We start from the raw sequence: 72089 nt of genomic DNA, 5'->3' as shown, positions 1-72089 counted from the left end.
AAAAGCTCACTTTGGTGGTAGATGATGGCAGGTTGATTGGACAGAGACTGGGGCAAAAGATGGGTGGTGAGGGCTGATGAGACGAGAGCAGGGAGGCCCTGCTTGCTTGTCACGTTGTCTCTGAGTGAGCAGCAGCTTGTCTTTCAGGTATCATTCTCATTACCTGTCCCTGGAGGAAGATAAACCTAGCAATGTTTGTCTTTCACCAGGATGCCATGTGGAGAACAGGGATGGAGCCAAGAACACACGGACCTAGCGGAGTGTTTGATTCCTGGCTTTGGTACCGCACTTGCTTCTTTGTCTTCTGGGCAAGTCAGCAAAGGGCTAGAGCAAGTATCCCCTTTTTGCCTCTGACAGTGAGCAAGCTTCAGTGTCAAGGAAGAAACCTGCTTTGCTTCTCCAGTTAAAATCCTCCAGTGTCCTCTTCCTCCCAGGAAAATCTGAAAGGGAATTTCTGGGTGGCTATGCTTACAACAGGGATGTTTAAAATATATCCTGACTTATAGCAAGTCTCTTTGAGGGGACTTTCCACTCCCTTGAAAGTGCCTCCTCCGTGCTGGTTTTTTTGAGGGACCAAATGTAAAAATTCCTGGGCACAATAAAAGGAATTGCCTCTAAACCAACACGGCTTCCACTCCCTGCACCTCCCTCATGAATGTAAATGTGGGCAATACCAGGAAATGAGCCGGGCACAATATTTGCCCTTGGTCTTCCTATCTGCACTGGCTCTGTTTAGAGTCTTGGGTAAACATGCCCCCAGCACAGGCTGTGTGAGCCCAGCAGCCTGTGCAATAAGCACCTCCTTGCTAGGTACTGATTAGCATCTCTCAAATCCGGGGCAATCTTGCCATCAGAAAACAAGACACTATTCTGGAATTGAAAACAATAAGTAGGTTACACAGGAACAGCCTTTATTACTCAGATATAATTCTTTATCAAACATCAGGAGAGAACTTGAGCCTCTGGTTCATGGGCAATTTCATACCCAAATTTCCAGTCTACAAGTGCTGCTGTGTGATACTGTATGCAGGCGAGGGGTTCCATAGCCAAGTGTCGTAGTGAGTCGTTCTGTCATGGTATGAAGTGACATAAGTATTACATGTAAACACATGCTTCACCATTTGTACCATTCCTAACTCTAGACAACCCAAAATGCTCATTGTCATTGATTTCACAGTCTAAGCATTTGTTTTGTAAGAACAAGGCCAAAGCATTGTTCTGACCATGGGGCCAGCTGCTGCCTTCACCACAAAGAACCACATTGTTGGGTAAATGGAACCTCTCAGGTGAATGTAATTATGCAAATCCTTCCCTAACTACCAGCAGTGCCAGACCCTCACCGCTCAGCCCTGGGCACACTGTCACATTGCATTACTGGAGGCCTCACTTCTTCCTCTGACTTGACACTCCCAGGCTGGGCCTCCTAAGAGAACCTGCTGCTGGCCTTGCCCCTTACGTCCTTCTGGGCCCACTGAAGACCCCAACTGAAGACCAGATCTTGTTTAGCAGCTGACACAAGTCTTCTCTCAGTACTGGAAAATGTTGTCTTTGATTTCCTAAGGAATTATCTATTCCTTTTTCAAGACAAGTTTGCTGATAGGTCATTGTCATACCACATGTAGGAGAGGTAAGATGAGGCTCCTTCTTGGGAGATCCTAGAAGTTATATAGACACATGGTCAGGGTTAGGCATGTGTGTTAGACACACACACACACACCACTGCACTTTCTAGTTCCCTCCAGAACAATTCTATGTGGTTAGGTAATTATTCAGCTATTGGACATTAGTGTCTTCCACCCACACAGAGATGAGAGCTCTGAGTAATGGTGCCTATTTATTGACACAACTGAAGACTTACTTAGAAATAGGGAACTTGACAGCAAGCTCTCTTGAAAGTCCCCGCCCCCTTTGATTGATGTGAGTTACTCAGTGCGCATGGGGTCATTTTTTCCACATTTTTGGTGATTTCCCATGTCACCAAAATAGAGCTCTGCCCAAAAGAGGCCCTGCCTACATGTGGAAGGAACACGACATAAGTCAACTTTTGTTTACTTTCTGGATCATGCCCAACAATATAGGAGTGTTACTTATCACCTGCGCTTTACATGAATAATACTTTGCTTCTTGGCATTCTATCAATCATCTTCTTACACAGGTTAATACCTATTAACAGGAGGCTCAGAATGGAAAGTAAAACATAATGACTGTGAATCAAGTAATACTTTTTCTGCAGAAAATGAAAGTTCCAAAGGAAGTCAAAACACAGAACCACCACTTAGAATCTTCATTTACTTTTCATCCCTCTTACCTGCTGACATCAAGAGGATCCTTAAAGAAGGAGCTGTTTGATTTCATGGAGGATTTGTGTAAGTTGTCAATAGACACCTGATATTATGCCTATCAGGACAGGGGAGAAAAAGGGATCAAACGTGTTGGATAGAACATTCACATTGGAGGGACAGGATGGTGGTTCTAAGCCAGGATTTGCTTATTTCTTTATTTGCAGAAAAGCTGCCTGGGTATGGAGGTGTGGGGACAGAGGAAATGGGAAGGTGTGTGGGAGTGGGCGACTTGGGTTGTGTGTATTTCAGCTTTTTCTGGGGCCTATGGTTCTGCCTCTAAAAGAGAAAAGGGGATCTGGGCTTTTTTTGGTAATAGAATATAGTTTTGCATAATCTTCCATACTAATGCAATGCATTCCATTCAGGTGGACAAAAATAAGAAGTAATGTATATATAGACTTGTCCATGACATGCATAGAATTTAAAAGAGATTTTCTGGCTAAACTGTTTAACCACACCTAGGTTGTGATATTTAAATTTTTTTTACTGTAGTCATATGCCACATAACATCATACGATTCAACAGTACAGTGATTATACCAGGCAGTAAGCACCCCCATTTACTATTGTGGAGCTCAGCGATGTCACAGCCACCCTGATAGCATAGGGCAAATATCATTTTCCACTAGATTGTGGTGATGTTGGTATAAACACACCTATTGCTGCTGCCAGTCATGTAAAAACACAGCACACACAGTTATGGATAATATATAACACCTGACCATGATGACAAATGATGGTGCTACCACTTTCTGTATTTACCATGGCACACATTTTATCATCATCATTATTTTAGAGTGTCCTTCTTCTAGCTATAAAACAAAGTTTACTATCTAACAGTGTGTTCTGCAGTAAGCCAGCAACAATTTCACCCTTCTCATTGCTAACTGCAGATCTTGAATGCATCAAGGGACCATGATGAGTGAGGGGCCCACACCAATTAGCATATGTGTGTGTGTGTGGACACACACATGTACACTGTGATGTTCTCACAACTACAGAACACCTAAGGACACAGAAAGTATCCCTTGGTTGTGTCATTTGTTAAGTCCTTTCTTTGGCACCAAACAGTGCAAGGTCCATGGCTCATTGAAACATCTTTCCTCCTGAAAGTGTTCCTACAATGTGAACACCATCTCCATTCTATGGAATAGAAGGCTGGTGCTCATCCACATCAAAGGAGAAACATGAGAAAGAACAGTTATGGACCTTAGCCTGGTGCTACGGCTCAGTGGCTAAAGTCCTCACTTTGCATATGCTGGGATCCCCAATGCGTGCCAGTTCATGTCTCGGCTGTTCCATTTTCCATCCAGCTTCTTGATTGTAGCCTGGGAAAGCAGTAGAGGATGGCTCAAACTCTTGGAACCCTGCACCTACATGGGAGACCTGAAGCCAAGAGTCAGGTGCTTTTTGTGTTTCTTCCAAGTAAGTGCAGTGTCCCAAGCACTTGGGCCATTGTCTGCTGCTTTTCCAGGTACATTAACAGGGAGCCGGATTGGAAGTGGGGCAGCTGAGAATTGAACCAGCACCCTTCTTGCATGCTGGTACTTCAGGCAGTGGCTTTACCCTCTCTGGTAGAAGGCATAACCCCCATCTTTTACTTCTATCCCGTGCACATTCACAGGAAACTGGACCAGAATAGCCAAGACTCAAATATGTGCTGACTTGGATGCCAATATCACAGGTAATAGCTTAACTCACTGTGTTATGATGCCAGCCTGATAGGAACTCCTCTTAAAATCTTTTTAGTGTCATTATTTCATTTAGAAATTCTCTCACATCTTGAAAGGCCTAGGTGAGGAATAACTTCTTGTCTTCTTAATAACCAAGGTGTCATATTTGGGTAACATGTCCTGAACTGCATCATTGTGGATGGATTTTGAATGACCCATGGCTTCAACATGGAATTCTTGTCCTGTTGCAGTTTATTGTTGAGGTCAGTTTTTATAAGGGAACTATAGTCATGTTAGCTAAATAATAACAGTAAGGCTTTTCAAGGCCCCGTGATAGTTGCTTGTATTGGTTGACATGTACTGCACTGACATTTTTTCTCACTAACAACCACAATGTGCTCCCGTGCCCCTGTGCAGAATCTCCGCAGGAAGCCCTGTGGCATTGCGGGAGAGCAGGGTTGCAGACATGCAACTGGATGTTGTCCTCAGAAAACTAAACTGTACCTCATCTTGTGAGATGGTCTGAGACCACCCATGTGAACACTTGAGAAATAAACAAATAAACAAACAAGAAAAAGAAAGCCCACACCTCAACTTCAAAAGCTTATAGTGATTATATGCAGTTGCCATAGTGTTAGTAGGCTGAGCCTCTACCTGCAGCGCCAGCATCCTCAATGGAGGCTGTTCCACTTCCCTTCCAGCTTCCTGCTTTTCACCTGGCAAAGCAGGAGTGGGTGGCCCAACTGCTTGGGCCCCTTGTACCCGCGAGGGAGATCCAGAAGAAGCTTCTGGCTAGCAACTTTTGCTCAGTTCAGCTTACGCTGTTGAGGCTACTTGGAGAATGAACCAGTGAACAGAAGCTCTCTCTCTCTGTCTCTCCCCTCTATGTTGCTCTTTCAAACAAAAATAAAATAGGTCTTAAAAAATTTAATGATCTGTTGAAAGGACAATTTTGGAATGGCAGAAGTGGGAGAAAGGAAATAGGAATCTATCATTACGTTGTAATCTTGGGCTTAGGGATTGGAAGAGAACGAACACTTCACAGCTGTGCCGGCAAGTTGGAATGGCTGGAGCTCTGATGTCTCTCACCCAACGCAGTCAGCACGGAGACGCTGTGGCCCATTGATCCCAAGCCAGTACAGTGGTTTCTGAAGTTTCTCAAGGGGCTTGTTTGGCTTCCAGTTTGACAGCAATGCAAAGCTTAGAAATGACAACTAACAATAGGAAAACTCCGCCATGTTGTTGCAAAAGGGAAGCCTACTTCCGACATCAGTAGCAGGAACCTATGGGGAATCAGTCCCCATGCCGGCCCACTTTGGACCAAACCCAGCACCGAAGCCTTCAGATAAGTGGAACGAGGATGGGAGAAGGGGCAGATAGTTCATCCAGGGACCAAGTTCTCCTATTGTCTTAGAAAAACTCTCTTCTTCACTAGGGCAGACCATGCTGTTATCAGATGAAGGCTGATGTGGCAGTATGTATAACTGACTAAGAATCTATTATTTGATGTGATGATTAACACAACAAAGTGCCAATGGATGACTCAATGGCCAATCCCCTTTCAAAAGATTTTTATCACGTGCTTTTTCATAATTCTTGCAAGGAAATGTGAGCAGCATTTACCTAAATAATCTTCTTCCTGTGTGTAGAAAGTACATGATCTTTGGCATGTCCTATGATATGTGGTATGTAGATAGGTAGATAGATAGATAGATAAAGTCATTTGTTTTTATTTTGTTCCTATTTTTTTCTTTGCCACTCCCAGTACAGCAACATCCAGGGTCAATTAAAAGCTGCTCAGAAGAGTGACAATTAACCTCACAATTATGATACTGGTTAAGGGGTGAGTGTTGTGGCAGACGAGGTTAGATTTCCATTTGCAATACCCACAGTCTGTATCAAGTGTGAGTTTGAGTCCCATTTACTCTGCTTGGGATCCAAATTCTTGCTGATATATCTGGGAAGCAGCCAGTGATGGTCAAACTAATTGGGTACCTGTCGCACAAATGGTAAACTTAGACTGGATTCCTGGGTAGTGGCTTTAACGTGGCCCAGTGCCAATTGCTACAAGTATTTGAGGATCTTTCCAACCTCTTTCTCTGTGTGTCACTCTGCTTTTTAAATAAATAATGCAAACTTAGCCAGATGATGTTGCGGAAGATGTCCATGTCCCAGCTCAGACCAACTCCTGATTCCAGCTGCCTGCCAACAGAGCTGGGGGTGCAATGCTGACAGCTCCAGCCCTTGCCTCCTGCTGCCCATCTGGGAGACTTGGAAAGGTTCTGCTTCCTGGTCCTATCCCTGGCCTGACCCAGCAGTCTCAGGTATCGTGGGCCTTTGTGGAGTGCATGAGAGCTGGTGCTCATGTTGTCTCTTTCCCTCTGTCTCTTTGCCTTTCAAATAAATAACTTTTTTAAAAGCTTCTCAACTCTATGAACAATGAGAAATTGAACCACCTGCCACCTGGGTAGTGTGCACTGGCTCTTTTCTCCGTACGACCCAGGCTTTACGACTGTTCCTGAGAATATAAAGTGACAGCATAGGAAACATGGGAGATGCACTGAGCAAATCCATACCCTTCCCTTTTGTAAATTTCCTGCTAATGTTATTTCATCTATATACTCATTTTTTTTTTGCATGGAAGCCCATTTGATATATGTACAATGACATATCATATTTCTTTTATTGGACATTCCAAAATAAGCATTTTGCTTGCTTTCCATAGGCTATGTAGCATTTCAAGTGGCTGTCTTGAGCCATCACTTCACTCATAATATACGTAATGTTGAATATGGGAGGAGAGTTTATTTTCTTCAATACTTTCTTTCCTTATTACTAGCTTCCAGCCCTGCTTTCCTCTTTCCTTTATTCCTTTTGTTGGCTTTCCATTAGTAAATTTTCAGAAATGAGATTACCGTGTTGAAATACAAGAGCTTTATATTATTCTTTGTACATATTGCTAAATTGTTTTTTTTTAAGATTTATTTTTATTATTTTGTTTATTGAAAAGGCGGATATACAGAGAGGAGAGACAGAGAGGAAGATCTTCCGTCTGATGATTCACTCCCCAAGTGAGTGCAACGGCCAGTACTATGCCGATCCGAAGCCAGGAGTCTCTTGCGGGTCTCCCACGCGGGTGCAGGGTCCCAAAGCTTTGGGCCGTTCTCGACTGCCTTCCCGGGCCACAGGCAGGGAGCTGGAAGGGAAGCGGGGCTGCCGGGCTAGAACTGGCGCCCATATGGGATCCTGGGCGTGCAAGGCGAGGACCTTAACCACTGCGCCACCGCGCCGGGCCTGCTAAATTGTTTTTAAAGATTTATTTTTTATTATTTTTATATTGGAAAGGCGGATATACAGAGAGGAGAGACAGAGAGGAAGATCTTCCATCCGATGATTCACTCCCCAAGTGAGCGCAACGGGCCGATACTATGCCGATCCGAAGCCAGGAGCCTCTTCCGGGTCTCCCACGTGGGTGCAGGTTCCCAAAGCTTTTGGGCCGTCCTCGACTGCTTTCCCAGGCCACAGGCAGGGAGCTGGAAGGGAAGCGGGGCTGCCGGGATTAGAACCGGCGGCCATATGGGATCCCGGGCGTGCTAGGCGAGGACCTTTAACCACTTGCGCCACCGCGCCGGGCCCCTAAATTGTTTTTAAAGATAGATATTTTTAGTGATTTACATTGCTTGAACTAGTAGGCAAATCCCTCAAATTTTCCCAAGAATCTTCTCACAGTATGAATTGCTGAAAGATTCTATTGCAAATTTTATGTCTATTTTTGTTGTTATTTTTAGTAAACTTTAATACTTTAAGTCCATTTCTTTAGTAAGTATACTTCTTCTTGTTCAAACAACTCATTTGCCTACTTGGACTTTTATGTATTTGTTACCAATTTGTATGAATTCCTCAAGTATTAAAAAAATGGCTCTATTTTTTATATGTGCTGTGTACAATTTTTCAGTCTTTTCTTTTTCTTGGTTTTCAAAATCTCTAGTTAAACTTACCGATTTTTACTTTTCTGACTCAATCTTTGAAAGTTTAGAAAGTAGTTCATTGTTCAAATGCAATGTTGAACTCTTTCTATAAAGTGATAGTTAGGCTTTTCTTACTGTGTTATAGAAAGGATGATATAAGTAGAAATTAATTTTCTGCTCCAATTACTCCCCATTAAACACTGTTTCTTTCCCTCCTGGACATGTTATGAAGCCTCCCTGGTGGTAGATTATGCTCTTACAACTGTGAAAAGATCCCAACTCAGGCTATATCTATGTTCATGGTTGCTGTGAAATACACTGTAATATTCATCTTGGGCAATTCTGACTCTCATTTGTAGTACTTTCTTTTCTAGAATATTCTTGACATTATCCCCTACCCCAGTCTTCCTCACAAATCAAATCTGAAATCATGCCAAGCTCCTGGTTCCTTCTCCTGGGCTCCCCATGCCTCCCTGGGTTGGGCTAGGCATTTCTGAAATAAGCTTTTACAATCCTGTGTGAACTGTGTGCACTTAGAAAAGCCCAGCAGCTCTCAGCTTTCCCAGCTCTGATGTGTTCTGTGAGGACCTTATGCAAATTGGCATGGAGTCTCATTGCACTTGTCTCATTACATATTTTTGTATACACAGAAGAAACATTCACTTTGTGCTGTTTTGCAATTCTTTGTTTTGAAATGTGCACTCTTTGGGAATCAAGTGTAAGTCATAATATTTGCCTGGAACTATTTTCTAACTCAAACAAACAACAACAACAAAAAAGTCAATAAGATGCTCTTTTTAACTGTAAACATTGTTTTCTAAGGATAAAAGAATTTCTTGATATATTTTATGGCCTGAAATCTAGATCAAGATAACAGAGGAACGTACACCAGATGAGTGGTCTGCAAGTGTATCTTTTCTCAGATATTGCTGTGAGTTCAAATGCCTTTTTATTTAGAAATGTTTTTCTAAAATTCCACAATGCTTTTTTTATTTCCACTGAAAACTCTATGAAACTCTTTTCCTAAACTCTCTTAACAAAACACCACGAGTAAATATTATTGTATTTATTTGAAAGGCAGAGTTACAGAGAGAGGGACATAGAGAGAGATCTTCTGTTCACTGATTGACTTCCCCAAATGGTTGACATGGCTGGAACCGGGCCAGTCTGAAGCCAGGAACTTCTAGGTCTCTCACATGAGTGCAGAAGCCCAAGGGCTTGGGTCATCCTCTGTCGCTTTCCTAGGGACATTGGTAGGGTGCTGAATTGGAAGTAGAACAGTTGGGACTTACATCTGCATGGGGCCAACATCCATATAGGATGCCAGGGCCACAGGCAGGCAGTGGCTTTAAATGCTATGCCATAGCACAGGCCCCAAGTAGATATTAAAACAAACAAGCATTGTTGCACCTTCTGTATTAGTGTGCTTCAGTGTTGGATCTCAACATTGAAAACATGATTAAAAAGTGCTTCACTGTTCTTAATCTTCTGGGACTAGCTAAGGTAGACAGGTGTATTTTATCTTTCATACTCTTTAAGAGGAAGTTTTCCTTTCCATAGCTCTTGCCCTGAAATCCAAAGTCTAGCAGCCATTATTTGTGTAGCCCCATGTCCTTGGCCAAAAAGACTATTCTAGAGGAGATGCCCTGAGTCCAGGAAGACAGACATTCCCTAGGAGCTGCCCACAGTGCTCCATCTTGAGCATGCCACAGGTGCATGGTTCTTGGCACTGCCCCCTGGGTGCCCACAGTGCTCTATGCTGGACACGCCACAGGTATGCTCCATTCTTGGCACTGCTCCTTGGGTGCCCACTTCTACATGGCTGTGCTCTGAAGTCTTTTGAATCCATATCCTCATATCCGCAGCTCTTCTTGACGTTGGGCTACCTGGAGAAGCTTTGCTTTCAAACATAACTTGGACACTGGTGCAAACAGACAGAATCCCCTGGAAACCATACTTCTTTTAGGGGGCTTTAGCCAAGGGTAAATGGATGCTGCATATGGACACTCTCTGAGCATCATTTCTAACCCAAAGCTCCCTGCAGGATTAGGCTGGGGCTGGAAGTTGATCTGAAAGGTATAATCTTGCTGGCCTTCTTCCTCCTTCCCTGGACTCCTCACTGCATGCCACAGGGAGGCTCCCACAGCCCCCATTTCCTTCCTCCTGAAAGCACCGTCACCATCAATCACACAGCACACAGCACACAGCACACACAGCCCAGGTCTGGGGCTGTTTTCAGCAAGGCTGACCGAAGCTGGCATTGACTCGAGCTGCATCCAACATCTTTCTTGGAAATGCTCATAACTGGTTCACCTGCAGGGTAGGAAAGCTGTGCAGCTGCTGGTGGTTTGAGAGAATGTAGTTGCTTCACAGAGAGAAGCATATGCAAGGTATTGCCAGGCTCTCTCCTCTCCTACCTCAGGCAGATAGAGTTGCATGAATTTCAGCTAGCATCCAGGCAATTGCATCCAAGAACTTCCTAACTATTCAGAGTCAAGGCTGAAGAGCCTCAAAAGCAAGGACAGAAGATTGCATTGCAGCCCAGCAGGGTAATCTAGCATCAGCATCCTGTATCAGAGAAATCAGTGCTGGTTAGAGTCCTGGCTAGCCCACTTACAATCCGCTTCCCTGATAAGGCACCTGTAAAGGCAGCAGGTGGGCCCAAGTTTTTGAGTCTCTGCTATGCTACCCTTGTGGGAGACCAAGATGAAAGATGGACTTACTAGCTCCTGGCTTTGATCTGGCCCAGCCCCAGTGGCTGGAAGCTATCACTCTCCCTCCCCTTCTCTTATCCTCTTTCTCATCTGCTCCCTCATTCTCTCCCTTTCCTTTTCCCTCTCCATCTTTCCCCTTTTTGGTCATTGTCTTCTTCTTCTTTTTTTTTTTTTAAGATTTATTTATTTATTGGAAAGTCAGATATACAGAGAGGAGAGACAGAGAGGAAGATCTTCTGTCCGATGAGTCACTACCCAAGTGAGTGCAACGGCCGATGCTATGCCGATCCAGAGCCAGGATCCAGGAAGTTCTTCTGGGTATCCCACACGGGTGCAGGGTCCCAAGGCTTTGGGCCGTCCTTGACTGCTTTCCCAGGCTACAAGCAGCGAGCCGGGTGGGAAGTGGAGCTGCCGGGATTAGAATCAGTGCCCATATGGGATCCCGGCACATTCAAGGCAAGGACTTTAGTCACTAGGCCACGTCGCCGGGCCCTGGTCATTGTCTTCTAAATAAATAAATAAATAAATAAATAAATAAATAAATAAATAAATAAATCTTTTCTTAAAATGCTAAAGGCCCAGCTCGGTAACCTGGTGGCTAAATCCTTGCCTTGTATGCACCAGGATCCCATATGTGTGCTGATTCATATCCTGGCTGCTCCACTTTCCTTCCAGCTCCCTGCTTGTGAACTGCGAAAGCAGTCAAGAATGGCCCAAAGCCTTGGGACCCTGTACCTGCGTAGGAGACCTGAAAGAAACTCCTGGCTCCTAACTTAGAATTGACTCAGCCCTGGCCATTGTAGCCACTTCTCTCTGCAAATCTGACTTTCCAATAAAAATAAATAATAAATCTTGTAGAAAATGCTCAAGATCCTCTCCATGAGAAAATCACAGGTGTGCATAATCCTCTGGTTTCAGGGTTCGCAGTCCTGTTCCTGGGTTCCTCCCGGTGCAGCCCCACTATGTTAGTGCAGTAAGCAAACTGATGATTCTATGAGGATTAAGCACGAGTTGTCTGTGCCCAGCCAATATCTGGTCTGGCTGTGTCACCTCTTAAAAACTTTTGGAAAAAAATCCCATTAAGAAACATTTCCAATAAGGAAATCACAGCTGATCAAGTCAACAAGTAAGGAAGTCATATTGAAAAAAAAAAAGCATGTATCAAGCCCAGTATATGTACAACACTGTGCAGAAGTCCATGAGAATAGACAGTCCACAAGAGCAGGTGCACAGAACCAGGAAAGATGCTATCTCTGAATTGCTGTCTTGCAGTGAGCAACAGCAAAGTGACTGTGGCATGTCTTTGGTTACGAAAAAAAAAAGTGTTAACATCATTGCAAGATCAGTAGAACTGTGATGTAGCTTCTAAATGAAGTTTCTAAACCTGCCTGATTATGCAGCTTGTCATTTGTTTCATGCTTCCAAAAGACAAACATACCTCTTTGTTCTGATCATGCTTGTGTGTGTGTGTGTTTTGTGCATGTATATGAATTTGTGCACATATGGAGGTGTACAATATGGCTACCAAGCAATCAGAACTGATACCAAGTCCATTTGGCCACATGGCTAAAAAGCAACCTTGCCACTGTCCTTCCTACAGGAAGCATGATGTCAAATGCCTCCAAAGAGGCAGAGATGAATCCAGCAAGCTGTGGTAGAGAAGTCTTGCAAGGAAGATGAGACCATGTGAAGGGCAAGAGGAGATGAGAGTAAACTGCTTTGTGAGAGCAGAGGGAAGAAGGATGCTTCTAAGGAAGAAATTCAGAAGATTCTGTGAGTCTACAGCTCATGAGGTGAGGCCTCCACAGTTCCTGTGGGAGAAAAGCCACTGGTCCAGATCCAGGCCGTGGTCCTCTCTGTCCTAGGCACATCCCTGTGCTGGCCAAGCAGAACAGGTGTCTTCATGTCAGGCCTGAGTGGACTCTGGTCTCTGAGTTCATCTATCTTTGCTTATGTAGTTCCAGCACATCATGAAACTCAGAGATAAGCTCATGGATTACTGTATCGTTTATTCCTTATGAAATGCCTTTGTTCTCTACTCACAGGACTCTCAATGCTCAGCCATCACCATATCTGTGGTCCATGCGCCCACGGATACTTGCTGTTGCTGCTCCAGATCTTGTCCCTTTGGCAGACATCCCTGAAACACAGGCTTCCGTCTCAGTAACTTTAAAGGGGAAGATGTGTCCAGCCTTTTGTGGCCTCCTTCAGAATAAACGCAGTTGCTGTGGAGATTGTTTTCCATCAGGTGTTTGCCAAAACAGCTAGAACAGCTTGCAGCCTCACTTTCTAGCTCTTGCCATCCTGGGGAGGTGGGGGGGTTCTCCGTTTCCCCTCTCCTAAATCTCCGAGTGCCCATGACTTTGTTGTGGCCAACAGAAGGCAAAAGCGGTGCAGCTGTCCTGTGCTGCTGTCCCAGAGTGGGCCTGCTTCTGCTACTGCCGGGAATTCTGCTCAAGTGGTGTGCTTGTGAACAGACTGGCACCCCAGTCAGCCCCCAAATCCAGGAGCAAAGCTGCTTGGCAGCTGTTTGGGAGAACCCAGCGGAAGTCCTCAGCCCTGGAGGTCCACAGGGAGGACTTGTGGCTGATATCATAAGATACTACATTTTGAGTTGCTTTCTCTTGTTATCCACATTTCATTTCTCTGCTGAAGTAGCTATAAAAGTAAATTATCTTTACAAGCATTAACTGGAGACCAAGATGTCTTGGAATATCACAAGCATGACACATTCCATTTGCTTCCATGATGTGCACCTTATCTTTCTGCGGCAGGTACACACAGATTTTTGTATAATTTACTTAAGAACTATAGTTAAAAGCCACAATACTTTATTTTCTTTCTTTTTTTTTTCTGAGAATGATTGTTTACAAAAGCACCTTAAATGTCTGATGAGTTTCTGGAGGACTCAGACCCCCCAAAAAGCAGAATTTAATTGAGAATCTCAAGGACCTCAAAGCTTTCCAAATGTTTTAGAGGTGCCGTTCACATTGCATTATCCAAGTTCAGCCAGCTCACATGAAATATATGCATAACAAGTCTTTTTTTTTCTTCTTAATCCTTATACCCATTTCTTTTTGTAACTCAGGTTGATAAGCAACTTTTCCACTTAGATCATTTAAGCCTTGTAACTTTGAGGTGCAGGTGTTATTCCTTCCCTACCCATCAGTCCATTTACATTTGAGAGACTCAGGGTTGCCATGCCTTCTCTAGGTGATCCATTCTACAGGCCATAGAAGGCCTCCAAAATCACTTGGTCTGGTCTTACCAAAGAGACTACAGGCAGGACTAGAAGGTCAATGAATCCATGGTAGGTTGACTTTTTTTTTTTTAAAGATTTATTTTTATTATTTTTTCATTGGAAAGGCAGATATAAAGAGAGGAGAGACAGAGAGGAAGATCTTCCGTCCAATGATTCACTCCCCAAGTGAGCGCAACGGGCCGATACTATGCCGATCCGAAGCCAGGAGCCTCTTCCAGGTCTCCCACGCGGATGCAGGTTCCCAAAGCCTTGGGCCGTCCTCGACTGATTTCCCAGGCCACAGGCAGGGAGCTGGAAGGGAAGCGGGGCTGCCGGGATTAGAACCAGTGCCCATATGGGATCCCGGGCGTTGAAGGCAAGGACCTTAACCACTTGCGCCACCGCGCCGGCCCGGTAGGTTGACTTTTAAGCTGTATGGCCTGTGAATGATGTTATAAATATTCAAAAATAGTCCATGGCAGGAAAATCTTCCCCATCTCTTATGACCAGTAGCTCAGAATTTGAGAAGATGTTTTGTGTAAGACCTTCATAATATTAGTTGCTTCTTTTCTTATTCAACACCCATGTTTAGTTTGAAAAATAACGAGTAGAAGCTTCATTAATTTGTAATATGAAACTATTTAGTAAGAATAAAAACCTATGTGGCCTCATGCAAGTTCAACTCTCAAGTGTGCAATCACCACTGCCACTGCCTTCACCTTTCCCCCCAGCATTTTATTGAGGATTTTAACCATCCAAAGAAGTTAAAAGAATTTGAAGCAAACACCCATGAACTCACTGCCCAGATTCTGCAATGAACATTTTTACAACATCTGTGCTCTCTTCAACCATCTACCCATCTATCTGCACTCACCTGCAATCTGACCCATCAGTAGCCCAGCACAAAAGTCTGTTAAGAATATTGCTTTGTGAGCAAAGGTTTGTCACTTCACTTGGCACTGGAGTCTGCAGACAAAACCACTGGTGATCTGAAACTCAACTTCAAAGGAAGGACTCCAATAAAAGCGCCAACTGCAATCAGTTTCAGAATGACTTATGTAGTCTGAATGGAGGCATTGCCAGCCTGCTTATAGGAAGTGTTGGCAAGAATGCAACCCCTGCTTGGTGGCCCAGAGAATGTTTCTGTATTGAAGCTCTAATTCTGAGTCACATTTTGTACCCCTCCCCCTGCTGTAGCTCCTGGGACTGCTCTCTCAATGCTGATACAAACAAAGATAAGATGCAAGAAGGGGGAAATCATGTGTTCACAAGAAGGACAAGGACAAAAGCCCACCTTGTCACTCTGCTAGAGGGGTCAAGAGTGGGTAATAAAGGGTGAAGTTCACTGGGTATGGCAAACTGAAAAGCACACAGAGTCGCAGAGAGAAGTGGCAGCACCTGCAGAGGAACGTCCCAGCCTAGTGCTGGGAGGGAGGGCAGTGACCATAGGCCGTAGATGTCTGTAAGAGGAAGGGGTCCTGGAAATACTCTGCTACTGTCCTGAAGCTCACATGGCCTAGGAATTATGTTATGTTCCAAGCACTTGCTACTTCTTGCCTTCTTCTACCCACTTAAAGTAAGAATTGGACCAAAAGGAACCAATAGCTAGCATTTATAAACAGATTTGAGGCTTGTGGCTTCAAGAGCCCCACCAACTCCACTGGCTAGTGGAATGTGTGCTGTCACAGTCAGGATGGAGGGATTTCTCTGGTTTTTTGATCATGACTACTGGGTGCTTCAGCAGTGAGTGGAGTCCAACACTCCATACTACCTAGCAGCTAGAATAGAATCATGGGGTAGGTGTGCGATGCAGGGCTGAAGTCGCTGCTTGGCTCATCTGCATTCACTATCAGAAGGCCTGTTTCAAGTCCTGGGTGTTCTGCTTTGGTGCAGCTTCCTGCTAAGGTGCATCCTGGAAGACAGAGAATAATAGCTCAGGTTCTCCACAGAGGAGATCTGCATGCTGTGTCTGGCCTAATCGGGGCTGCTAAGAACATCTAGGGAGTGAGCCAGTGGATGAAAAATTCCTGTTTCTCTCTCCCTCCCTTTCATATATATTTTTTTCAGAGATGAGAATAGAATCACCACCCAATTTAGCTTCTGCTACACATCTCCCGTTACTTGCCAAACCTACATTTACAAAGGGTTTTCATCGGCACTAAACTCTGTGCCCATGGAACTAGTAATAATACGATGGTTCCACAGTGTTAACTCTAGATCAGTGCATCAGTATTGCCTGGGAAATTGACAGGGATTCACAAGCTCCGCAAGGTGCTTTGAGACATGCAAAGCTAGAGATACGCCACAGTAGAGATCAGCCCACCTGTTGGTTATCATTATCCACATTCTGGGCCTTGCGCCGTGGCCTAGTGGCTAAAGTCCTCACCTTGCACACACTGGGATCCTGTATGGGCACCGGTTTCTGTCCCGACAGCCCTGTTTCCCATCCAGCTCCCTGCCTGTGGCCTGGGAAAGCAATCAAGGATGGCCCAAAGCCTTGGGACCCTGCACCTGCATAGGAGACCTAGCAGGAGGTTCCTGGCTCCTGGCTTCAGATTAGCTCAGCTCTGGCCATTGTGGCCACTTAGGGAGTGAATCATAGGATGGAAGATCTTCCTCTTCTTCTCTGTCTCTCCTCTTCTCTGTATTTCTGACTGTCCAATAAATACAAATAAATCTTTAAAAACGACAGCAAGCACAGAGCCCAGTGCAGTGGCCTAGTGGCTAAAGTCCTCACTTTGAACATGCCAGGACCCAGATGGGCACCGGTTCTAATCCCAGCAGCCCTGTTTCCCATCCAGCTCTCTGCTTGTGGCCTAGGAAAGCAGTTGAGGACGGCCCAAAGCCTTGAGACTCTGCACCCGCATGGGAGACCTGGAGGAAGTTCCTGGCTTCTGCTTTGGATTAGCGCAACATTGGTCATTGTGGCCACTTGGGGAGTGAATAATCGGACAGAAGACCTTCCTCTCTGTCTCTCCTCCTCTCTGTATATCTGACTTTCCCATAAAAATAAACAAATCTTAAAAAAAAAAGATCATCCACATTGTTTTATAGCTGTAATCTCCATCACTGGGGGTGTACTTCTCAAGCATCACTGTCCTCTAGACTCACTCGGGGTGCTTTGCGAAAATGCCCAGTCTCAGGTTCCACTCCAGGCATTCTTTTCCTTTGGTACTAAGTAAGGTCTGGGCATTAAATTTTTAGTTCTTTAGGCAGTTCTCAGAAATAGTCAGAACTTGTTGCCACTGAATTCTTGGACATCTACAAGGGGAATGGCAAATTGAAGCAGAGCACACTGAAGAAAGTCTGTGATTTAGGCTGAGTCATATGAAGTTGCCATGTTTTCACGCAAGTCCATCAAATATTCAGTTTCATATGGCTTCTCTACTAGATGTTCTCAACTCCAAAACTGAGATAGTCATGCTGTGAAGCCAAAAGAAGAATCCTGAAGATGAAAAGGTCATAAACCCAATCTATTTACTTAAACAGACTCGCCATGGATATTACTATTGTGATTTTGAGTACTTTTCTTCTGGAACTGGAGCCATAAACTTCCTTTGCAGAGGGCCAAATAGCAAGTGTTTTAGGATTTGTAGGCAACAATTCAACTGTGCCATTGTGGCAGAGAACCTATCTTGGATAGCATGGCTATGAAAGGGCTTAGCCATATTCCAATACAACCATCACTGCTAAAAGTGGTCTAGATTTGGTTATAATTTGTCCTTCTCTTATTCTAAAATACTGGACTTTTCCATAAAAGTATTAGTAGATGTAAACCATCTTCAATGTTTACATAATGAAAACAGATGATGAGTTGATTTATGATACAAAGCAGCCGGAATACACTCAGCTTCCCATTGTTGAGTGCCTTTTAAATGACATAGCAAACACTGAAGGATCCTTGTACTTAGCAGCAACCATAAGACTTGGGGGTAGAGATGGGAGGAGTCCCGAAGTGTGGATACTTCCTTTCGGTCCTTCTACTTGATATTCAGCAACTGTTATTAATTGTGTTACCTTCGTGAGCAAAACACACTTCAAACAAATCCTCAAAGCCCACTGCAGTTTCCCATTTCTCAGTGACTCTACTTATTCAGAGATGGTTAGAGGGAGTCTGTGGCCTGGTTGCTGCACAACTGAGCAAGTACACACCCAGAGAGAAGAAGTGGTTGACCACAGCCCTGCAGGTAGGGGGGAGGTGAGACCGTGCAGGAATGCTAACTCATTCATTCATGGGTTTTCAAGGTGTCTTCTGTGAGTGTACTGCAGGTTGGGCATCAGTATAGACACTAGAGATAGAAAGGGTATTCAGATGGGGAAAGTTACGACACACACCAAACTAGGAACACTGAGATGCTGTGTGGCTCAGATGTGCCTGGAGGAAAAAAAGGGACAAATTTTCTTGGGGTGGAAAACTGATTAGTCCTTTTGGAAATCTCTGCTACTGAATTCTAAGCCCTTCCTTTGTTTTATACCATCAGCAGTGATAAGATTGAATTTAACAAGAGTTTTCAAAGAAAGCGCAACCACATTGTGTTTTAAGACATAGCTCAACAGTGGGAATGTTAGAGCATGAAAAGGACTTTAAAAACAAAGATTTGTTGATTTGTTACAGAGTCAGAGTTACGGAGAAAGGGGCAAGACAGACTGGCAGAGAGACATAGAAAGATCTTCCATCTGCTGACTCAATAGCCACATGATCAGGGCTGGGCCAGATGGAAGCCAGCAACTAAGAGTTAGAGGAGTTTTACCCAGGTCTACAAAGTGGGTGGCGGGGGCCCAACAGAGGCATCCTCTGCTGTTTCCCAGGTCATCGGCAGAGAGCTGAGTCAGAAGTGGAGCAGCTAACTCCAATAAGCACCCATATGGGACGCTGGCTCCACAGGCAGTGGCTTTACCTGTCACACCACAACACCAGGTCCTCCCTCCCCACAGAAAGGACATTTTGAAGAAATACAGTTTTTAAAAAAATAAACATGAAATAAGCTTCTTTCTTGGTTACTTCTAAGGTATCCCAGAAAATGCTGCTATGCTCCCAATGTTACATATTTATAAGGTTTACAGTTCATATAGGCTGTACAGTATGTGTGTGTATGTATATATATATGTGTGTACATATAATATGTATACATATATATATATATACCCCATTTATAAAACATATACTCACATATTGTTTTCCAATTTGGTCATGCACAGGCCAAAGTAGTACTCAATAAATATTTGTTAAATAAATTAATGGGTTATATTCTAACTTGAGTTAGAATATAACATCTTTCATTTGATCTTTGGGACTACTAAAGCATAGGTGGCTGGATTTGCAGTCTTGAAAAAAATCATTGAATGAAAAGCAAATTGTAACCTTGTTTAGCATTTATCCATAAACAACACATACTAAGGGTCATTTGTTAATTTACAAGTTTATTTCCGAGGATACTTTTCACAGGAAAATCTCCCAGTTCTATCCTAAGTGTTCCAATGTCTTTAAACCATAAAGACTGTCTTTGAATTTTGTTGGTCTTTGATCTGTGGCCTTCTGTGTGCTTTGTAACTATATACAGGATTAAATACTTCCTCCATTTAATTGGAAACCCCAAAGCACAGAGGTATAAGGTGACCTGAAGAGAGGTCTCAGCACGTTGATTAGAGGCTGGGTTAGAACCAAGGGCTTTTGAATGAAAGTGGTGTGTTTTGTTTTGTTTCTGTGCTAAATGAAGACAAAGACTCCCTTTTGATACTATATGGACACTAGATCCATATTACCAAAGATTCAGATAGACTGCAAGTAAAATTATGTTTCCAGACATATCATAAAGTCAAAGAAAGATCAATCTCAAGACCAGTGTTACCCATAATTAGCAACATCTGTAATATAACAATCCTCTAGTCTTAAGAAGGTTCTCTTATCATAAGTTAGGGTCTTATCCATTTTCTGCTGTTCAATAGGCCAATGGACATTTTAATTGAAAATGAGCTCCATAAGAACTGAAGGCTATTGGGGAATATTCAGTCAGAAAATGCAGAGTGGGTGGGAATAAAGATTCTTTTCCAAGACAGGATTTGTAGTATGGTCCCCTCAGACCTCTTGTGCTAGAATCACCTGGAAGCTTCTTAAACATTCCTAGGTCAACACTTGACTAATGAATCAGAATATGTGACAGTGAAGTCAAGAATTTCCATTTTTAAGAAGTTCCCCAATGTGTTCCTCATGCCCCCAAAAGCCTGAGAATCACTAACTCTAAAAATATATTTTAAGAGTGGGTATTATGGCACAACTGGTTAAACTACCACTCGGGGCAGGTGCAAACCTCTATTGGAGCATGGTTTGGAAATCCTGGCTCCTCCACTTCCCACTAATGTGCTTGGGAAAAAGAGCAGATGATGGCCCAAGTACTCAGGCTCCTGCCACCCATTTGGGAGATCCAGATGGAGTTCTTGGCTCCTGGCTTCAGCCAAGTACAGACTATCTTCTTATTGTTATCTGGGAAATGAACCAAAATGATAAGGCTCCCTTTCTCTGTTGCTCTACATTTCAAATAAACAAATATTTTAAAAAATATATAAAATTAAGCTGAAAATACCTCCAGGAGCCAGTGTCAGAATTCCTTAATAGGAAATATATCAAAATCCATCAAAATATAGTCAAGGATCACACTATACAAGGAAGGTCAATGGAAGATTTGGTGTTTTGAAATGGCAAGGGGGTGGCACTAAGGCTTTGTAGGTTAAGCCTCCTTCTGCTTCCCCAGGCTATCTGTAGGAAACTGGATTGGAAGTGGAGAAGTAGGGACTCCAATCGTGCCCCTATGGGATGCTGATGCTGCAGGCAGTGGCTTGGTAGCAGCCTTACCACTACACCACAGTGACAGTCCCACAAGGAAGAGTCGAGATAAATTATTGCTTGAAAATATAAGGACTCTTCCTAAAGTTCATGGGAAATGCATATTATGAGAAAACCATGCATGGATTTCAAAATTTTTCTCCACCAAAATAAACATTTCTTTTACTTCCATTTTCTCTGAACTTTTGAAGAACCTTTTATATTCTGCTCTTAAAAGGACCAATTATGGGTTTGGCGCTGTAATACAGTAGGACGATCCTACACCTGTGGATCCAGCCTCCCATTATGGATATCAGTTGTGTCCTGGCTGCTCCACTTCTCATCCAGCTCCCTTTTTATGGCCTGAGAAAGCAGAGGAAGATGGCTCAAGTCTTTGGGCCTCTATAACCACATGGCAGAACTAGAGGAATTTCCTGGTTCCTGACTTTGGGTCAGCTCAGTTCCAGTTGTTTGCAGCCATTTGAGGAGTGAATCAGTGGATGAAAGATCTCTTTCTCTCCTCTCCGTGTAACCCTATCTTTTGAATAAAAATGAAATAAACTTTTTTTAAAACAAAAATGACAAGTGTTATGTAGTTGATTCTTCCTGAACAAATGACTTTATAGACCATATGAACTATAAAATGAAAATACCTTGCACAAACTTCTGATTAAAAGATTTTTTAATAAGATTTTCTGGGGCTAAAATTGAGGTTTTTTTTTTTTTAATTAAGGTGCAATAGAAATTACACCCTGCAAGACCCAGTTGCCTGGGTATAAAATGCAGGTATAAAATGCAAACTTTTGAGTGAGTACTTGGCACAGCAATTAAGATGCTACTTGGAACATCTGCATCTCCTAGCAGAGTCTGGCTGAGTTACCGTTGCTCTGCTTCCCACTCAGCTTCCTGCCAAAGAGCATTCATGGAGGTGGTAGATGATGGCTCAAGCGCTTGGATCCTTGTCACCATTGTGGGGTCCTGGGTTGAATTTCAGGCTATTGGCTATTATAGACATTTGGAAAGTGAACCAATAGATTGGAGAGTTCTCTGGAAGTGTCTATTTCTCTTGCCTTTCAAAAATAAGAGATGTGGTCAGAATCTACAAATCAGACACATATGGTTTTATTTCCTTGCCCCAAGTCATTCAGCAACCCTCTATCTCTCACTCTGACAAAGTTCAAGTTCTGTTTAGATGGCCTGTCCACCTCAGATCTTTCCCTTTTTCTATATTTCCCCTTGGTTTAATCTATACTTTGATCTCTCAATGCCATCCTACACCCAGGCATCTGGGGATTCTTGGTTTTATGAGTATCCAGTACAGCATGTTTTGGGGAATCCAGCCTGAGAGGTAACAGGATTTACAGGAAATTAAAAAGAATTTGTGGTAGAGATGTTATAGCAAAGTGAATAGAACAAATCTGAGAGATGGAGGTAATGAAAGTGTGGCTGTAAAACATGGAGGGACACTGACCAGGTGCCTCTGAGATGCCCTGGCAACTGACTGAAGGGATTCCCAACTGGGTCTCCCTAGCCCTCTGCCTTCGGCTTGGGTTCTGCCTGAGCAGAGGTGGGAGAAACAGGGAAATCGAAGCCAAGGATAATCCTTCGTTTTTGGAGAGGTCTCCCTGAACAGAAGTGCACCTGCTAAAAGTAACTGTTCCTTTCAAGGGCTCCTGATTTCTACAATTGCCCCCTGTAGCAGGCAGTGTTCTCCAGGCTTGCATTCCTGTGCATGTGTCCTTTCTAGTGGCCTTCCACGGCCTGCCTGCATCTGGATATCAGGACCTTTCTTGTGAGATAAAAACTCCTCCCATTAAGCTCAATTCAAATGCTGTTGGAACCTTGATGGATGCCTTCTGGAAAATTCCTTCCATTTGCCTTAATGAATACTTTGTAACCTTGATTTGATGCTTCTTTCTCCGTAACTTCATGTGAAGTTCAGATGGTGTGCAAATGATGAAGAAAGGGAAGGGTTTTGAGTCTGCCCCATTTTCTTAAAAGTCCAACCATCATACAAAATAACAAGAGAACTCCAAGGTAAGTAAAATAAGGGCACAGCTTTATTTCGCTACCAGGCAGTAATTACACTGTCATACCAGAAGTTCAGTGCCAGCCATCTTGCACCAGATGTTCTTAAAAGCAGCACTGGCTGTTGACCCCCATCTCTGTTTCCCAGCTGCAAACACAGGATCCGTGCGGCAGTTCTGAGACTCTACACTTAGCAACCATGGGGGATACTGATCCAACTCAGAACCCTGGGATTAAAGAACAGCCAGGCTGAACTAAAACAAAACAAAAAAAAATTAAAAAAAAAAAAAAAACCACATAGGACATGAACAACATAGATCTCCCAAAAAAGAAGTGCAATGCATGCTTTTATAAACCAACCATCACGAAAAAAAAAAAAGACATACATACTCACATACACACATACACTCAACAATAAATGCAAAATCTCCCAAATAAGTTTTCCAATGTTTTACAAAAGGAAAAAAATGTATATATATAAAAAATAAAAAAGTCTGAAATACTAGTGCATAGTCAATTACCTAACACCAAGTTTCTTTTCTTTTCATCCAAGCTCTACTGCCCCTCTGATACTAGCAGCATGTCTACAGGCTAAAACCATAGCAGCAAAACACATTTTTCATTTGGCATTTACAAAATTAAATTACTGAATAAAAATATAATTTTTATAAAAACTATTTCGTACAGTAATAATTTTTTAAAGCAAGCTAACAAAAAACTCATAAATGTTTGAGTACAGTTAATGTACCTCCAAGGTTATTAGCCATAAATGAGCACTCATGCTCTCCATTCACTGTCCCATGATGTTTAGCCAACGTTTACAGTAATGCTTTGGCTGATTTTTTAAACAACCTATGCCTATGTTTAGTGATTGAGAAAAGTGAAATACTGGAGTACCTGTTTGTGTGTAAAATTTCAGAAAAACTTGTCACAGGAAAAAAATACTGATCTGTTGGATCTTCTAAAATACAGATAAATCATTTTTTAAAATTTGCATTAAGATATTAACAACCGGTTACAATTCATTACCTAATAATTTAGGTAAGACTGCTATTTATTTCTAAAAATCTTTTTAGTTGGGTGAAATCCAATAAGATTTTATCCAACTAAATGCACTTGGTGCTGCTCTCAACTGTTGTACCACAACAAAAATAGGTTCTTCTCCCATTCATGAAAAGTTTCATGTTGAGGAACGAAACATCCCAAGTCATCTTGAAGTGTTCTGAAAACTATAATGCTTTTCTGGCAATGTCTCACATGACCAGAGTCCGAGCTGAGAATGCATTCACGTATTTGCGAGGTTGGCCTGAAGCCGTCATCTGATCCTCTGTCTTCCCACAGGACGCAGCTTCCCAGGCACCAGGCTAATGGGGAGAAACAGCAAAGGCAAGGTCAGGCCAGGAAGCACACACGGAGTCCCGCCCCCAAAGAACTCCAATCCCATCAGGGTCAGCATACAAAGTTCCGGCTCCCTTGTAGAAAGCGGTGGATCCCTGGACTACTGAGTGTTCAACAGGATCTAAGCTGCTCACAAAATAAGTACAAGAAAACAGGCTTTCAAAAACACAGAAGGAAAGGTCCTGGTGACATACACATGGGAAAAAGAAATAATATGAACATGGGCAAGATTTGCACATGAAACACTTATCCCAACGGGTCCCATCCAGATGTAAATCTCCAACTTGTCTCTGAGGAGATTAGGGAGACAGAAACAAGAGATGAGAGAAGATTCGGTGCATGTAAGCGCAAGACCAAGCCAGTGGTTTTGTAAAAGCCCTGCTCATCTCATCGATGACCCTGAAGAGGGATTATTTTCCATGGGACAAAAGAGTCATGAAGCTTCCTGCTCTGAATACAATACGAAGTCGTGTGTCCTAACAGGTAAGAGTGTCGGCACAGTTGTGTGTGCAGGTTTGGTGCCACGCCTAGGTGAACAGGGCTGGGCTGGTAGTAGGGCACACTGAGCAATGGCTGCTGGGGCAGTGCAGCTGGGAAGACAAGGATGGACAAGATTGAAAATGACAGGTGGATAAGCAGGAATGAAATCCAAATGTGGCAGAAAAGAGAAAGGGTGCTGCCATTTGTACATTGCTGGTGGGAGGGACTGGGAGAGAGAGTTGGGAGTTGGAGGAAAGGACACACAGTAGATGATGATACCATTTTGCAAGCCCTTATCCACGCCACCCACGCTTCAGACTGTTTCACATGCTTCAGCTTATTTTCTTCTCACACAAAACACCTGCACGCAGGTGTGACTCACTGCTCCTACTTTACAAGCCAGGCAATTGGAAAGCAAGGGAAACATCAGGCAACAATCTTCAGACAATGATCGAGCAAGAATTTGAACCCCTATCAGTCTAAGAGCTCTTCTCAGGGGCAGCACGAGAAACTAGGTGAGAAACTGTGGGATTAGGGCACCAGTTTGGATCTTGGCATCCAGGCAGATATGTTGCAGAGTGACAGGGATGTCATCATACATTTTAACAGAGGGGTCTGATACAAACAAAGTTACATTGTCATGGGGTGGCCCTGGGATTCCCTCACCCCGTGGCTAGAACAAAGTCTCAGCCACATGAGGTCTGCAGTGTTATGCTCTAGTTTCTGAATGTTCCTAGGACACAAAGCCAGCTCATCAGCTTGTGTCATCCCCTACCTCCCCCCATCTGACGCAAATGGCACTGTCCTAGAACACATACATACTCTGAAAGCTCAGAGGCTCAACACAGAACCTGGAGCCCCACGTGGCAAGATGGATTCACCCCCCTCCTTCCCCAGGAACTGTATTTCACAAAAATGATGATGACAACCCTTTTGGGTGGAGCTCCAACACAAAGCATTTAATGCTTTGCTAAGCAAGATCACCAGGGTAGTTACAGCGTTCTTTGAAATAGTTCTGAATAACGGATGTCTCCTTAGAGCCAAGCATGTGGATGAAACCAACACAGTGCTCCTGTGTGTCTGCCCATCTAAACTCCCTCTTAAGAGTTTAATGGATCGCTTACCATGTTGCTGATGAAATTTTCCAGTGTGGCACTGAAAACAATACAGACAATGACACAAACTTAAAAGTAGCAAGTACATGGTGCTACTTGGCACAACGGCTGATACGCTGCTTGGGATGGTCCACATCCCACACTGCGGATGCCTTAAGGCTTGTGTCCGCACTTAGCTCCTTCTGCCATCTTCCTGCAGGCAAGAACTCAAGTACCTGGGCCACTGCCACTCACACTGCGTTCTGTCCCAGCACTGGCTCCTGTGGGCATTTGTGGAATAAGACACAGGAGGGGAAATCTATTTGCTTTTCAAACACAATGAAGATATAAATATTGATTGAAAAATAAAACCTGATGCTGTCTTCTCAGTTGCTCAGTTTGGCACAGTGGCCAGGTGACAGGGAAGGACCAGTTTTTGCGAATGCCTGGTTAAATAGGCCAGGGCTGTACCATGATGGGAACACACACTCCTTGCCTAGAAGCCACGACTGGAGGCACAAAGGACTAACAGCACAGATTTTAAAGAACCGGTGATGAAAGAGGGAACAGAATGAAACATTTGATAAATTGGTATTCTCTGGGTAAATCTGAATCTACCTGACAAACAATGTGTGTCTTGAAACAAATGGAGGCAAAGAGGGAATGAAAATGAGAACGGACACAGCAGTGGGGGAGTAAGGCAGACAGGGTGATCTGCATCTCTCTGCTTCAGGATTTTTCTATTTATTTGGACTTCTCCATGGAAACCATGTATCTCAAAAATAATACCTGCTTTTACTATACTTCGTAGCAAAAAGTTGAATTCCTACCCTTGGATCTGAGACTGACTCAAATTCTCGGTCTATTCCAGAGAACTAAATATTATTACCAAAGTATTGCATTTTCTGCTTAAAACATGACTGTGTATGTGATAGAATGCTCCAAGTGGACCCTCCGTTACTTGCGTTTGCCTCTTCTCCGGGAGCAGATGTTTAACATATGATTGATGGAAAGGGGCCCAGGGCAGTAGTCTAGTGGCTAAAGTCCTCGCCTTGCACTTGCTGGGATCCCATATGGGTGCCAGTTTATATCCTGGCTGCTCCACTTCCCATCCAGTTTCCTGCTGGCGGCTTGGGGAAGCAGTCAAGGACAGCCCAAAGCGTTGGGACCCTGCACCTGCGTGGGAGACCCAGAGAAAGCTCGTGGCTTCAGATTGGCTCAGATCGCAGCTATCTGGGGAGTGAACCAGTGGATGAAGTTCTTTGTCTATCCTTCTCTCTGTAAATCTGACTTTCCAATAAAATAAATAAATCTTAAAATTTATATATATATTTATTTATTTTTAAAAAAGATTGATAGAAAGAAGGTCCCATTTATTTCTAATAAGAACTTTATGAAGCAGAATCACAGGAGACTTCACTGAAAAACACTTTGCCCTCACTGAAATGCTCAAATTGCAGAAAAGCTCCGTGTTTCTGGGGCAGACAAGGCGACTCAGGACACCTGACTGTCTCGGTCATGTACATAGCTACTGCATGCCTCAGTACAGACACAGGAGGGTCACGAGTGTGGGTGCGAGACGGAACAGAGCGGGCCTGTGTACCACAGTGGAGGCAGTCAGCAGTCTTACTCAGAGTGCAGCAAGATGAGGAGTTAGAACACTCAGCTAGGAAACCAAAGGTCCCCTTCTCCCTTCTCACCCTGAAGCCCTGAGGCATCCTTCCAACTTTTCAAGCAGACAGAGTAGTTCTGACACAAGAGGATTAGATGCTGTTGTACAGGAAGAAAATGCTCTAATACTGTCATATGCCTCTTTGGCCATTCTTCTCGTTTTTGTTTTTTTTTTTTTAATTTTTTTCCAAATGCTAGTTGCATTTACACTAAAGAAACAATCAGAATTACTGGTTTCTGCACCCAAACTTTTGTTCAGTTAGCAACCCGTGGGGCTGTGGCAGGCATGTCACTCCGTCCTAATTCACCTGAGCGTTAGTAATCCTACCCACACATCCTCCTCCTCTGGCCTGGGAGTCATCCTGCTTATTCTGTAATGTGCCTTTAATTGCCTCTGGGCAGGAGTGAACTGCAAACTGTCTTTCAAAGCCTTAACTAGGATATCCTGCTAAAGCACTTTATATAAAGACAGATCCTTTCCAGAAGACAGAAGAAATAAAATGAGACAAGACCAGGTCCACAGGTGGTTTTCTGTCAAGATTTGATTCTCTTCATATTGAGAATCTGAATAGAATTTCTATCATGTAGAACAACTACTCTTATATTTGTAGAGTGAATTCACACAGTATCTGTTGTCACCAAAAGTCTTGGCAAAGTCTTCATTTCAAAATCTGCAGACCTAATCAAAAACTTGTGTAAGCCCTTAAACAACAGATTTTGGAAAACCAAAGTAATTCATGAGATGGTACTGTGTTTTTAAGTTGTTTTAAAGTAACAAGCAGATATGAATGGCCACCAACAGTAAACAATAAAAATTATCTCATTATTCTATTGGACCTATTTGAAGAAAACACCTCTTGGGGAAAATATTAAGCCAGAAAGCCTTCCCCAACAGTCAGCTTAGAAGTCAGTGATGAACTTGAAAGGAAATACTACTAAGGTAAGGTTATTGGTTATCAAACCTTTCTCAATAGCAAATGCTCCCCTGTGGGGGCACAAGTCAACCAATTGCTTCCAGCTTTGGGGCTGCTAACTTTTCACAGGCAAGTTTTAAAAACGAAAGGTGTATATGCGGGCAAGGTATGGGATGGCTGAAAGTCACCTCATCCACCAGCGCTTCCCCCTCCCCAAGCCTCAGTTAAGTTGCCAACATGGATGAACCCTTCTTGAACTTGGGTTCTGCCTCAGATGTCTCTGAAGAGCTCATCATCTACATACTTCCAGACTTTCCAACACTTTATATCACGCAGCCTAGGGCGCCACAATATTTTGCAAAAGCAAACTCTTTCTTTGGTCACGTATTAGTTCCAGACTATTAAGATGAAGACAGGTGTCAAATTATTCTAAAGCAATTCTCTCTTTGCTCCCTCCTTTCCACTCCCAGGAAGATTCTATCTCTGAGTGTTTATTCTAAGCGTCACCAAACAAAACAAATGAAAAAATGTCTTGTAGTGTCCGGGGCAGGATATTCCATTTCTGAGCTTAACAGATCCTCCCTTCTCAGTTAGTGTTTCTCAGTTCAACCCAAAACTTATACAGCGAAAACCTGCTGAATATATACTATCACTTGAAAGCGGGTCACTAAAATACTACTGACAGCAAACCTAAATTTTGCCCTGGTAAGTAGAAAAAAAAAAGTGACCAAGAGGGAGAACCAAATGAGTGTGGAGATATTCAGGGAGCAAGATCAAAATGCTAGATTAAGAAATGCGCAGAAAGGGCTTTTGCACATGTGCCCAGTCACAGGGGCCTGCACCTGCCAATGCACGGTACAGAGAAGCAGAGAAACACGGGTCTGACGCCCCCAATTTCAAGGACTGAGTCGAATCAGCTATGTTTGCTGGTGACCCAGTGACACAGTTCTGCGAAAGTGGCACAGGGAATGTCATGCTAGAGTAAGCAACACACCACACCGTGTGAGCCCGGGACGCCTGGGAGGTCTCTTGGCCTTTGGTTTCTAAGGACTGGGACTGGGTGTAGCTCTGAAAGCAATCGTCTATCCATCTGATCTTGGCAACCTCTGTGATGAGCACAGGCTATGCCACAGTCCCTCATTTACTCAAGAGCAACTTAATTCACCTGGCCTGGAACTCAGCTTCCATTGACCACATGCAAGCCTGCTACACTGCTCAGCAATTCCTACCATGCAAAAAGGGTGGGCTTTATTTTGTGAAAAACTGAATATTTCATAAACGTATCATACAAAGATAAGGGCAATCCCAAACACACGAAACCAAAAGGCCGTTTTACACTTCTTTGATCCTGTGCAAATGTGTTTAAGTAATCATGGCTTGAGAAATTTGCTTAAATTAAGCTCACTGTTTTAAAAAAAAAAAAAAAAAAGCATGACCATGACAAGCCAAGTCAGGAAATTAAAATTTAAGGCTGTCATTCTGTGGTTAGAAAAAAGAGGAAAGTGAGTGAGCATGAAGCATATGAACACATCTTTTAGACTCAAGTTTTAAACCGGAGTAAAGGGAAAGTATAATTTAAGAGAAAAATAGAGAAGTTCTAGAAAGCTTACAACTAAAGTATGGTTTTTGGATCTACCAATAAAAAATGTCTACTGTGAGAAATGTTTGTTAGCATCATGTATTTATTTTACCCTAGAAAGCCAAATAAAAGCAGACTGAGAAAAGCAGGCAAGGATTTTTCCCTCACAGAGGGAGGTAGGCGTGGGTGAGAGTGTGTGTGTGAGTGTGTGTGCGTGTGTGAGTGTGTGAGTGTGTTGGGCTCAGTCTTTCTTGATGATTTCTGAACAAGCAGAATCCAGGGTCAGGCGTTTGCCTCAGTGACTAAGCTACCACATAGTGTGCCCACTACCCATATGAGTGCCCAGGTTCCCATCCCAAACCTGGTCGAGCTTCCTATGAATGCTTGGGAGGTGGCAGGTGATGGCTCAGGTAACCCAGTTGCTGCCACCGCTGAGACAGGCCTGGATTCAGGTCTCCAGCTGCCGGCCTGGGTGCAGGCCAGCCCTGTGGCTGCAGGCATCTGGGGAGCGATCCTGGGAGGAATTCCCTCTCTTTGTCTCTTCGCCTTCCAAATAAATATGTTTAAATAACTAATTTCTTTAAAAACCTAGTGCTTTCGGCAATGAAACAGGCTAGGGTAAATGTTATGACTATTTCCTTAATTGTGATCACTTTGTAAGTCTCTAGACTTCATCCCGGGTCCCACATCCCGGGAAAAGGCCGAGTGCCTGGATGATGCTACAATGCGAGAATCTTCTATCTTTTGGGCCACACAAGAGACGTAAATGGAAAAAGTGTCTCAGAAAGGTTTGCTTACCAGAATAACTTGGTTGTGTCTACAACTTAAAATTAAGACAGTTTAAAGAAGTGGAGAAAGAATAAGATAAAGGAATTTTAAGATCACATTTCTTTGGGAAAAAGATTAAGCATACATCATTTAAAAATACAATATGACATAATTGAGCATATGACTTAAAGGTACATAAATTTAAGCTATTTCTAGACTATAGGTTTGAATATATATTGAAAATTCTCAGTTAAAATTCACTGTATTGGGCCCGGCGCGGTGGCGCAAGTGGTTAAGGTCCTCGCCTTCGACGCCCAGGATCCCATATGGGCGCCGGTTCTATCCCAGCAGCCCCGCTTCCCATCCAGCTCCCTGCCTGTGGCCCGGGAAAGCAGTCGAGGACCGCCCAAAGCTTTGGGACCCTGCACCCGCGTGGGAGACCCAGAAGAGGCTCCTGACTTCGGATCGGATCGGCATAGTATCAGCCGTTGCGCTCACTTAGGGAGTGAATCATCGGACGGAAGATCTTCCTCTCTGTCTCTCCTCTCTGTATATCCGCCTTTCCAATAAACAAAATAATAAAAATAAATCTTTAAAAAAAAATTCACTGTATCTCAGTAACAACCTATGAAATAAGGGTACCCTTGGCATCCTGACTTTGGTTTCCAAACATTTTTTTCCTACCAGAAGGATTCAATGCTCCTTGGGGGAAATGGCTAATTCCAAGAAGTGAGTAAGGAGAGGAAATGAACTTTTCAGTTAAACTTGGGAATGCTGCTGTGGGTTTAAGTCACCTCCTGTAGGAGGTATGGAGTCCCAGCTGTTCCACTTCCAATCTAGCTCCTTGCCAATGTGCCTGGGAAAGCAGTGGAGACTGGCTTGGGTCCCTGCACCCATACGGGAGACCTGGATGAAGCTCTTTGTTCCTGGGTCAATCCTGACCATTATGGCCATTTGGGGAGTAAAACAAGTGGATGGAAAATGTCACTCTGTCTCTCCTGGTCTCTCTGTAACTCTGCCTTTCAAATAAATAAATCTTTAAAAATTAAAACAACCTAGATAAGAACTGAATATTGTGTTCTGTATCACCAGCTACAGTGCTCAAAAGTCATTTCTGACCAGCAGCTGTCATTCTGCAGATTTCCATCATCACAGAATTTCAAATGGACTCTCCTGGGTTGGAGGTTAAAAGACTCAACCAAGTAACTAAACAAGCACATGATAAAATGATCATTTTTAGATGAATGGGAACAGTTAAATAAATGTATCCTGGACATTAGAGTATCCAGTATTTGCTTACATTGGAAAAAGTCAATTTTTGAGATGTACCTGAAAAGTATATAATAATATAGCTATAGTGTCTGAAATTTCATTACTTTGCACAAAAAGGGGAGTGTAAAATGTTAATAATTATTAAAGGAGAACACTGTATTTTTTTTTGTTTACCTCTACATATGTTGGAAAGTTATCTTAGTTAAATGTTAAACTCATAGATTCTTGTATTTCTAACTTTAAAATATCAACCTAAATTTGACTATACTTATGCAGAGGTGTGTGCATGAATTTACACATTAGAAGTAAAACCACAAAGGCCGGTAGGCGAGCCTCCAAAAAAGAATAATTTCTTTGTCTAAAATGTACTGCCAAATATGACTCATTGGTAGAATAAAAAAAACACAAATGAATAAAATAGAGCTATCTCTTAACTTAAAAATTTTGAACAAATATTTCCATCAAATAGATGTATATATTGATAGAGTTCCATACAAATAATTTTTTAAAACTTGAGAAGCATTAAACTACTTGTGGTAAAATCCTAGACATGCTGTTTTTCATAGATATTGACATTCTGGCCAACTTTTATACAATATGCATTTAGTTCAGTACCATGTTCAGTTGTAAACAGTTTTGTCTAAACACTATTTGGTTAGGCCAAAAGCTAATAGATTCAACTGGTTTTCAACTTATAAAATGATAATTGTTCCCAAATTTGTTTATATGTTTGCTCTTTGAAAATTAGAACCAAGTTTTTCAATACTGCTATAAAGGCAGGCTGAGTCCCAGGTTGAGCTCCACAATCTATGTCAGACATGGGCTAGTGTAAAGTGGTCATAATGCCAATCCAACTCCATGACCTGGAAACCAGGGGCCAAGCAATTCATGAGGGAAAGAAATAAACATAAAGAAAGTGCCTCCCTTCTGCACTCAGGATCAACCACGGGTAACAATTTTAATGCTTATTTATTTTCATATACTTGAAAAGCAGAGTTGGACACACACAGGGCTTTTGCAGGGGGTGAAATGAAACAGACAGAGAGAGAGAGAGAGTTTTCCACCCGCTGCTTCACTTTCCAAATGCCTGTAACAGCAGGAGCTGAGCCAGGCTGAAGCCAAGAGACCTGAGCTCCATCTGGGACTCCCACGTGGCTGGGCCATTACCTATTACCTCCCAGATGCATAAACAGGGAGCTGGATTTGAAGCGGAGCTGTTCAGATGGAACCAGCACTGTGACGAGGGATGAGGATGTCCTAAGTGTATTAGCTCAGTTCACTACGCAGTGACACCCACCACAGACTCTAGGAAGAATTTGAAATGGCTGCCCCTTGCATGGACAATCTTTCTAATTTCTCTTCTGTTTCACTCTCATACTTAGTGGAATTCACTCTCTTCCTCCTGTCCCAGTCCTTTGTGCTCCTGTGGGTCTTCACGTGGAAGCTGTCCAGGCTTCTGATCATCCAGCAGTGCTGACAGTTCCCTCTACCACACTTGAGCCTCAAGCAGCTGAGCTGAGAGCCGAGAGGCCACAGGGGAAGGATCTGAGTAAACTAACAAGTAAACTAACAAACCCTTCCAGCTGCTTTTGCACTAAGTATCTCACATACTGAAAAGGGAGGCTTTCAGATTCTCACATTGTGCAATGAGAAGGCATACGACAGTGAGGGGAAGTCCTTAAAGGAATGGGCAAGTTTTCAAAGCCTACTGCCCTCTCACAGTGCCGCTATTATTTTTATTATTATTGTTAGTTTTTAATCTGAAATGAGGAGAGACATTATTGTTAGTTTTTAATCTGAAATGAGGAGAGACAGACAGAGATCTTAATTCCCCTAGTTCATTCCTTAAATACCATAACAGCCAGGGCTGGGCCAGGATGAAGCCCAGAGGCTAGACTTCAATCTGGATCTCCCATGTGGATGCCAGGGACCCAAACACTAGAGTAGCATCAGCTGCTTGCCAGGCATCAGCAGGAAGCAGGAATGAGAAGCAGACCTGGCACTTTGAAACAGAAACAGGCACCCCAAACGATGCCTGAACTACTGTGCCACTCTATTGTGACTCCTTTAACATGATCACATGTGATTCCACATTTCTGAATCCAAGCTATTCACCTGCTCCATGGTTCATATAGTACGAGAGTCAAGAGGTTGGGGAAGGAGGCCTCCAGGTGGCTGGGTCTTAGGTTATTTAGTGTTGGGAACTGCTTTAAATAACTTGAAGGATAAAATTTGCATTCTTATTTACATTTGGCTCAGGATTAATTTGGAATTTGTTGTATTTCACCAATACACACACCCTCTTCAGGGTTACAAGGGAAATTTCTTTTGATATTAAAGCCTGTCAGCAGGTGGTTAGCCACTGATTAGCCATACAGCCTTCAGAGCTGACTTATCCCAATAGCCAAAAAAATTGCAATTTTTCTCTGATTAGCTAATTTCAAAGCTAAGCAATCTCTGGGCATTAAAAAAATTTTTTTTTTAATTTGCAACAAAAAGTAAACTTAAAAAAATTATCTTATTTGTTTGAAAGGCAGGACAACAGGGAGAGAGAGAGAGAAACAAAGAGAATGCACACCTGCTGGTTCATTCCCCACATGGTTACAAGAGCCAGGCCTGGGCCAGCAGGTGGAAGTTGGGAGACTGGAACTCTGTTTGGGTCTCCCATATTTACGGAACGGTCTGAAGTACTTGGACCATCCTTGGCTGTCTTTCTGGGAGCCTAAGCAGGAAGCTAGATGGGAAGTGGAACAGCCAAGACTTGAACCAGGATTACAAGCAGCAGCTTAATATACTGTATCACAACAGGAAACCCAGAAAGTAAGCTTTTAAAAATATTTAAAATAAGGAGATATGCATGTCATATATATTTTAGTCCTGCCACAGTAAGAATTGTTTTCTTACATCATACTTTGGGCACTTGTTCTCAAAAATGTCCATCATGTCTCACATGAGTAGCAATAAACAGGGTATTTTAAATCACAAAAAGTTACCTAAAGACACTATTCCTCTACATCTAAAATTTTAAGCAAAAAATCCAGGATTGGGCCTACTGGTTAGGATATCATGAGTCACACTGGAGTGTGTGTGTGTGAATCCTGACTCAAGCTGCCAATGTAGACACCAAGGGGCAGCAGTGACGGCTCACGTATTTGGACTTCTGCCTCTCCATGACAGATTTAGATCGAGTTCCATCTCCCAGCTTCAGTCTTAGCCCAGTTAACTGAGGAGTGAACCAACAACGGGGAACTTTGTCTCTATTTCTCTGCCTCTTAGGAATACTTCCTAACATGAGTTATACAATGTGAAAGAAGGATAACAGCTTTTTAGTAAGTGGATCTTTAGAAAACAATGCTGGAAAAAAAAAAAAGAAGAAACCAATGCTGGACTTGTCATTACCTGTAAGGGACTGGCCAGGGTCCTATTTTTAGGTACTGTAAATGCTTTGAGAACATTGTCTTCATCCTCTGATACTGGTGTCATTAAAACGGAACTTGTAAGAATATTCTAAAAAGATGGAGAACAATGTGGAATAAAGGTGATTAGATAACATGAGAACCAACACAACGTTCACACCGTAGACAGGAGGTCACTATCAGATGACACACACTGGCATGAAGAGTACAGGCATCTGCCAGAGATGCTCTTTCCCATGGGTGAGAAGGAGAACTCAACTAGGAACTAACCCTAATCCCAATGTGGTAAAAATCATCAGAATTGAAAACTCTCATCTCACATACTTCTAAGCATGTGAATAACAGACATTCAAACAATTGCTAAATGAACTCAGAAATACTTGCACTTAAAAATAAGCGATTTACTGGGCACTAGGAAGAGAATATTTTATCTCAGATACGGGTACAGAACTATCCTAGAGATACAGATTAACAGCAGTTTAGTAAAATGGTGAAAAGCACAAAATTCAGAACCAGATTTTCAGTTCCAACCCAGCACAGGTATTTACTAAGGTGTGTGATCTCACACAAATACCAAAGTCTCCCTGTGTCTCAGCTGCCCAGTTGGTATAATGGAAATGATGAAGTGACCCAAGGGTTACTGCTAGGATTAAATGGATTAATTCATCTAAACCCTTAACAACACGACTAAACACTCGGTCCCCACAGAGCAAATATTAGCAATTTGATTAGCTCACAGTCTGCAAGCATTCACACATCACAAACTCTAAAAGTTATGAGAAGTGATGCAATGCACTATGGGGTATAATCCTGGGTATTTACCCTAGAATTCCCTGGTTGAAACAATGCCAGGTTCTACATGAAACCAAACAATAGACAACTAAATAGGAAAAGAAATACTTCCTTCAGAAGACAGATAAATGAAAGGAAAATGCAAAAATTAACTTCCTATTATCACAGAAATGCCCATGCAGATTTTTTTAAGCAGCACAGACATAAATCATAGGAAAACAAACCATGAAAATTTTGGTATTTAAACTCTCAGTTCTATATTCTACTATAGTAAGAGCCATGTAAGAGAGACTCTTCAGAAATAAGATGGTTTAACAAGTGAGTGCTGGTGCTGACACTGTGGCATGGTGGCGTAACTCACTGCCTGCAGCCTCAGTATCCCATATGGGTGCCCATTCCAGCCCTGGTTGCTCCACTTCTGATCCAGCTCCCTGCTAATGTACCTGGGAATGCAGCTGAAAATGGCCCAATTACTTGGGTCCCTGCACTCACATGGGAGCTTCTAGTTCCTGGTTTCAGCCCTGCCCAGCCATGGCCACTGAGGGCCACTGGAGGTTTGAATCAGTGGGTGGAAGATTTTCCTATCTTGGCTTCTCTCTCTCTCTCTCTCTCTGTAACTCTGGGACTTGGGCTGTACTTACAGGTGCATCTGCCACAGGTGATGCCTGAGGGAACAGCTGAGTATTTAGATTGTCCCCTTCCCAGTGGTTGGAGCAGAAGAAGTTTCCTGCCTTATCGGTAGGAGACTCCACCTGAAAACAAACAAGAAGTGATTTGTTATCTGTAAAACCTGAACTTCCCAGAAACACTGACTCCCAAGTGCACATTCCTGACCAATCTCTCAAACACTCATCTGCCAATAAACTAAAGCTGTGATCCTTGCAGATTAGATTCGCTTTCACACTCTGATTGAAAAGTAATTCCAATTCCCTATGGTATCCAGAATGAAGGATCTATCTTCTATCTAACATAAGTAATGAAAAAAAAAATAAAGTAAAAAGATGTTTCCTTCCCATTGCTTAATCCTTTGTAACATGTCTTCTGTTCAAGCAGACAGGGACTGGGCTTTCCAAAGTAAAGATCCAGTGTGTCCCATCTGGCTGTACTTTATCCTGAATGTCCTGTGAAACCATTGGATGGCAAGTGTTCTTCACACAAGCACTGCTGCCAGGGACACTGAGCTGCAGGACACAGCCTGTCCCTGCCAAAGGCCTCGTGCTTACCTCTTGTTTGATTTTCTTCAGCAGAGGAGGACCATTTTCTGGAAATTCAGCCACAATTCCAGACTCATCAGACTCCTGTTTGATCACATCTTGCAGGTCTTCTACGAGATGAGAGGGTGTCTGAGGCTGAAGGAAAGAAGGGTGGGGGTGGTTCATCAGAGGGAAATGCCCAGCCACTGGAATCCTCCAGCTGACACCAAGCTGGTCTTGAGCACTTACTAGCATCTTCAGGGGACCATATTTGATTTCTTGAGCTGCAAGTGCATGCTTGAATGGTGTAGGCGTTCTTGGGGAGCTTTCCAGGATTGACCTTTTGATCGCTGGAGTTCTAAAACTTTCAAAAAGAAAACATAAACACTCAAATAAATGGACAAGTCCCTGTTTCATTATTCTACCTATTAAGTCTCATATTTTTTCACTGAATATGCACTGATATTGATATGGAATTGGGCATGTTGATCAATCATAGATACTTGTTCAGAAACAGATTATATATATATATAATGTATTAAACAATTATATATATATATATACAAAGATTTCATAATAGCATACCCCTAAACAAAGAGTATAAAAGCATTTTTCATCTCAAGGGTTCGTCATGTAGCATCCACAGGTTTGTATAATGACCATAAATCCTGTGGACAGTTTTTTTTTCTTTTTTTAACAACAAATCAATGCTAACTTTTTGTTAAAACAGGGTCCACATGATAAAATATGCCAACCTTTGAAGATTTACTTTTTGTACTGGGAAATACACGAGAGTGGTTTTTTTTCAAAAGTTTCTTAGAAGTTACATTGACTTTCTCTATCATTTCTTTGAATTGGCTGCCTTTAACAAATAAAAAAGATTGCTGAGCCACTTCTTGGCTTCTAATCATATATTTCTGGAGATGTCAAAAGAAAACCTAATATATATATATATATATATATATATATATATATGACCAATCTCTCAAACACTCATTTGCCAATAAACTATATATATATTTAAATATATATATATATATATATATATATATATATATATATATACTCATCCTGGTTCTCAAGTTTAGAATGAGACAGGAAAGGAGACTGAAAAATCTTTTTTTCAGTGACATGAAAAGTCTTTAATGAACAAGCAGATAAACAGGATACAAAAGTTCTAGGAAAATCAGCTTTTTGTATATAGGAAAAGTCAGAGTGAGGGCTGACACATACTTCAAGTGAGCCCCACGCTTTTGACCTCCAGGCAGTTGTGACAAGCCCAGGACAGACATTTTCAATTTGGAAACATACACAATTATATACAAGTGAATCAGTCACATTATACATGTAGCAATGGATCTGACAGATAGAAATGGCATTGCGTTCATTACATATAAGCAAACAATTCATCTGCTTTTTGAAGCAAGGACTTACATAGTATTCTCCTTTTGTGTTTTCACAGTCTGTTCTCTAGGAAATGGTGTTGTAACAGTCAACTTGTGACCACTGAGAGGGGTCGAGGTTAAAGAAGGCATTTCCAAGTCTAGGTTTTCATGGTTACTGGAAGTGTTTAAGAACTAAACGTGGGGGGGAAAAAACACTTATATTAAATAGTGATTTCTTTTAGTCAGGCCAATTTAAAAGTCACAGCTGGAAAAATATTCAATATGTTTTACTGACCCACAATATAATAAAGATGTTAAAAAACATTTAGTGGCTAGAATATTGTTTTATTTTAGTCAAGTGTGACTTCCAAGTAAGGAAATGAGGAACAATGCTGAAAAACTGGCAAAATCCCAAGAAAATACTTTCAATAAATGCCATCTGCCACTAAGGAGAATGAAAAATATACTCTTCATTCATTTTTCAAGTGTTTTGTTTGGAAATTATGCTTCTTTCACATTCTGGTTTCTCTCTTGAATAATCTGTTAAACCAAAACTATGGTTCCAGCAGGCTGATATTATGTGCAAAGTTCTTGAATAATAAATGATATTGCTCAGAATACTAAAGTTCTGGAAGGAAAAAAAATAGGTTTTCCTGAAATAAGTCCATAGTCAGGTGAGTGAGGAAAGCCCAGCGGATGTCTTGCTCAGCCTGGACTCTCACTGCGCCCAGCAGCATGTTACAACCCCCAGGGCTTGCCAGGCAAGAGACCATGTTCAGCTACGTTTGATGCCTTATTTCCCAAACGCACACACCTACGGATTCAGAACACTGAACAAATACTTGCAGAACACGTTTAAAAAACATAGGCAAAAAACAAAATTCGTTTATTTTGGTGAGGGCATCACCTATATCCATGTAAAGCTATTCTCAAAGGCAGTTGATAGGGTAGGGAAAAATGCTTGCCAGATTAAAATGATCTGTTAAGCTCATTTATTTTAGTAGCAGGTGTACGTGGAGAGTTATAATTCCCATGCCTTTACAGAAAAAAAAAAAAAAACTCCATGAAACAAGAATATTGAGTGGTAAAAACTATTCTAGAAAACTACAGCACAATTTTTTTTTTAAAATCCAAGTTGAAAAAAATTAAAATTAAAAAAAATGATTTTTCTTCAGTTCCTAAACATTTTTGCTTAAAGATGGACTGGAACTTTTACATTTTCTAATTGCATCGTAAGTGTTATATAAACACAGTTTGGTTCCTTCCTTCCTTTCTTGGGTCAGTGAATCACATCATAAATGAAGAAACAGGCAGAAAATATGTTAAAATTGTCATAGGAAGGGATCAGAAGAGAGAAGAGCAAGGGACAAGCATGTTAAAGTCTAGTGGTGATGGAAATGAAAGCGCATCCCATGCAACCGACTACCTTCCAAAATACCCACAGAGTAAAACAAACAAACCAACAAACAAAATCAGAGAATGAGGACAAAACCATCAGCCAGTCCACATGCAGCCTAAACTCTGGGAGGCCAAACGACTGAGTGATGGCTCGATCCCATGACAGACTAAAATCAGCGAGGGCAATGGCATTAGTCATTTGTTCCAAGGGATTAGTTTCTAGATTATTAAGGTTCAGGTAGCTTGTTGAAAATCAATAACAGCTGTACAGAAATTGTGCTCTACCTGCGAGGGGGAGAAGGGGAGGCTTTTGACAGGGGAAGGCTTGGGAGGTGAACTGCTGATGTCAGCAAGCGGCAAGGAGCTAGCATCTCCACTAGGCCCGGAGCCGGCCTGGCCGCGCTTTTTCCGGAGGATGACCAGTGGGACTGTGCTGGGCCTTGCAGGAGGCGAGGCCTTGGGTGGCTCAAGCGGCCCCTGGCTCAACATGCGTCTGTTCACCCTCTCTCCTGCAGGTCTACTGCCAGGCCCCTCTCTCGGTTGAGGCTGCAGCACTTTGCCTGCGTGCTGTGGGCTAGGTGGAAAGGCTGCTTCTTCAAAGAATTCAGAACGGCTGAGATCACACCATGATGAAGAATCCTGAAACAATGTGGGAGGCACAGAACTTTGAGACAGTGTGTGCGTGACGGTTGCTCTCATTGCCTGCAACACAGCACTGAGAGAGCAGGCTACTTGCAAAGAAAATGCCTTCCTGTTGGCCGTGGGAGTGAAAAGTTGGCAGGACGGTTGTCAATGATGTTACCTTAGGGTCGGCCCTGTTGTCCAGCCTCAGGCACCTCCCATTTCTCCAGTGCTCAACTCAGGGGCCCTTTTCTGGAGGGCACATCCTAGCCATATTCATCTACTGTCCAATGGGCATGCAATAAATGCGTTTTGCACTGACTTGGGAGCAAGGGAATGAATTGTCTGCTGGGGAGGTGCTGAACTGATACGAGCGTGGTCGCGCTCAGTTGAAACACACACTGGTCTGCTAAAGTCATGTTTTCTGGAGTCAAGCACCACTGCCAGTGAACGGATACACACACAGTGAACTTCGAACACACCAAAAGACCTTAAGTGCCGAGTAAAACATAATTCTTACTGTCCAATCCAAAAACAAAGCAAAATCCTGGAGAAGCAGGAGGAAATACGTTTTTAAAAATTGAGAGTTAATGGGCCCGGCGTGGTGGCGCAAGTGGTTAAGGTCCTCGCCTAGCACGCCCGGGATCCCATATGGGCGCCGGTTCTAATCCCGGCAGCCCCGCTTCCTTTCCAGCTCCCTGCCTGTGGCCCGGGAAAGCAGTCGAGGACGGCCCAAAGCTTTGGGACCCTGCACCCGCGTGGGAGACCCGCAAGAGGCTCCTGGCTTCGGATCGGCATAGTATCAGCCGTTGCTCTCACTTGGGGAGTGAATCATCGGACGGAAGATCTTCCTCTCTGTCTCTCCTCTCTGTATGTCCGCCTTTCCAATGAAAAAATAATAAAAATAAATCTTTAAAAAAAAAATTGAGAGTTAAGAGTAACTCAGACACTATTCCACAACCCAAGTTTTCCTTTATATGTTCATAGAGTTCACTAGTTTTAAATATAGGCTCTGTGGAGAAAGAGTGGGAAAACTTCCATTTGTTGGTGTAACCTATGCAGTCTGATCACTGAAAAACAAACAAACAAACAAAAACAGATTCACTGGGACAAAATCATCCTTGTACTTTTACATGCACCTGTGCTGCCAACATACTTGTATTTGCTACAGAAAATGGTGGTGAGCTCAGAAACAGGTTTTTTTTTTTTCCCCTAATTCCCCTTCCAGAAATAGTAACTTGCTTGAACCGCTCTACTTACAGAATCTATGAACTGGAGTGTTTCTGCAAATTCTAAGAGGTTCTTAACATTGTCCAGAATGGTGCCCTGGTGGACGATCATGCACCTCGCTGGCGAGGCGCTTTCTTCAGGTAGGGAGCTGGGATCCACTGGCAGCGAAGGAGTAGAGTGGTGTTCTCCCAAACAGGAAACAGGTGCACTGTCCCCGTGGGGTCTGCTGTGGTCGGCAATGGAGGTGCTGTGCCACCCAGCGTAGCTGCACGTGTGGTTCTGTGTCTGAGGAAAGGGGAGTGTGGAAATAAGAAAGAATGGGGAGCAGAAAGAGAGAAGGAACTTAGCAATGATGTTGCACAAGGTATCAGATGCTGTTGCAGGAAAGATAAAAGGAGTTGCACCATCCAAAACTTATGCCTCCGAAACAGTTGTCAAGATGTTTCCTTTTTATCAAGGCAAGAGCCTGCTTTCTAATAGTGCCACAGGTCACACCTCCATGCCTGTCTTGTCATCATTTTTGCTGAAATTTTCATATCATGGAACTATATTATGAAGTACAGTTCTCATCCTGCCTGCCTGGATGTCTGTTCAATGTCATCGAAAGAGGTCAAGAAATGATGGCTCAGAGTGAAGACTTGCTCTATTTGCATTCTAAAATACAAAGGGCCTGAGGATTCCAGAGCTGCTTTGATCTGTACACAACTCTTCCTGATGCTACAGGTGGTACCGATGCAGTACAGTGCTAACAAATCAACAAGGTTAGGAAAGCAGATGGGCATTAACAGAAATCTCCACAGGGCATGAGCATGCAACAGGACAAATTGCAAAACACCAAAGTGAAAAAGTGGTTGACCAGCACAGTAGCCTAATGGCTAAAGTTTTCGCCTTGCATGTGCCAGGATCCCATTCGGGCCCCTGTTCTAATCCCAGTGGCCCAGATTCTTATCCAGCTCCCTTCTTGTGGCCTGGGAAGGCAGTCGAGGACAGCCCAAGGGCTTGGAACCCTGCACCCGTGTGGAATCCCCAGAGGAGGCTCCAGGCTCCTGGCTTCGGATCAACTCATGCCCAGCCATTGTGGCCACTTGGGGAGTGAATTTGCAGATGGAAGACCATCTTCTCTGTCATTCCTCCTCTCTGTACATCTGACTTTCCACTGAAAATAAATAAATCTTTTTTTAAAATGTAAAGAAAAAATGGAATTTAAAAGATAAGCTCATTTTGAGGCCCCCACATTTTCAAAATGGAGGCATAGCTTCTCCATAATATGTATTTTTCTATGAATATTTGGAAGACCTTTTGTACCTATGGATTTAAAAAATTGAGATCAAGGGCACCAAAAACAAAAACAAAACGTGATCTTTGAATGCCATTTTCCACAATTTTCCTTAGTTCTCTCCTGTAGATTTCAAACTATGAGGGGCTTTCTCAGGCTGCTTCCCAGGCAGTTGGAAAGGATGCCAGAACTTGGCCAGGCACTCACAGAGCTTTCATGCATTCGAACAAGAGAGAAGCTAAATTCACGACTGTCAGGATTTTACAGACACCTTTTTTACAGGTAGGTGCCGAGCATGTATCAACTCATGTCTGAAATGATAATATGTAAAAATATAGGTTAAGGCAATAATAAAGAAAAACAACCGCATCCGCCCCCACAGAGTTACAGAGACTTCTTGAGAATGCAGATTTTCATTCCTTTTATCTTTGCTAGCCTTGGAAATGCCTGGAAAAATTTAATGATAATGACAATCGCAAGTGAATATTGTGTTTCTATTGCAATTAGAGGGGGAAAATAAAGTACTATTTGCAGTTTGGTCAATATATGTTCTAATGCCAAATGTATTTTATTCTTATATTTTCTTTTTAAATGATTTATGTATTTATTTGAAAGACGGTGGCAGAAAATAAAAGATTTTCCATCTGCTGACTTCACTCCTTAAATGGTCACAATGGCCAGGGCTGGTCTTGGCCTTAAGTCAGGAGTCAGGCACTCCATCTGGTTCTGCCAAATAAACCTAAATTCTCAGGCCATCCTCCCCCATTGCTTTCCCAGGTACATCAGCAGGGGGCTGGATCAGAGGGCCTGTGCTCTGAAGGGCACTGCTAGCACTGCAGGTGGTGGCCACCGTGCCACTATGCTGAGCCTCTCCCCGTTCCAGCAACTTCTACAGTGTAAACACTAGAAAGGAATGGGCAGCACCTTGGGCAGGACAGGATTTACTAGAGTAGAAGGAGGAGACAGAGGAGCACTGGGGTGCGAAGATGCTATCCGTCCCTCCGAGCTCAGGGTGACACTCACCGGTAGCGCCTGCTGTCCTTTGAGCTCATTCTCAGTTGACATGAGGAGCAACTCCAATTCCTTTATTCGCTTCTCTTTCTCGGGGTCTTCATCGTTATAGTGTCTCTGAAAGTACAGGTTGAGGGGAAAAGGACAAAAGTCTGATTGTATGGTCAGTTGTCACCAAGCACCCATGGCCCTCAGTGTGAATCCAATGCCAAGCATGTTCCATCACTAAGACATCTTAATGCTTCCTTATTTCAGACTTCGGGAAGAGACAGGAAATATGAGGGTGGACTAGATACTGACTTTGAGTTGTTGAAGTTACGCTATCAAAGAATCAGAAACTTTCAAGTAAACTCATTCTAGAAGCTAAGTCTGGTAGTTTGCTGGCCAGAACTCTGCCTTCTTCTCCACTACTCCATTTTCCTTCCTTCTTTTTTAAAATGTATATCTTGGGGGACGGACACACACACACACACACACATAGAGCGCACAATCCTAACTGCTGCTCCACTCTCCTGACACCTACAACAACTGGGACTGGGCTGGGCCTGTACTGAGAGCTGGGAGCCCAGTGATGCACTTTCAATGTTGGCAGAAACTCAATGAGTTGAATTATCACTGTAGCTTCCCACGTTCCACACCGGCCAGAAGCCAGAACCTGTCCATGGGCTGGGTATCAAACCCAAGCACTATGACGTAGGATGCATGCATTCCAATGGGCAGCCCAACCATTAGTCAGAGGCACACCCTCACAGCTTTTCTCTATTGCAGTTGAGCAAGTGCAAGTGTACAGGCAGAAGGAAGCAGATATCTTTGAAGAGTGAAGCCCTGAGGGACTTCTGAGTTTCTCTGGGAGATGCTCTTACCTGAATGGCTGCAGCGGCTGGCTGGGGGACATTGACTATATTTACATGTAACGCTACAGGATACGGAACAGGACTGGGCACCTAGAAAGAACAGGCGGAACACAGGGTGGGTCATTCCTGCTTGCATGTGCTTCCAGGGGTAGGGCAAGGCAGGGAGGGGCGAATGGGGGTATTCTGGGACTGGGGGGAAAAAGGACTTTGAAAAATTCATGTAACAATTAAGAAAAAAAAAAACTTTGCCAGGTCTTTATAAACAGCTACACAGTTACAGCAAAGTCATGCTGGACATTCACAATGCTCAGCAACCCTGGAGAAAGGATCCCTTGATTGGAGAATAATACACCACAACACTGTAAAACACGGTCGAGAATGTATGCAACAAGTTGCACTGGAAAAAACTGATGGCACTGGAAGTTCGTAAATAAAGTTTGTTACTTGGAATAACTGCGGTTTAATAAGAAGCATGGAACTTCTTCTGAGAATTAATTCACCTGAGACATTTCTGGAAAGCTTGTAGTCAAATGCTTGAAACGGGTACAGAGGAGTAAAAACTGTTTATGAATACATTTTGCATAGGATTTTCATCTGATCTGTGTTCTTGGATAAGGTTCATCATTCATACTGCTAATTCTAAGATTAACATTGCTGGATACTTTTTCCTTTATTTGGCTTTTCTTCTCATTATGAATTGTTTTTCTCTAAATAGGACTATCTAGAAACGAGAGAAGAAAGCACTGAGAATTCGCGCAGAGCATCAACAGCACAGAGTTCTGTTCCCAACTCAGAGTAAGAAAGTGAACAACTGAATGAATCAATGAAGACATTTCTGCCAGGTCAAAGCTGGAAATGAACTTGGAGCTAGCCACTGAATTTCAGCGTCCAAATCATCTCTCCTTTAAGTAGAATATTAAGTTTACTTTTCATGTTTGAACAAAGATAGTGCGTGCCAAATTGTCTCTCTATTCCCTGCCCCTTCTTCTGTAGTACAACTTGAAGCAATTTGACACCCCAAAGCTAACTTCCAGTCAGATTGGAGGCAGCAAGTCAGAATTGGACAATTTGCTTTCTACTCAATGGTACTTCCCTGTGTAACCGTGGACAAACCCGTGACCTTGCCCTTCTCTAGACACATCAGTCAGGGATAACAACACCTACTCCCACTCACTTCAAAGGGTGAAAGTGAAGGGCAATCATGATCATATTCATGAAAGCTCCCCGAGAAGTGTACAAGCACCAGGTGTTATTATCACCTGGCGCGGAAATACCCAGCTTGCTCTCATTCAGTTCTCGGGAGTAGCTTACGTTTTGTGCTTCAGAAATGTGGTAATAGGAATAGTCGCTGTTCACCGAGGGCTGGCCCGCTGCAGGGAGTTGTGCGGAAGGTGGAGTGTGAGCAAAGCCCATCAAGTGACTGCTCTTCTGGAAATTCGTGGCCACTGTTGGCTGGCTGGCTTTGGAAGACTCTTGCAGATAACCTTCCTGTTCGACCTTCCGACGCATTGTAGAATTCCAGTGGTTCTTGATAGCGTTATCAGTTCTGCACAGAAATACATCACATCCAACTTGTACAAACAACAAAAAAAAAAACCCTTAACTTCAGCTTACAGTGAACTGACAGAAAACTGTTTCTAACAGAGATCTTTCCTTTGGGTCTACTAACAGTTCTTTTCCCTTCTCCGTTGTCTTACTCTTTTCTACCTCCCACACTTTCCTTGTTGACTTGTTTAAAATCTACAGAAATCTGTTACGTACATTATCTGGGAAGTGTGTAGCTTTCTAAGAGTGTTTCTTCTGACCTTGTGTTTAAAGCTCCAGCTATCCTAGCAAACTCCTCTCCGGCCTCGGTGCATCTACGCCCCACCATGGGGACCTGGAAAAGCCTGGTGAATGGGCGACACCGCTGCCTCAGTGTTCACACTTCGGCTTTCAACGCACTCGTGAGAAATTCTGGATATAAAAATGTCGAATGAAAACCTCTGTAAATGTTCTTTACAATCAGAGAGAGGGGAGAATGGAAAACGGGATCCCCAAGGGAAAGACGCCAACCCCCAACATATTTTCAAAACTGCAAAGTATTTTTACTAAAGTCTTCCATTCTCAGGAAAAGTTTCTCAATTAAAAAAAAAAAAAACCGTTGGTTAGCCTCCTTTTTACTATTTCCATGGGGGTGGGGGAATGCATGCCACAGAAAGAGGAAGTTCAATCACCCCTTTAATTTTTAAGGAGAATCAACAAATATCCTCTGAGACCGTAAGGGAGAAAAGGTTCCCTTTAGCCAACCTCTCAAACTTTCTAGGCTGTCCACGGAACCATGGGGACAAAATGCCTCAGATATCACAAGAAAGCACAACATAAACTGTCTTTGCAATCATCTTCATTTTTGGATTAAAAAGCTGAAGAACAGAAATCTCATTGATATTTTTACACTATTTTTAATGGAAGCTTTGAAGTAAAAAAACAAGAAAATATCATCCATATGGGAAATCATTTATATGCTGCTTAAGTAGACAAACGGGGACACAGATTCCATGGCTATCTCCCATTTGCCTTGCTCGTTAAAAAGAAAACCCTATACAACATTATTTAAAAACCTGGAATCGGTATGACAATTCCAGAAATATATCACTTCTCTACGCAAAAGGGGGACAAAAAGTAAGCCACACCGTATAATGAAATGAACACAGGTTTTAGGAAAACAGTAGCTGAGTTCCCAAAATGGTGGCCGACCACGTGTCCAGCTGGTAGAAGCCAGACAGGAGACAAACGATGTGCTTGTGGCTTCGTGGTTTACAAAGTACTCCGACATTCATTTCACTTGAATTTTAATTAGATTATTATTCATTGTGCAAATAGGGGACACTGAGGCTAAGCCAACCTCAATGACTTGACCCAGGGCTGAGTGTGGGGCAGATCCCAGAAGACCTGAAACAGGTAACAATCTTAAGGTCTCTTCCAGTCCTAAAAGTTATGCATCTGGTTGATCTAAGGAGACACAGTAACAGAATGTAACTGATTCAGCATACATGTAAGACAGGAATGTGCAATACCCACTCCCTCATTCTTCCCAATCAATAGATTTTTCGACATGTTATTACCGTCCAGGCAGTAGCTTTGCGATTTCTGCCCATCTGTTCCCCAGTCTCTTGTGTGCCTGGTAAATAATTCTGTCTTCCTCTTCTGTCCAGGAGGTTTTCTTAACTTCTGGATTCAAGTGGTTATGCCACCTCTCCCTACATTGTTTTCCAATTCTCCCTTTTAAGTGCTTGGCAATAACCGACCAACGTTTCGGACCGTATTTCTGTACAAGCTCTATCACCTTCAGATAAACACACAAAAATAACCTAGGTTTTAATGTTAGGTAATGAGTAAGGAGTAAGGATCATCATTCTTCACGCTTATAAAAGATCTTTAGAAAAATTCTAAAAATCTGCTTTCATTCACTGCAAATAAGGAAACAGAGCCCCCTTACTTCCTCTTGTATACTTTACCTGCTGCTTCCAGCTGGAAAATATTCAAGGAAGAGTTTATGGGAATATTGTTCATGGTGGCTCACACACCAAGGAAGAAGACACTTACTCTCTGGTCTTCTTCTTTGGTCCAAGGGCCCTTGATGAGCTCAGGATTTAGCACTTTCTGCCATCGGTGTTGGCACTGCACATCTGTTCGATTCTAGACAAACAAAGGACGCGCTGTCATGAAGACAGGATGTGACAAGCACCTGAAGACGACTTTGCTGTACTCTGACTCACACACAGGCGATATACAATGAGAATGGCAAAGAGCACTCCAGGGCATGTGTGGAGGACCCAGCCACCCCTCCTTTTGTTGAGGTTGGAGAACAAGACGCATAAACTGCATCAACGTTGCGTCTGGAACTAGTAGCTTTGCTTCCTGAGGGGCAGTCCTGCCACATGATCTCAAGGAACACGATAGTACGCACGTGCTTGTCCATGTTGCTTTACTTTCACCTCAGACTGTTGCACACGGAAGTACTTACTTGGCCAGAGGGATTGTTAGGGATTCCATATGGCCAGGTTTTTACGGAAACCCACCACTCTAAACGACTATTGGTTGCCTCCTGTTCAAACTAAGACACATTCTCCAATTTAGGACCACAAATATTTGTACTGTAGAAGGAATAGAGGTGAATAAAAGATATAGGCTACTCGAGAGAAGCTTGGCATCTTGTAAGAAGAAAAAGACAAATATACCATTAACCCTAACTGAAAGTTAGACTTGATTTACATGCAAGAAGAGACCAATGAAAATAATACTGTGAAAACAGGAGATCTCTTTTGGAAAAGTTGTTTCCTTACATGACAGCTAAAAAAACAGGGGACTTTAAAGGGTGGATAGAACTACAACTGGTGAAGCAAAGGGAGAACATTCTAGAAAGTGGGATGGCCAAGAACAAAAGCCTAGAGGCAAAGCAGAAATGAATGCAGCCCATGCTGCTCCTGCAGAGGAAATAGCAGAGAGAATTGGAGCTTCAAGAGGGGGGCTGCAAAGGAAGGGTCCCAGCATCATGCTGAAGAAGTTGATTTGTGAGTTTCAAAGTCCCCACTGCTATTGCTCTGCATTTCAGAAAGCTCCACTGGCCACACGTGCTCCAACGGATGTTAAAGTGAGATGCCAGAAGTAGGAAGCTGCTTAGGAAGCCCTTGGAATAGCCCAGATGCAAGAGAGGGTGGAGACCTAGCCAAGGCATAACCCTGAGAGGAAAGGGAAGGGAAGGGACGGCCTGCCAAGGAAGAACAGGGTGCTTAGCAGCTGCCCGGAGTGGGGGACAGAAGACAGAAATAAGTCAAAGGGGCTCTAAAATTTCAAACCTGGATGCCCAAAGTATGGCTACTGATGAAAGTAGGGAATTTAAAAGAAGTCAACATGGGGGCAATATTAGTGTTAAACACCTTCCATCAAAATGCTAAACTCTCCTAATAAAACTGTAAGATGCAATTGTTGTCAAAAACCCTGTAATAATCTATTTTAAAACTCCAATTACATGCAGCATAATAAAAAAAATTATAAATGGTGCATCTCATTCTCAACTTCTTATACTGTGTGTAACACCTTAAGAATCTTTCTTAGAATATTTTATTTAAGTCTTTGAAAGCACTTCAATTTTATAAAGATAAAAAAAGATCACTAACTTACCGGGAGATAATTGGCAATAACTTTCCAGTCATCTGTTCCATTCTGTTCCACCAGCTTCTTTAGTTTTTCATCCTAAGACATTTAAAGGTAATCCTTGGGTATCAGTCATTTACTATATAACTCTGTTCATTACAGTCAATAAAGGAACCAACCCAATAATCCACTCTACCAAAAAAAAAAGCCTCTCAAGAATGTCCAAATAGAGCAATTGTGAATGTAATACAATGACGGAGAGCGCTGAATAATTTAGAATCAGGCCAGACTTTGCACTTCAACTCAGTTGTTAATTAATTGTGTAAGTCTATGGCTATACCACCCTAAACTCACCCAATCTCATCTGATTAGCTGTGGAAGTTTGAGCAGGTTGTCTTAACTTTCTGGAATGTGCTACTGTAATCTATAAAATGGGAATGCTGATATCAAGATGGCTACTTGGGAATCACGTGATATCATTATTGAAAATATTTAGCATGATGCTTCATGTATATCGTTTAATATATGGTAACTGCTAAGATTCATACTTTGTAAAAGAAAAGTGCAGTTCAGGAGACATCTAACTAAGGCAACAGAGAGCATCTTAAGGAAGAAATACATCGCTGACATTGCACTCAACCTCCTTCACAGCAAAATGGAAGGTCTTCTTTCTTAATGAGACTTGAAAGTACATGCAGTGTTGGAAAATATTTCAGTTTTATATAAATGTGTTTGCAAGTCTAGTATGGCCAAAGCTATTAGCACACAAAAGACACTGAAAATTGGTGAGCAATTGGTTCTTCCAGCCCACATATTGTTCACAGTCCTACCAGTTCACAAGTGGCCCAAGTGTCTTCCTGCTCATGTTTCTACAAAAATAACATTCACACACAATGCAAGTCCCTGGGCCAACAATGCCACAGGTATTAGGACACCAGGGCTAATGAAACAATTTCCAGATCCCTCAGGACCACTCAAGTGCCCCTCAACAGGTCAAATATATTGTTCCTATGAGACTCTCAGGGAATCCTGCTGGCCTGCCTGCAAGCATTCTGATTTCAACAAAGTAAAGTGTAATGTATCAGAAAAAAGAGTAATATTTACCCCAAGGAGAAATCCTCTACAACTAGTTGCAAATGTTTTGATAGCATTAAAAGTGCTTTTATCATGTGTTAATAATTAGGTTTCCTATCCTATCCGATCAAAAGATCAAGCTTTAGATAATCTTGTTAAGCAAGAAAATTGGGAGGCAGATACAACTCCATCCATTACCGGATGCTCTGCGAAATACATGAAGAATGTTAAATGGAAACATTATACCAAGAAAACTTTCAAATGTTTTGCTTTTTTCATTTGTTTGCTTTGTTTTGGGACTTCGCAATTCAATAAGGGAACATGGATCGATAGTCTACTTTGTGTCAAGGAATTTTGGCGTCAGGGAACAGGAAGATGAAAGACACTTGGCCCTTGCAGTGTAAAGGAGAGGCAGACAGGTCACAGCAATGGTAAGCCAACTTGTAACCAACAGCATGGGACCACAGGCAAAGACATCCAACCTGGCTTCACCAAGGAGGTGGCATCTTCAGGGGTAAACCAGAAGCAGTAAGAACTAGTGGAACTAAAGGAGAAGTAGGCAGGCAGACAGAAGCACAGAGGAGACATGAAGTGGGAGGAGGACATTCGAAAGACTACCAAGAGTGAGAATGGACAATCCAGAGGGCGACTGGAGGAGTGGTGGGAGGGTCCTGCTTCACAGGAAGCTAGTACAGGTCCCCAAAGCACCTGCTAAGGAGCATCTGTAACTTAGCGGAAATCTTGTTTTCCATCAATGCTACCCACCGCCTTCTCCCCATGTTTTGATAAGGTGATTTGTTACCTCTTCCCTGGTCCACCTAGTTTTCCCCAAGTGACGTTTTCCAGACTTGGGAAGCAGCCCATCATAGTCATGGTCACACATTTCAATTTCCTCGTCATCCTCGTCGCTACTGTAAATGCTGCAGAAATAAGAAAGGGGGTAGGAAAGGGCTGAGACCAGAGGGCATAAGTGATTGACTTACAGACCTTCTCCCAGAGCCCCTCAATAACCTTTGCAAAGGTTATAGAGACACAACTCTGAAAACCCGCCCCACGGTGTTGTGTCCCACACTCTGTTGCTCTAGCATCAGAAACTGCTTCTGCTGTTGTCGGTCTCCACAGATACAGTGAAGGATCTGGCACTTGCCAATGCCTCTGCATGTTTAAACCTGCTCTCGCTGTTCCACCAGTGACAAGTGACACATCTGGCAACCTTCCAACCAAGGACGGCTTCAGGAAGTCTTAATGCTGAGGACAAGAACAGGAACAAGTGCCTGTGTCCTTTCTATAAGTACACACTCAAAATCTTAGGCACATACCACCTCGTTTAAATAGTATTTTTCCAACACCATAAACAACTCAATTATGTTATTCCAATAGGGCCGTCATTCCAGCAACAGAAAAAAAAAAAATCTGAGACGTATTGCACCCACTCACATAGCTACAGTCATCCCGAAATAAAAGAGGAGAAGACTGGAAGAATCAAAGAGAAAGGCTTTTTAATACAAGGCAAGATAAGACCAAAAGAGAGCAAACTATCTTGCAAATAACACGAATATCCAATTTGCAAACCTCTGGGCCTGGCTGACCAATCTCTAGCCTTTTGTTTACAGTGCCCCATCTCCAGAGTAGCGAGCTGAACAATGAGGGCCCTCGGACAGTCAGAACCTCACTTGCACTTTTGCTTTTTTTCTGCCTCTGACTGAATGGTGTTCAAAATATCTGAAAACGAGCCTCATTCAAAACGGAGGGATTCCCCGTCCTGAAGAAATCGATGCATTTAAAAAGAACCCATCACTGTCTCCAGAAGAGCTTTTTCTTTTACCTCGTTGACTAAAATGAAGACTTTTGATGACTTTTGAGGCAACTCCACACTCAGTGTATACTACTCATCCACTAAGCAGATGGGTGTCACCTTAGTTTAGCTTTAGTTAGACTTTTTCTTAGGGTAGGAAAAAACTACACCATCTTAGAATATTAACTGAAAATTCTCCTTGTAATATTGACAATTCCATCAGAATGAGACCAATAAGAGCAATGATAGAAAGTGATAGCATTGAAAAAAAGTAATAGCATCATGTAATTTGTTATTTTTTCAAAAGGATACATATATTTATATGAAGCTTTGTGTCCCCAAACTAACAAATGTATGCTGCCCTACAGGTTAAGCCAAAATGCCTAGCCACAACTCCGACTTCATAGCTGCTAGCCTAACGGGCAACATCTGATGGTCCAGGCTGCATTGCGAAACAAATTTCAATACTAGCACCATCTTAGAAAAAAATTATCATACCTCACTAAACAATAACTACAATATGAAATAATTTTTTCTTTATAATAGGGACAATCCTGTGAAACAGGAGCCTACTGCTGTTTCATGCCTTGAACAAGAAGCATTGAACAACTTGTGCCCAATAGTAATTACGAGTTTTTCTTTAACATTAACACAATAAACCACACAAACACAAAAAGCGATCCCACCGCATTGTTGTAAAGCAGGAGCTGGGCAGAGACTAAAGTCAAATTCACTTTGGATCAGAAGAAACCCCATAAGCCAAACTGAGCTTAGCAACTTAGGCACAAGCAGTACGTGCAGCCGCCCACAGGGGGCGGTCCAGGACAGTGGAGGGTAAACAGGAATCCCTCAGGACCTGGTTCTGAAGGCCCAAGGGCCCGCCGGCTCTAGTTCAGCCTCCACCTTGCCTAGTGACTTGGACGAATCACTTCCTCTACTGTCTCTCACGGCCTCAGTTCCTCGCCTATGCAGCAGGGCTGGGGTCCTATGTCTAAGGTACTTTCCAGCTCTCGGAAATGATGCTTCCACACGTCTTCGGGGTGGGGGTGGGGGCTCTGGCCGACCAAGCACAGAGGCTGAGCTGTGCAAAACCAAGGTGGCGGGGAAGAACGTGGGGTGTGACTTCTGCGGGCCTGAAGCCATTCCCCACCCCCCGGGGTGGGGGACGGTAGGGCAAATCCAGGCTCCCAGTCCCCCAACAGCTGGCTGCCCACGGGGGCCACTTGGAGCTCCGCAGGCGAGTTGCTGGCTTGACACGGTCTCTGTTGCCCCAGTAGCATGATTAATTTCTACTAAGGTTCTGAAATAACTTTTCCCTTATCTGCGCTGACAAGATCTCCGAGGGAACAGTCAGAGGGCTTTCAGAGTCTCCAGGCGGGCACTCCTCTCCCCCACCTGCCAGACCCGGTGTGGTTACAGGACTACAACTATGAATACTACGTTCTGTCCAGGAAACAAACCGTGCAAAGAAACGAAAAAGAAAAGAGGTGTTGGGGGTGGGAGGGAGTAGGGTTGGGAAGAGGGAGGGGACGGGAGGAAGTGCCTTGTGGCCGCCACCGTGATTCTAGAAATGGGGTTCAGACTCATTTCGCTGACCTGGTTAATAATCCCGGCAGAGTCGATGCTCGCCCTGCAAGAAACGGCTCGGAGCCCACAGCCGGGTTTCTCTTCCCCTGTGGCAGGTTCAAGGCTCCCGCCCCTCCCGGCCGCCTCCCCTCTGGGCTACCTGGGAGAGGCATGGAACCTGCAGCGCAGCCCCGCCCCGCGGGGGACAGCCAGGACCTTGGGGCAGGAGCCCGGGCCCCCGCGGCGCCTCCTCCCAGTGCCCCTATCCAGTGCCACCACGCCCGCCTCCTGCCCGAGCAGGTGGCTGGAGCTGCTGCCTGGCTAAGTCCCAAAGGCGAAAGGTGAAACCCAGTCCCAGAGATAGCTCCACCTGCCGCCCCCCATCTCCATGCCCCCAAAGTCACTTATTTCTCACCCCCACCGTGCCTGGCCAGGCCTGGGCACTGCACCCCTCCAGCGTGGCCCGGGCGCTCCTGCAGAGCCCACGCCCACGCTCGCTGCAACTTCCCAGCACCTCGTGAGCAAGCAAGAACAATATGAGGCTAGGAAGAGCGAGTGGCGTGGGTTTGCTTTGCCTCCACCGATTTCTGCCCACCCGCATAGAGTCCGTGGAGCCGCCCAGTCTCGGTACCGAGGGCCTCAGGTGGCCGGAGCAGGGCGACCGCGTCCACGTGTGCGCGCCACGCAGGGATCGCCAACCCCGGGAAGTGCCCGCTGGCATCGCGTCGGTTGCGCGGCAGCGGCCTTGGGGTGCTGTCGGTTTCGTGGTGACCACGATTGCCCTGGGGCAAGCCCCAGCAGCAGTGGGCTCCTATGGAACCCTGGCACGTCCAGCCAGGGAAGTGGAGGCCGGTGGCAACTGGAGCCAGCAAGTGACAGTTCGTAAGAATAGTTTCCTCCTGGGCCAAAGCGTGCTGAGTTTTCCTCTGCCCGACGCGGGGACATGTGCAGTGCGGGCGCGTGGGTGCTCGGGCAGAGTTTGTCATAGCAATAAACATCTCCCCCACGAATAACGCCTGGAGCCTTCCAAGGTATTATTCAACAGTTTGCAAACGAGCAGACAGACCCCAGTTCTCGCCCGAAATCCTCCTTTGCAACCGCTTGTCAGCTGACGCTCTTCCCTGGCCTCCATAAAAAATGAATGAAATTTAAATGAATTACCTGCAGCTATAAACGATCCAGCATTTCCCACATCTGCCATATGCCCTGCACTTCCAAGTCCCCAAATACATCTCAATGCATCCAGCAATTAGGCTGTAACCCCCGGCTCATACCCGTGGCATCCAGCCGGGCACCCACTGGGCTCCCCAGGGCTGGCTGGTTGGCACCGCTCTACACCCGGCTGGAACCTCGTTACTTTCCCATCCCCGCTCCCCCCCCCACCCCCAGAGAAACGTATCCCCGTGCAACTTGCACTAGGAACTGTGGCGCGTGCTTTCTTCCCAAAGTCCTGATCCATTTCCCGCACAACCTCTTCGATTCATTAGTCCCTAGAGCGGCTCATAAGCCAAAGTAGGTGCTCTACGTTGGCGCGGGATCTGACAACCCCGCAGAGGAGCCAAGAAGCAATTCCCACCTGCTCTGGGGCGCCAAGCGCCCCGCGCGCCTCCGCCCTTGGTCGCCCTCGGGGGGCTCCCCGTTACCTGTGCCGGGGTCTCCGGGCCATGGCGCGGCGGGAGCCGGGCTCCTCCGAAGAGACGCGAGGGGACCGCACGGGGTTGCCGCCTCCCGCTGCCCGCCGCCTTGCCTGCGTCCCTCCCCGGCTGCGCAGCGGCACTCAGCACGGCCGGGGCGAAGTTTCTCAGGAGAAAGAGGAGGAGGAGGAGGAGGAGGAGGCGGAGAAGGAGGAGGAGGAAACAGGTTGATATTAAAGTGTAAACTCTGTAAACAGAGATGCCATCAAACAAAGGGCTTTGGACACTCCCCCTCCCGCCAAATCTGGCGCCCCTGCAGTGCGCACGCGCCCTGCCCGCCGCCTCCGCGGTCGCCCAGGCTGCAGCCCGCGGGGCCACGGGGCCGGCCGTGCCGCCGCTCCCCTTCGCCGCTCGCGCCGCCGCGCTGTGCCTGGCGCGCGGGGAGGCCTCGGGCGGCGCGCGGGCGGAGAGCCCGGGCCGGGGAGGGGCGCCCCGGGGCCGCGGCCGAGGCGCCTCTGGCTGCACAAAACCCGCTCCCGGGCCCGCGCCGAGTCCCGCGGACGTCGCCTCCCTTCCTCCGCGGGCGGACGCCAAGGAGGTGGTCCCCTGCAGGGAGTGCTCCAGCGCCCCGGAGCCCGAGCTGGCGGCGCTCTGGAGCTACCTTCGCGGGGGTGACCCGGGGTCGGGGCTATTCCCGCATTTGCAATTGGGATTGGATTTGAGGTAGAGTTCAGAGGTGCTAGGCTTGACGGGGGCTAGAGGAGTAGTGGATTGGCAACAAGTGTTTTGTGAGAGTGTTTGGCCAGGGTCCTTTTTTTTTTTTTTTTTTCATACAGAATAAGTCGTTTAACTTGCAAGTGACAAAGGACACTTGGCAGGCTGCTGCTACCCCTGTGCGCGGAGCTTTGGAAAGACTCCCCTCCTCCAGGATCCTGCAGCCCGAACGTCACGGTCATCCTATCACAACTCCCCACCCCCCGTCCAGGCACACGCCCGGCCCCACCCATCCCGGGCGCCCACCACACACCTGCGCCCCCGCGCCGCGCGCGCTCTGGGGTACGCACCTGCGAAGGAACGCACGGGGTCCCCAGCAGCCCGCCCGCGGCAGCGCTCAGGAAACCCCGCGTTTGCATGCGTGGTTCGGAAAGCGCTCTGTGTGTGAGGACAGAGGTCGGGGGTCCGTGCTTGAGGAGATGTGAGAACTCTTGAGCAGCTGAAAGTCAGCACAGGCTTTCCTGTTCGTTGAACTAAGGGAGTGCTGAAGAAGGCCAGGCTGCACACACGTGCTGCGTTTATAAGGATTGGTGTTTGGGGGATTTCAGGGGAGTTTTAGTTTTACTTCCGCATATAGATTAGTACCATTGGGGATTTTTTTTTTTCATTCTCTGTGCACACTAATTTATTTTTCCTTTAATCTTTCAGGAGTTTGAAGACTTCTGCTGACTGCATTTGTGAGTGTCCCCTGAGCTCCACAGTTCAAACTTAGCTCAGAAAGCCGCTTTCTTACCAAAAACGCATGTTCTTACTAAGATGAGTCATAATTTTATTCAATGGCAAAGCATGCTAGATTTCAAGATGTTAGGGCTTTAAAATCTGTTTCTGAAAAAATGTTAGATATTTGAGATTTTTATCCGAAACATGTTCGTTTCTAGTAAGGTTTTTAACGTGCCTTTCTTTGTGAGGGACAAAATACAAAGTGCAGTTCATAAGCCCCAAAGAAGTCACTTACAAGTTCATGTATTTTTAAAGCCAATATTTATTTCCAGATGCTCTTATAGAGCTTCTTTCTCCACATGAAAAATAAACAAAAAGAATTTTTTTAAAAGAATCTAGAACAAATATCTAGAAAGAACTCCTGCAGGACTTGTCTTCTGACCTTGGGATGACCTGGCGAGTCTGACGGTAATGATGCCCAAATGCGAGCCTGCTTCCACCAGTGAGCGTGTGCTTCCTCGGCCGGCCGGGAGGCCACACCCTCTGTGCCAAGATTCTCATGCAGGGAGGTTGTTCACCGCTTGGGTGGAAAGCTGTTGAATTCAATTTTCCTTTATTCTACTTGCACTCTGTTTTCCCATGCATTGTGTTGAGGACTTATAATGCTTTGGTTTTCATTTCCCAGGTATTTGGGGATAGGGTTTTACATGTTTCCTTTCTGTGTGTGGCAATAAACACATTTGGAACAAGCATATCGCAATAAAGAAAGTAAGTGCAGTCATTGAATTATGCTATTTTGTAATATAGCTGCCATCTGATGTACATTTATGAAGTTATCCACAATTCATCTCCCTCAGGCCCTGCGCAATATAGCCTAGCGGTTAAAGTCCTCACCTTGAACATGCCAGGATTCCATATGCGCGACAGTTCTGGTCCCTGCAACCCCACTTCCCATCCAGCTCCCTGCTCTTGGCCTGGGAAACCAGTCAAAGACAGCCGAAAGCCTTTGGACCCTGCACCTGTGTGGGAGACCAGGAAGAGGCTCCGGGCTCCTGGCTTCATATTGGCTTAGCTCTGATCGTTGTGGTCACTTAGGGAGTGAACCATCAGACAGAGGATCTTCCTCTGTCTCTCCTCCTGTCTGTATATCTGCCTTTCCAATAAAAATGAAATCTTAAAAAAAATAATAAAATGCTACTTAACTTTATTACAAGTACATTTTTAGGTGACAGTTTTGCACATTTCATCACTTTATTTTTTTTTTCTAACGGAGAAATGATTTTATTAAACTGCACTGCAGCCATCTAAGCTTTGAGGATGACGCACTTTGTCTAAGAACATACAGACTTTTATATCCCAATAAACCAGGGTGACAGAGCTCTTGTCACAAAGGCCAGGGTATGCAAGCTTTTGTTTATCACTATCTTGGGTGGAATTAAGAGTCTCTAGGGTTGGTTTTCAGTGTTAATGAAAGAGATTCAAAAGGAAAGAGCAACAAGCCAATGAACAAGAGGAGAGGGAAGGAGCTAGCCTTGGGATTAAGGGGGGTCTTCTTTCGTACAACTGGAGGGAGACATGAAGGAGAGGTAGCACTGGGACTTGGTTGCTTCAAGACACCAGGTGTTCTTGGCTTGGGAGTAGCCTCTAGTCCACGGACACTCTCGGCTCCTCCGCCTCTGGTCCACATGCGCTCTTGGCTCCTTCGCCTCTGGTGGGCATGCGCTCTCGGCTCCTCCTGTCTTGACTGCATGTTGATGAGTTGTGATTTGGATTACCCATCAGAGTGCAGACTTCAGACTACATTTGCATATTGTTGCTTGCCTTTTTCTTTCTCTTTTCTCTCCTTTCTCCCAATTACCTTTTTAAATGTAAGGACTTTTTATAAGTTGAGGACAGTACATGGCTTGTGGGCCTTAGCTGCCAACAGAACAACGCATGGTCCCTGGCTGTCCCCATCAAGGCTGGGATTCTGTAGGTCTGAGGTAGGGCCCAGAAATCAGAAATATTTTTTTTTTCAAATCTCTCTGTCCTTCTCTGTCTTTCCATCTCTTATTCTGAAAGAGAGTCATACTGAGAGATCTTCCGTCTGCTGCCTCATTCCCACGTGCCCACAGTAGCCAGGGCTGGGCCAGGCTGAAGCCTGCAGCCTGTGACTGAATCTGGGCTTCCCATGCAGGTGACTGGAACACAGGTACCATTGGAGCCATTGCTTGCAGCTGCTCAAGGGGCACGTTAGCAAGGAGCCAGAGTAGAAGAGTTGTAGCCAGGAACTCTTGTCAAGGGTGAGGATGTCAAGTAACCCTAGCGTATTCATGGAAAAGGTGTCCAGACCACTGGTTGATGTCTTCAATACTGGGATTAGTGGCTGAGTATGTTTTGCTTGTGCCAGGTGTCTCTCAGTCCCCCTTCCCCTTTCTTTTTCACCTCTGCTAGTGTAAGGATTGAGGCTGTCGAGAACCCCAAATCATTTTCTTCCATGGAAAAGATGGTGCCAGTGGCCAGAGTGCTGTAACAACGTATGCTATTATTCTTTAAACTATGAAACACCAGCCTCATTGCTGAAACTGGAAAGAGAGAGAATCACCCAATGTCTTGTGAATCATCCCACTCCAGAAGACCAGCACTTGGATTGTGGAAGTGCTGAAGGAAGAACGATGTATAAAAGGCATCATTTCAACTTGTTTCTGGCTGCAGAGAAGTCTGGGGCCCGGGAGGATCCTTAATATCTGTGATCAGCATCCTGAAGGTGAATGAGAATTACACAGGGTCACAACAGATCAGGGTTCAGTCTATCTTTCCCCAGCTCTGCAACTGTAGTGGTCTTAGGCAGCAAGTTCAGGGTCATGACTTGGACACCATGCCTCCCCAACCCCCCGAATCCTTTCTGTCCACTGGTGAGTCAGATGATGCTCACCATCATCACCTGGAACCGGAGAGGGGGGGCTATTGCTTTGTGATGTGACCACACCCCTTACAGGTCCCTACAAAGGCCCAAGATAAGGGAGGAGCTCAGTTGTGTACTTCATACACTCTCGCAGTCAGATTCTTGGCCTCTCCAGTAGCTGCTTGCTCTCAGGCTCCCTGTGGACAGACCCCCGAGGACAGGTAGCCCCTGAACATGGCCGTTGTATGCCTGGATTCCTCACCCTCTGCTCACTGCTTGGGTCAGTGAAGATGCAAATGCTAAGATACTTTGTATTTCTCATTTGTGTTGTTCCAAGAGTTTCAGGAGAGGTGAGGCCTAGCAGTGGTGGAAGGTAGGCAGAGAAGCCAGGAAAAGATGAATGTTTGCAGCTTTGTAAATGTGTCCAGGTTGTTCACTGCACGTCTCAGCACATCACATTGCTGGAGAAGCTGGAACATACATCACAGTAATGACTAAATTGCCACATGGACTTGTCATTTGCTAATTTCTAGCAGGCACTGCCATCACCAGGCTTGGTTAATAAAGACTCCCTAGTACATCCTAGATTTGTTTGCAGTGATCTGTCACACACCACAACAAAACTCCTTTGGCTCAACGTATTAAGAGGAAAATAATTGCAGCAAGCACCAAAGGACTGAAGTATATATAATTCTGCATCATTTCAGTTAACAAAGAACAGCTGAAGCATGTGTGTTTCAAAGCCATAGGCTTGAGATTCCCTTGAGTGGCTCCCGGGCTCTTAGTGGGAACAGTGGGGTTTAAGTATTACTTAAACGTACACATTTCTAGAGCACCCAGGAGAAACAGTGACCAAAGGCGTTTCTAACTTTAGATGATACATTGACTTGACATTGTTTGTTTTCACTCTCTAGGTTCTCATGACATGTATTCCTATGACGACCAGGTGCAAGAGCTCAAGTACTGGAGCCACTACTTGCTGCCTCTTAGCACGAAAGTAGGTTCAAAGTGAAGGAGCTGGAACCCAGCATTCCACTTAGGATATTCATTGTCGGGAGGGTACAGGGTATGGATTGGTGAGGAAGGAAGGACATTTCAAAGAGGAAAAGCGTGAGCCAGAGAAACACAGTCAGGAGCCTCAAGGCATGGTCCAAGCACTGGAAACAAGAACAGTCCGGATTGCCTGGAACAAGGAGAGTCTTAAAGGCTAAATTAATGTGTATGTTGATTGGAAGAGCTTTCTTATCAGAAATGCCTTTGTTAGATCCCAGTGAAAGACTGAAGGGGAAGGAGCCAATAACACGACTAAACTAGGGTGATAACCGGAAGTGGGATGAAAAGAAAGGGGCTGATTATAGCAGCTGATTGGATGGATATTGGTAGTACCAGAGTAGAAACAAAAAAGTCAAGAGGGAAAGAGAGTACTAGGAGATTCGCAGGGGAGAATGTGTTTAGATTTCAGCACGTCAGGTTTGTGGTTTCTTATGGAAGAGATCTGGGTTGAGTGGTTCAGCAGGTGGTAGACAGATCAGGGCTTGAACTGGGACAGTGGTAGCCTGGATCAAAAGCTTGTGGGCCATTATTAAAAATCAAGCAAATAATTACATAGTTAAATAAGCTCTCTTTCAGAAGGAAAATATTCAAAATTCATCACTTCCTTATATAGAGAGATATGCATATCTATATATATTATTATTATCTTGGCACTTGAGGTTGTGTCTACTGTATGTGGTGGAATTATTGTGCCAGGTTTTGATATCCCCAGAAAATCATCAAGTCTAAAGTCGGTGCTAAGGCATAAAGGTGGTTTATTTAGGTTAACCTAGGTCTCCCAGCCACCCACCCCCTCAGCCCAGCAGGGCTGGAGCGGGAGGGGCCGCTGCAGCTGAGGCTGCTGCAGGAACAGCAGGGAGGGCAGAAGAGGAGAGACCTCCCTACCCCCCCTACCCCCCCACCCCCCATGAACAGCCCGGCGTTCTTATACATTTCAAGCTATTAATTATACAGTCATGATTTAGCAGGCTTCTATTGGTGGGTTTGAAGCAAGCACCTTTCATAAAGTACAAATTGATGAGCTATAGGGTAGTGGGTCTTATCAAATACCAGGTACTTCCTTCCTGAGGAGCAGTCTTCCTACATGACCTGCCAGGTGTCCTGCCAGGTGTCACATAGACTGTCAGGCCTGGAGTTCACACAGCCCCCAGCCAAGCCATTAAGGCAGAAATCACAAAAGGCAGAAAACACCTAGGTTCTTCAGAATTGTTACGTAATATGTATTATCAGGCCTTGCCTTCCAGTTTCATACCAGGTGGCAATAGTTTGAAATTACCTATAGTTGCAGTATTTACACCACAAAAGATGGCAAATGCCATCAATAAGGATTTTTTTCTCCACAGAAAACCAATTGGTAAGCATTTACTGGTAACAAGCTCAGTAAATGCCGTGTGGTGTGGGCATCTTGTACAACAGGCCAAGGCACCCTTGGGATGCCTGCATTCCATACCTGAGTGCCTAGGGTTGGGACTTGCCTTCTCTTTCCGGTTTCCCATTATGCACCTGGAAAGTAGCAGATGCTGGCCCAAGCGCTTGGGTTCTTCCCACCCACCTGAGAGGCACTTAACAAGGGTGTGGCTTCTGACTTAGGGCCTAGACCAGCCCCTGCTGGGGCAGGCATTTGGAGTGCGAATGGACAGTAACTCTATATTTCTCTTTATTTCTTTTTTCTGTCTGTGTCTTCTCCCCTCCCTCCTTCTCCATCTATCTGCCTTTTCAAGCAGATAATTTTTTTTAAAGATCAATGTTCTATGTAGGGTATTATTTGCATAAAGTGACAATTGTGCTGTTTCATAGGTTTGCTAATATACATTTGTATGCAGAGATGACAAAGGAAACTGAGGAAGAGATAAAAGGTTGAGAGGTGAGTTGGAGAGATCTATTGGACAGTAAAGTTTTTCTAGATCTGAAGAAATAAATGCCTTTCTCCCCCCCTCTTTTTAATAGAATTGTGTATTTTGTATTTTAATGGAATCTTGTACTTTAGTTGAAAGGGCTTTCATTTACCTGTGAGAAGTATGAATTATGCAGTGGCTTTGAAATATTTTTGACTGTGACCCACAATAAGAAACACATTTTGCCCCCATCTCAACATACAAACACACAGGAAAGATAGAAAAGTTTGAAAAATTATAAAAGTTATAATACTGTTTATCACCAACCATGCGATCTGATACATTATTCTTCCTGGTCAGGAATTCCAAATTGTTATTATGATGTTTAGAGATGCTGAAGCATGGCTTGAAAAATGTTGCTCTGGAGAGTGAAGGCCTTGCTCCCCTTTAGAAAAGAAAGAAAGAAAGAAAGAAAGAAAGAAAGAAAGAAAGAAAGAAAGAAAGAAAGAAAGAAAGAAAGAAAGAAAGAAAGAAAGAAAGAAAGAAAGAAAGAAGGGAGGGAGGGAGGGAGGGAGGGAGGAAGGAAGGAAGGAAGGAAGGAAGGAAGAAAGAAAGAAAGAAAGAAAGGGAAAGAGAGAGAGAAAGAAAGAGAGAGAGAAAGAAAATAATAAGAGATTGAAAAGTTAAAAAAAAAAAAGCCTGTGGTAGGCAATTGCTCGCTCCCCCTCCCCCAGCCCCCCAGTAACAACCCTATCTTTTCAGAGTTTTGGGAGAAAGTCCTGAAGACCAATTTGCAAAAACAGTTTTCTTTCTTTCTCTTCTTAATCAATTCCTGCTCCTTCTCTACACTTATGTTATAGAAGTTATGCATGTCACATAGAGGCTATCAGAGTCAATCACAAAATACCAAGGGTTTGTTAAACAGAAAAGATGAGTGACATTGAGGGATTTATTGGACTAACCAAATAAGAAGCCATCGGAGACTGATTCAGCCACGGTGCAGTCAGGTCCTAACAGCTCTGCCTCCTATTTTCCACATCTAGAAATTGAGCAGGTGGCAGGAGAGATCTTTACCAGTGTGTCAGCTCTTCAGTATCCTGCTTTCCATCGAAATACCTAGGTCTTTGTTTGACTTCGGTGCACCTGACACTGATTGCATGGTTTCTTATTGCTGAGGGCTACATGCAGAGCTTTCCCTCAGTGCCAGGTGCTGTGCTAGGCATGGGCCACAATCTACGATACCTGGCCCTTTGCAGGGTGATTCTTGGACATTTGTGGACATGGTGGCTTATTTTCCATTTCTCTTGTCACCACTGCTTCACCCTGAGCTTTAATAACATACCCCTAATTAATTTTTTTCACCCTCTGCTCCTTTTCTCTCTCATCCATGCTACATCCACTGCTCAATGAGTCTCATTACAGCTACTTTTGGCAGTTTAGTCATCTGTTTAAAAACCTGTAACTGGCTCCTTAATGCGGATGAGATAAGATCTGAACTCCTTAACTTGGCATCTCATGTCTTGAGATTGCTTTGGCCTCAGTGCCTACACAGCTTTACCCTAAGGGGTGTCAGTATTTAATAATCCGGATGGCTCGCCCACTGGCTGATCAGGATGGGCTTGAATATGGACATTCTCAAAGCTCCTCTGAATGCAGACTGAATATTGGCTGAGTGCCATTTTGTCTGACAACACAATCTCCCTTCCACCTTGTTTCTTACCTTGCTCTTTTCCCTGTGTAACCTCCCCCCAAAACCATTGGCAATCTCAAGCCTCTGTTCCCACTGTGCCTCCTGTCTACACTGCCTGCCCTCTTCCTCTTGGCTTACATAAGCTCTGCTTATCCTTCAGGCCTTAGTGGAGCCCAGTGTTTTTTCTGAAGCCATCTTGGAGTTCTCTAACCGGTAATCAGTTCTCCCGCCAGTAGGTTGTGTTAATGTGCTTCTTCCTGAGCCTTTGGTATTTATTTCCCTGCTCCAGGTGTCTATGGTGTGTCTGTTTGTCTGTCTATGGATTGATTGTAAGCTATAGGGGAAGAAGAACGTCTTGTTCCTTTCTGTATACTCAGCTCCTGGGTCTTGAACACAACACAAGTATACACAGAAATTCTATTGTACTGAGGACAACTGGTCAGCAACAATTTGGAGCTGTTCAGTTTTTCTTTCTTTTCTTTCTTTCTTTGCTTCTCTTTCTTTCTTTCTTTCTTCCTCTCTTTCTTTCTCTCTCTCTCTTCCTTCTTTCCTTCCTTCCTTCCTTCCTTCCTTCCCTCCCTCATTCCTTACTTCCTTTCTTTTCCTTCTTTCCTTTTTTAAAAATTTCTTTTTATCCTATGTACTTGATGGGCCTGGTGCAGTAGTCTAGTGGCATAAGTCCTCACTTCGCATACACAAGGAACCCATATGGCTGCTGGTTGGTATTCTGGCTGCTCTACTTCCCATCCAGCTCCCTGCTTGTGGCCTGGGAAAGCAGTCAAGGACAGCTCAAGCCTTGGGACCCTGCACTCATGTGGGAGACCTGGAAGAAACTCCTGCCTCCTGGCTTCGGATCAGCTCAGCTCCGGCCATTGGGGATATTTGGGGAGTGAACCAGTGGATGGAAGATCTTTTTCTCTGTCTTTGCTTCTATCTATAAATCTAACTTTCCAATAGAAAAAAAAAAGTAAATCTTTAAAAATAAATAAATCATTAAGACTAATTTTTTAAATGTACTTAATAATATCTTACCTGTGAGTTTTAGAGTTCACAGGTAACTATACCCTACATTATATCATTTAATTCTTTTTTTTTTTAAAGATTTATTTATTTATTGGAAAGTCAAATATACAGAGAGGAGGACAGGCAGAGAGGAAGATCTTCCGTCCGATGATTCACTCCCCAAGTGAGCGCAACGGCCGATGCTATGCCCATTCGAAGCCAGGATCCAGGAACCTCCTCCGGGTATCCCACAAGGGTGCAGGATCCCAAAACTTTGGGCCATCCTCAACTGCTTTCCCGGGCCACAAGCGGGAAGCTGGATGGGAAGCGGGGCTGCCGGGATTAAGGATTAGAATCGGCACTGATATGGGATCCCGGTGTGTCGCTGTCCTGCAGCGATGGACTTGGTGCACGGAGCCGATAATAACATGCGTGGGTTCTGACTGATGGTCAAAAGCCAAAGTTTATTAGGGGCATTGGACTTCATACTCTGAAAGTCCGAATGGGGTAGGGGAGGAAGTATCGAGCTCATAAACAAAACCATCAACTGTTTTCCCGCACTCTAGATTGGAATTCCTTTTGTCTTGTATCTCGCACTAGGTGTTCTCATTTACATGCTGTTTACTCGACCCGTAGGAACTATCTCCCAACAGGTATACAAAAGGTAGCCATTTGGTTGTTTTCATGCAAATACTGCCCAATGAACTGCAATCCTGTGCTGCTGGCCTCCCAGGGACACAATGTCCTACACTGGTGCATTCAGGGCAAGGACTTTTAGCAGCTAGGCCACACCGCCGGGCCCTATATCATTTAATTCTATTTCATTTTTCATTACTATTTGTGTTCTTACAATTCTTCTCAAAAGGTGGAGCCCTCATCAAGATTCAATTCTGTCCTTGTGGAAAGATTGATAACCTTAAGAGCCTTGGCAATGATTACTTCTGGCTCAGTAGCAACACCTTATTTTTCTGAGATTTTTATCCATGACTGACTTTTTGGCAACATGTCCTGAAACTTTTCGCTTTAAAATGCGTAGTTTCAAAAACATGCTTTTTTCTGAATCCTGTTCTTCACCTCCTACTCTACCATTGTGGATTTATCTTCTCTTATTTACTTTAATATTCTTTTATGTAATATTTAATTTACCTCAAGGTAGATTCCTCTCTCCCAAACAGTGAAGCTTGCCATAAAATCAGTGAGTGAATGAGTGATTGACTCCAACAACTGTGAAAAGCTTTCTTAGTCTTTGTGAAAGCCACTGAGGAAGAACCAGCCTCTTTGCTAGCTGCTGAGATGTCTTCTTTAATTTCTTTTTTAAGCTGAAACCAACATCTAAGAAAATGAAGTCCTTAATTCAAGCCAAAGAAGAAAAAAGCACAGTTTTAAGGGAGATATGATTCATTTTTGGTGCCCTTCCCACCAAGTGAACTATATAATGTAGCTGTGACCCATGTCCTTTATGGTATTCTAATAAAGCACACCACAACTTGAGTCTTTTCATTTAAATTTATGACCTGAAGTATAAAAGGCCTTGGACATGTAAAGTCATCACTACAGAGTCGTGACATCCGTAAGGATGATTTCTTTTGACTGACTTGAAGTCATCATTCTAAGGAAATCAATAAAATAAATAAAAATAGCTACCCAGCTGATTAAAAATTATAGATTCCCAGAATTGTTTGAATTTAAGTATTTATGTTACCAAACCATTCACCATTTGTAAATGACATAGCTTCTAAAGAAATCTATCAAAGTAGTAACAGTGATTTGAATTGAAAATTTAACTGTTTAACAAATTTTAAAAGACATCTTTTAAAAAAACATCTCCAGTGAAGTATTAAAAGCCTTTTATTGTGGTGTAAATTTATGTGATTTCAAAAGTGAAAAAAAAGGAGGGGAAGAGAGAGGGAGAATGGGACAGAGAGAGGAAGGGGGAAGAGAGGAATGTCAGTGTGCTGGAATTATATCTAATCTGTTAAATACTAATTATAAATGCTAAAAAAAAAAACATTTTCTGTATTTGAAAAGCAGAGTGACAGAGTGAGACACACACACGTGGAGACACAGAAATCTTCCATATATGGAGATATCACATTCTACTCCAAAACTATGTGCAGCTGTTAAATGAAAACTAAAGCTAGAAGTTTTGAAAGTAAAAAAGATACCTTCCACTATGTGAATATTAAAATGTTTGTCATGATAACATGGATTAAAATCCCCAAACATGCAGCACCAGCATTCTGTGTGGACCCTGGTTCTTGTCCTGGCTGCTCGGCTTTCAAGCCAGCTCCCTCGTAGCGGCCTGTGAAGCAGTGCAGGATGGCTTCAGGCGCTGGGCTCCTACTCACATGGGAGACCCAGAAGAAGCTCCTGACTCATGGATTGGCTCAGCTTTGGCCATTGTGGGCATTTGGGGAGTGAACCAAAGAATACAAGATCTATGTATGTGTCTCTCCCTCTTTATCTGTAAATCTGCCTTCCAATTAAAAATAAGTAAATCTTTCTTAAAAAAAAAAAAAAAAAAAGATCCCAGAGCATTTCATGGTATAGAACTTGCTTTGACAATGTCAGGTTGGGATTGTGTATGAAAAGGGGGAAGCAATGCATGGTAACCATGGGAACAGATTTTTTTTTTTAAAGTGTTAACTCCTATGTTCTTTTTTTTTTTTAAAGATTTATTTTTTTTTATTATTATTATTTCATTGGAAAGGCGGATATACAGAGAGGAGAGACAGAGAAGAAGATCTTCCGTCCGATGATTCACTCCCCAAGTGAGCGCAATGGCCAGTACTATGCCGATCCGAAGCCAGGAGCCTCTTCCGGGTCTCCCACGCGGGTGCAGGGTCCCAAAGCTTTGGGCCGTCCTCGACTGCTTTCCCAGGCCACAGGCAGGGAGCTGGAAGGGAAGCGGGGCTGCCAGGATTAGAACCGGCGTCCATATGGGATCCCAGGCATGCAAGGTGAGGACCTTTAACCACTTGCGCCATGGCACCGGGTCCATGGGAACAGATTTGATACATAAAAAAGACTGCAGTTCATTCCTGCTGAAGCAGTCTTGTGCCATGTTATGGCTTCATTGGTTCCTTTTGAAGATGTTGAGTGGTTTTACATAGAATGACTCACCCAAAAGAACATGCCAAATGAAGTTGTGAAATTAGAACAGGCTGCTTGTCAGTCAGCTCTCTCAGTGAATGCCATCAGCACTTCAGGCTGGAAACTTGGAGACACCCTAAACTTTCCCCACCTCAACTTTCCATCAAGTCCATGGTCCTGCTCAATTCATGTATTTAAAATTCATTCAATAGCTTCCCTCCTTCAGTTTAGATAAATATCAACTCTCTGATGTCAAAATAGTCATCTCACAGGTGTTCTTATAGCTGTTAAAACACAATCCTAGGGGCCAGCACTGTGTCTGCAGCACCAGCATCCCAGATGGATGCCAGTTTTAGTAACAATTCTTCCACTTTGGATTGAGCTCCCTGCTGATGTCCTGAGAAAACAGCAGATGGCTCAAGTCCTTGGGGCCCTGAACTTAAGTGGGAGATCGGGAAGAAGCTCCTGGCTCCAAGCTTCAGACAGGTTCAGCTCTGGCTACTGCAGCTGTTTGGAGAGAACCAGTGGATGGAAGATTTCTTTCTGTCTCCCTCTCTCTCTCTCTGTAACTCTGCCTTTCAAGTTAAAAATAATGTGTATTTTAAAAATCACAATTCTAAACACAGTCTTGGCTATAGTACTTCTCTGCTGAAAACCCTGCTTGTAGCAGTGGCTCTTGGCTTGAATAGCAAGGTCATCTGGAAACTTTTTTCAAATTATTCAGACCTCCCCTGTTACCATATCAATGTCCCTCTCACCATGGAAACTCACTTTAAAGATGCCAGGTCTCTGTGCATCTGCTGTGGGAATAGCCCACTGCTCTAGGGTTTACCATCTAACCACAAGAATCTGTGTCAAGACATCTTGTTTATTCTGATCATCTGCCTGCTACTTTCGTCCCATCCTTCTTGAGTGACTAACTTCTTGCCGGACACGCCAACTCAGAGGTCTGCTGCTGAAAAAAATCTCTCATGGCTCACTGTGAATGCTTCAATGCCTCCCCCAGATCTCTGCCACTGTGTCTGTTGGTTTCTCTCTCTCTCTCTCTCCTCTCTCTCTCTTTCCCCCCTCCTCTCTCTCTCTCTCTCTATCTCTTTCCCCCCTTTCTCTGTGTCTCCCCCAGCCCCTTAAGAGCCACAGCTCTTTCCGTGGACTTTGAGAACATAAACGTTACTCTCCCATGCCGACTTCTGAGTCACCATGTCTAGAAGTCTAACGCAGTAGGCCTACTTGAATCCTTGGAATATGCATTATTAACAGAAACAGAGGGTCGTGCTGGTGTGACAATTTGTAAACCAGACCTCATGAAGTGCTGTACTTGGACTTGGGCACCCCAGAAGCCATATTTCGGGTCTTCATGAAGCAAGCTACTTGTAATTTGAAGATGTTGCTAAAGCATCAGAGGCATTGAGTTAAATGGAACATTGCATTCAAGAGTTTTAAGTTTTAGGAGTTCTTGAGCCTTCATCTTTCTACTCTCATCAAAAACAAAGACCCATTTTCTTGCTTCTCCTTCTGGCTATGCCCAAAAAGACAGCACCTCTGAGAGATGTACTAATGAGAGACTCAAGGCCAGTCAAAAATGAAATGGTTGAGTAAATAAAAAGGGTTATCATCTGCATTTTCCATAGTTACGCAGATAACTGGGTTTCCTAAATGGTGTTGCTGTCTATGACATTAAATTCAAGTCACATTTTATTTTAAAAAGTAAAAAGCACCAAGATAATTCAAATAATATATTTTATTGAAACCACTATATTTAAAATATTACTTTCAGGTATGAAATTTTGCTAAATCTGAAGATTGTGCTAAAACTTTGAAATTTAGTGAGTACATCTCAATTCATATGTTCTTCACATCAGAAAATACTGATTTGTATTTCGAATTCATAAATTACATAGTAGAAAAAGTAGATTTACATATTTAAGTTTTTCAAAACATTGTTAAAAACTTTCCAGTAGCTAAAGCAAATGTCAGATTTTAAACTTACTAATTTAAACAAATTTTGAATTTTAATTGAAGAGATACATTATTTAAAAATCAATAATTATTAAGCCAATTAACATAAAAACTTTAACTCAGTTCTTCTGTCCACATAAACCGCAGTTCAATTTCTCAATGACTACATTTGGTTATAGCTACTATATTAATGTAACTCTAAAACACGGATTTCTTCAAGGTGCAATACTCATGGAAAAGTTACTTTCAAGCTCTTCAAACTCTGCATTTTCTTAAGGAGCAGATTTGGAAAATCCATAAATGCTGACAATAAGGTAATTTCTGCTAACAAGTTCCAATTAATTATTCCATGTTATAATTTTAGTTGGTTTACTTTTTAACCTCGAAGAGATGAACAAGCCGAATGGGTCAGTGCTGGGAGGCAGAGTGGAAAGAGGGCAAGAAATTACTGTCTGAATCAGAGACTTCCCCAAATTGGAGTCTTTGCAATCCCCAACAAATCGTATTTGTAGGCAAAATGCTGAATATTTCAGCCCACATCTTCTCCTCTAGGGTTGAGATTGTCTCTACCCAATGCATGCCAGTGTACAACCAAGAGAGGATTAAGTGTACAGTATAGGAGATCTTCAAAAAGCTCACAGAAAATACCCATGGTGAAATGTGATATATATGTTCAATTTCTTTGCAATAAAATTGATTTCCCATTAATTTCCATGGTCCCATGAATCTTTTGAAATCCCCTCCTGCAAGTCAAGAGTTTTGTGGATTGTAGCACTGTAGATAAGTTACTACAAGAA

General features: G+C 43.7%; 1 protein-coding gene across 8 annotated transcripts; it reads right to left on the bottom strand.

Moving 5' to 3' along the window:
* Window positions 1–22795: 22795 nt before the first annotated feature.
* MYB (MYB proto-oncogene, transcription factor) lies at window positions 22796–56558 on the bottom strand. 8 transcript variants are annotated; one of them, XM_040965339.1, is made up of 17 exons: window positions 56352–56558; window positions 52150–52267; window positions 50301–50372; window positions 48723–48815; window positions 48242–48462; window positions 46449–46683; window positions 45147–45227; window positions 44296–44400; window positions 42027–42281; window positions 40431–40784; window positions 38797–38939; window positions 37612–37726; window positions 37393–37518; window positions 36811–36921; window positions 35361–35468; window positions 32968–32973; window positions 22796–24149 (listed from the first exon to the last, which is right to left on the bottom strand). In XM_040965339.1, the coding sequence occupies exons 1-17, from the start codon at window positions 56372–56374 to the stop codon at window positions 24039–24041; spliced, it is 2277 nt and encodes a 758-aa protein (XP_040821273.1). In that variant the 5' UTR covers window positions 56375–56558; the 3' UTR covers window positions 22796–24038. The 8 variants fall into 8 exon arrangements, with proteins under 8 accessions (XP_040821273.1, XP_040821275.1, XP_040821274.1 ...); XM_040965341.1 differs by having other exon boundaries at window positions 42075–42281; window positions 56352–56474; XM_040965340.1 differs by having other exon boundaries at window positions 44305–44400; window positions 56352–56474.
* Window positions 56559–72089: the final 15531 nt, after the last annotated feature.

Source organism: Ochotona curzoniae, unplaced genomic scaffold (genome assembly GCF_017591425.1).
Source record: "Ochotona curzoniae isolate NIBS_2020 unplaced genomic scaffold, NIBS_Ocur_1.0 scaffold_3890, whole genome shotgun sequence".
In the NCBI taxonomy this organism is placed as follows: Eukaryota; Metazoa; Chordata; class Mammalia; order Lagomorpha; family Ochotonidae; genus Ochotona; species Ochotona curzoniae.
Note: the sequence above shows the minus strand (reverse complement) of the source record. Positions and strands in the feature narration are given on the sequence as shown.

Excerpts from the sequence above, each read along its gene's own strand:
- MYB (XM_040965339.1), bottom strand. The coding sequence starts at position 56,374 with ATGGCCCGGAGACCCCGGCACAG. Across the intron at positions 48,463-48,722 it reads CCAAAGAAGAAGACCAGAGA|GTGATAGAGCTTGTACAGAA; the intron begins GTAAGTGTCTTC and ends GTTTATCTGAAG. Across the intron at positions 38,940-40,430 it reads TCCCCTTCTCCCCCTCGCAG|TTCTTAAACACTTCCAGTAA; the intron begins GTAGAGCACAAT and ends CCCCACGTTTAG.